The sequence below is a fragment of the Salvelinus alpinus genome, chromosome 23 (assembly GCF_045679555.1).
Source record: "Salvelinus alpinus chromosome 23, SLU_Salpinus.1, whole genome shotgun sequence".
NCBI lineage: Eukaryota > Metazoa > Chordata > Actinopteri > Salmoniformes > Salmonidae > Salvelinus > Salvelinus alpinus.
The window spans coordinates 21,106,199-21,178,287 of record NC_092108.1 but is presented as its reverse complement, the minus strand read 5'-3'; the positions used below and the strand labels follow the sequence as shown (position 1 = coordinate 21,178,287).

The following is a 72,089-nucleotide window of genomic DNA, read 5'->3' as shown; positions in this document are numbered from 1 at the left end:
CTTACCATAGGGATTCTTTATCATATAATTCTTTGAGCGTGATAGCTATACACTATTACAGAGTGTGAGTTGAGTGAAGCTTTTTACTTGACTATAACAGTTTGTTGAAAATGACAGGAGAAGCATGAATAACAGAGCGAGGAAAGACGCCAGCAACCCTAGCCCACCTTCCTCGCCAGCGACCCTAGCCCGCCTTCCTCGCCAGCGACCCTAGCCCGCCTGATAGTGTTTTCTCTTTTCTGTCTTTCTGTTTTTTGTTTGTTCATTCTTTTACTGTGAGGAATGCGAGGAAGTAGTAGGAACCAGTCTTTATGGGAGGAGATGTACTCGGAGGCTGAGAATGGAGGAAGGGCAAGAGAACAAGCCCTTTCTGCCAGGAGAGAGGAAGAGTGAGAATCAGTCATAACTGACAACCGGGACCCCCCTGACCCTGCATGGAAGGATAGGTGGAAGTGACTCTGAGACTTCCATGAGTCTAACAACGCTGTAGTTCTAAAACAGTTGCTTACATATAACATGCTAAAATGTATGCACTAATTACAAATACAGTGCATTCAGAAAGTATTCAGACCCATTGACATTTTGCACATTTTGTTACGTTACAGCCTTATTCTACAATGGATTAAATTGTTTTTTCCCGTCATGAATCATAATGACAAAGCAAAAACAGTTTTTTAAATTTTTTTTGCAAATGTAGAAAAAAAGAAAACGGAAATATCACATTGCATAAATATTCAGACCCTTTACTCAGTACTTTGTTGAAGCACCTTTGGCTGTGATTAAAGCCTTGAGCCTTCTTGGGTATGATAATACAAGCTTGGCACACCTGTATTTGGGGAGTTTCGCCCATTCTTCTCTGCAGATCCTCTTGAGCTCTGTCAGGTTGAATAGGGAACATCGCTGCAGAGCTATTTTCAGGTCTCTCCAGAGATGTTCGATTGGGTTCAAGTCCAGGCTCTGGCTGGGCCACTCAATGACATTCAGAGACTTGCCAAAAACACTCATGTTTTGTCTTGGCTGTGTGCTTAGGGTCATTGTCCTGTTGGAAGGTGAACTTTCGCCAAAGGTCCTGAGCGTTCTGGAGCAGGTTTTCATCAAGGATCTCTCTGTACTTTGCTACGTTCATCTTTCCCTTGATCCTGACAAGTCTCCCTGTCCCTGCCGCTGAAAACCATCCCCACAGCATGATGCTGACACCACCATGCTTCACTGTAGGGATGATGCCAGGGTTCCTCCAGACGTGACACTTGGCATTCAGGCCAAAGAGTTCAATCTTGATTTCATCAGACCAGAGAATCTTGTTTCTCATGTTCTGAGAGTCTTTTAGGTGCCTTTTGGCAAACTCCAAGCGGGCTGTCATGTGCAATCATCCCACCGGCCAATAGCCAGGGAAAATACAGCGCGCCATATTCAAATAAAATAATATAAAAATCAAACTTTCATTAAATCACACATGTAAGATACCAAATTAAAGCTACACTCGTTGTGAATCCAGCCAACATGTCCGATTTCAAAAAGGCTTTTCGGCGAAAGCATAAGATGCTATTATCTGATGATAGCACAACAGTAAACAAAGCGAGTACTATATTTCAACACTGCAAGCACGACACAAAACGCAGAAATAAAATATAAATCGTGCCTTACCTTTGACGAAATTCTTTTGTTGGCACTCCAATAAGTCCCATAAACATCACAAATGGTCCTTTTGTTCGATTAATTCCGACGATATATATCCAAAATGTCAATTTATTTGCACCGTTTCATCCAGAAAAACACAGCTTCCAACTTTCGCCACTTCACTACAAAATATATCAAAAGTTACATGTAAACTTTACCAAAATATTTCAAACTACTTTTGTAATACAACGTTAGGTATTTTTAAACGTTAATAATCGATCAATTTGAAGACGGGATGATCTGTGTTCAATACAAAAAGAAAACAAACTGATGCAACTTTTTTTGTAACGTACCTCTCTCAAAAAATTTACTTAATGTGACCCTCATTTACGATAGCCCTACTTCTTCATTACACAAAGGAATAACCTCAACCGATTTCCAAGGACTGGTGACATCCAGTGGAAGCGGTAGGAACTGCAAGAAAGTCCATTAGAAATCTGGTGTCTCTAAAAAAAATCATTGAAAAGACAGTGACATCAAAAAAATAACAATTCTGAATGGTTTGTCCTCAGGGTTCTGCCTGCTACATAAGTTCTGTTATTCTCACAGACATGATTCAAACAGTATTAGAAACTTCAGAGTGTTTTCTATCCAAATCTACTAATAATATGCATATCTTATATTCTGGGGATGAGTAGCAGGCAGTTGAATTTTGGCATGCTATTTATCCGAAAGTGAAAATGCTGCCTCCTGCCCTCAAGAAGTTAACAAAAATACTTTAATCATTTTTCATATTTCATATACAACGTTAAGGATGGAGACTTCGTACATGTAGTGTATATTTTTCAAGTTACAGTTTTTCCTTTATAACCTTTTTAATGACATCACAAAATAACGACCATATGACACGATTATTCTTTAGATCCCCTCTGACCATTCCCCACATTTTTAGGTTATAAATATTGTTCCAGTATTTACTTTTTGAACGTGTTTCGGCGTAAAAGTCTGTTAAGCTCTCTTGGGTACGTGAGACGTTAGCGTCCCACCTCTTCAACAGCCAGTGAAACTGCTGGGCGCCAAACTCAAATACAGAAATACTCATTATAAAAATTCTGAAAACAAAACATATTTTACATAGGTTTAAAGATTAACTTCTTGTGAATCCAAACCACGGTGTCAGATTTAAAAAATGCTTTACAGCGAAAGCATACCTTACAATTATTTGAGAACATAGCCCAGCAGACAAATCATTACAAACTGTAACCAGCCAAGTAGAAGAGTCAGAAATAGAGATAAAATTAATCCCTTACCTTTGATGATCTTCATATGGTTGCACTCAGCAGACATTCATTTACTCAATAAATGTTCCTTTTGTTCGAAAAAGTATCTTTATATCCAAAAACGTCTGTTTTGTTTGCGCGTTTTCTTCAGTAATCCACAAGCTCAAACACAGTCAAAACAGGCAGACAAAAAATCCTAATTGTATCCGTAAAGTTCGTAGAAACATGTCAAACGATGTTTATATTCAATCCTCAAGTTGTTTTTAGCCTAAATAATCGATAATATTTCAACCGGACAATAACGTCGTCAATATGAAAGGTAAACAAGAAAGGCACTCTCTCGGTCTCGCGCATGAAAAAGCTCTGTGACACTTTAGGGTCCACTCATTCAGACTGCTCTTACTTCCTAATTTTTCAGAATACAAGCCTGAAACAATTTCTAAAGACTGTTTACATCTAGTGGAAGGCATAGGAACTGCAACTTGAGTCCTAAGTCAATGGATACTGTAATGGCATTGAATAGAAAACTACAAAACCAAAAAACTTCCCGAATGGATTTTTCTCAGGTTTTCGCCTGCCAAATCAGTTCTGTTATACTCACAGACACTATTTTAACAGTTTTGGAAACTTTAGAGTGTTTTCTATCCAAATCTACCAGTTATATGCATATCATATCTTCTGGGCCCGAGAAGCAGGCATTTTAATTTGGGCATGCTTTTCATCCAAAATTCCGAATGCTGCCCCCTACCCTAGAGACGTTAACAAAGAACATTCCTTTGGTTAAACTGGAGAGGGAGAGAGAGTCTTCTCCTTTAATTTACAACAGGGCGTGAACTGTCAACCCGGCCTAGTTCCCTCCTCCCCCTCTCTGTGGGTGAAAGGGGATCTGGTTACTGAAATCCATTGCCAAGCTGATCTGACCCATTCGGATCCTCACAGGACATTCATGACGTAATGATGAGCTTGGAGGATACTATGGTGTTGAAGGCTAATCTATAGTCAATGAACAGCATTGTTGCATAGGTATTCCTCTTGTCCAGATGGGATAGGGCAGTGTGCAGTGCAATGGCGATTGCGTCATCTGTGGATCTATTGGGGCGGTATGCAAACTGAAGTGGGTCCAGGGTGTCAGGTAAGGTGGAGGTGATATGATCCTTAACTAGCCTCTCAAAGCACTTCATGATGACAGAAGTGAGTGCTATGGGGCGACAGTCATTTAGTTCAGTTACCTTTGCTTTCTTGGGTACAGGCAAAATGGTGGACATTTCGAAGCAAGTGGGACAGCAGACTGGGATAGGGAGAGATTGAATATGTCTGTAAACACTCCAGCCAGCTGGTCTGCGCATGCTCTGAGGACGTGGCTAGTGATATCGTTTGGACAGACAGCCCTATGAGGGTTAACACACTAAATGTCTTACTCACGTCGACCACAGAGAACGAGAGCCCACAGTCCTTGGGAGCGGACCGTGTCGGTGGCACTGTGTTGTCCTCAAAGCGGACGAAGAAGGTGCTTAGCATGTCCGGGAGCAAGATGTTTTTTTACCTGTGGTAAACCACAGGTGGACTCCAATCTAGTTGTAGAATCTCAAGGATGATCAATAGAAACAGGATGCACTTGAGCTCATTTTCGAGTCTCATAGCAAAGGGTCTGAATACCTATGTAAATAAGTTATTTCTGTTTTTATTTCTAATACATTTGATAAAATGTCTATAAACCTGTTTTCCCTTTGTCATTATGTGGTATTGTGTGTAGATTGATGAGGGAAAACATGATGAAATCTATTTTAGAGTAAGGCTGTAATGTAGCAAAATATGCAAAAAGGGAAGGGGTCTGAATACTTTACAAATGCACTGTATGAGCCAATATGACCACTATATACTGTATATGAGGGTTAGGCTTGGGGTTACGGTTGGCTCCACATACTGGCTCAACCCTAATCCTATTCTTAACCCTAACCCTTATGCTAGAATGGTATTCAAATATCCCTACAGCTGCAACGCTAACTGCAACCCTAACCCTTACCCTAGACTCATGTTACAGTGCTGGCTCAACCCTAACCCTAACCTCAACCCTAACCCTTACCCTAACCCTAGACTTCGTGCCGCAGTGCTGGCTCAAGCCTAACCTTAACCTGCTCCTGAGTGGCGCAGTGGTCTAAGACACTGCATCTCAGTGCAAGAGTCATCACTGCAGTACCTCGTTCGAATCCAGGCTGCATCACATCCGGCCATGATTGGGAGTCCCGTAGGGCAGTGCACAATTGGCCCAGCGTCTTCCGGGTTTGGCCGGGATAGGTCGTCATTGTAAATAAGAATTTGTTCTTAACTGACTTCCCAAGTTAAATAAAGGTTAAATAAAAAATAATAATAACCTCAACCCTAATCCTTACCCTAACCGTAGACTCATGTCGCAGTGCTAGCTCAACACTAACCCTAGACTCATGTCGCAGTGCTGGCTCAACACTAACCCTAGACTCGTGTCGCAGTGCTGGCTCAACACTAACCCTAGACTCGTGTCGCAGTGCTGGCTCAACACTAACCCTAGACTCGTGTCGCAGTGCTGGCTCAACACTAACCCTAGACTCGTGTCGCAGTGCTGGCTCAACACTAACCCTAGACTCGTGTCGCAGTGCTGGCTCAACACTAACCCTAGACTCGTGTCGCAGTGCTGGCTCAACACTAACCCTAGACTCGTGTCGCAGTGCTGGCTCAACACTAACCCTAGACTCATGTCGCAGTGCTAGCTCAACACTAACCCTAGACTCATGTCGCAGTGCTGGCTCAACACTAACCCTAGACTCATGTCGCAGTGCTGGCTCAACACTAACCCTAGACTCATGTCGCAGTGCTGGCTCAACACTAACCCTAGACTCATGTCGCAGTGCTGGCTCAACACTAACCCTAGACTCATGTCGAAGTGCTGGCTCAACACTAACCCTAGACTCATGTCGCAGTGCTGGCTCAACACTAACCCTAGACTCATGTCGCAGTGCTGGCTCAACACTAACCCTAGACTCATGTCGCAGTGCTGGTTCAACTCTAACCCCAATCCTTACCCTAACCGTAGACCCATGTTGCAGTCCTGGCTCAAAATGAACCCTAATCTCAACCCTAACCCTGAACTATTAGTCAATTAGTAATCTCCTCTTTCAGTTATTCCAACTGTACCTGATTATTTTATCATAAATAACAGCTTTTGTGCTGATATAACACTGAAGGTTATAGCACCTAAATATAACATGCTTTATTATTGTGTACTAGGTGCAGCACAGTAGATTAGAAGGTATTCATTTTGACTATCCCTTGCTGCATTAAAAAGGCCTGTTCTGTTTGAGAACTCTGATCACAACAATAGAACTAAAGATTAACTCCTACTTCTAGCAGAGAAGAGATTGGTCATGCTTACCAAGTGTTTGTCCAACTCCAACCCTTTTGTTCTCTCACCAGGTACCCAAAGAAACGTGTCAATACTGATCTGGCATTGCACAGTTAACCACATCAGGTCATTGTGAAGGGGACTTTACTTTCTGGACACAACACATGTTTTTAAATGTAATGAATATGTAATTCAGCTTTCCCAACTACTTCTAATAAACATTACGTTAAAAAAGAAATATTCAGCATGGGCAGAATAGGAACCTACCGTTATTTAATTTGCATGTAAAGGGTTGTCCTTCTATCCTGGCATTTGACCCAGAAGCACAGAGGAATACATATCTTTCTGTCCACTGATGCTGCTTCCAAACCAGATCAATTATTGAGCTTAACAGTAAATATTATGTGGTTTACAAAAGGAATGGGAGGGTTCTCTGGCCTCAAAATTGACAAAAGCCTGACAAAATGTGACTGTGAAATGATAATTTATTCCCCCACAACAAAGAAAGTTTAGTCTATCGTTCCTAATGGAAAACTCACTACTAATGGCTCAAGCGCTCTGACTGAGAGTGTTCTCTTCCCTGTCTCAATAAACAACCTAGCTAGTACTTTGAAACCTATCCCTTAAATCATGTAACTCATTTAAGTATTTTCTGTCCCGGGCTATCCAAGAGGAAGGCATAATGCAAGATTCTTCTGAGTTCAGAGTCGGGTCATAGCTATCTCTCCTCTCTCACTAGCTCAACAGTCAGCCTGGCGTCCAAAGGGGTTTAGAATTAAGTACAGCACTTGTGTGTATGGGAAACCCAGCTCGCAGCCAAATGCAATACTTCCCCAAGTATTTCTGTCAAAGCCCAGGCCTTTTAAAAACAATATGAAATCGTAGCGGAGACATTTTAATCAATTAGCTACGTGTCAACAACATGCCTGTCATTCTTTTAATGGGGGAGACTAATTCTAGTGTGGTGACGAGTGAGCAGGTGGCAATCATACTCTTGAGGTAATTTATGGTGAGCTCCAAAAGTATTGGGACAGTGACAAATTGTTTGCCTCAGTAACTTTCTCACTCATCATTATTCATGATTCATTCAGGATTATCCGTAATCATGGTAGCATCCACATAAATGTAAAAGTGTTAAGAAACATATTCTATTCTTATTTACAGTGAAAGTGACTCCAGAATGACACAATACATGACTTACCAGTCATTTCTATTGGGCACAAAATAATCTGAAACACAACCAAAACAAACAGCAAATGCATCCAACAAGTTTGTAGAGGCAGAAGCTTGATGTAATCATTGTGTGCTAGGAATATGGGTCCAAATACTAAACGTTGTACTACTTTAATACACATAAATGAATTTGTCCCAATACATTTGGTCCCCTAAAATGGGGGGACTATGTACAAAAAAGTGTTGTAATTTCTAAACGCTTCACCCGATATGGATGAAAATACCCTCAAATTAAAGATGACAGTCTGCAATTTAACCTCATAGTCACTGTATCATTTCAAATCCAAAGTGCTGGAGAACAGAGCCAAAACAACAACAAAATGGTTACTGTCCCAATATTTTGGAGCTCACCGTATATAGGCCTACAAGAATGTATAACTCTTTACATAAACAATATTATGTTGACATGTATTCTTAGACCGTTATAACCGTTAAGTTATCTAAGATATTACTATAAAATGTTCATCTCTTTCAACCTGCCCACTGTTCCACACTTATTTTCCTTTATTACATGCCAGCATCATGGCTTTCCCGTGCTTTCACTTCTGATATGTAAATATAGGCATCTTATCTGAACAAGGTCCTACCAGCAGCAGTGCAAACACACCATCCGGTGAGAGACAGATAGAGAACAATGTGAGGAGGATAAGTAAGGATGGTCAACCCATTCCCACGTCTTCACAGTGTGTGTACGTACGTGCGCATGCATGCCTGTATTCACGTGTGTATGTGTCCATAATGTGCATGTGTGTGTGTTTAACCTCATATGAAGTGGGTGGAAAACATGTCCCTCTTCCTGGCTGGTATCAGTCCTCTGGCTCCATGTCTCAGCCTGTAGATATTCTGTATGGAGTCACAGCCCTAGTCACTCAGGTCAAGTACAGGCTACGTAGTCTAGTGGGATACCAGACCCTCCTTCCTGCTATTAAGCCAATACAGGGCCAGGCTCTCTCTCTCGCTCTAAACATCATTTGGCTCACTGAAGGCTTGAAACGCTATAAATTTTCATTTGAAGTTCCAGATAGCTGTAGGATGTTGTTGGGGCTCTGAGAAGAGAGAGGAATCTCTGGGCTGCCCAGGGCCTGAGAGGTGAACCAGAGAAGAACCCTGCTGCCCAGGGCCTGAGAGGTGAACCAGAGAAGAACCCCTCTGCCCAGGGCCTGAGAGGTGAACTAGAGAAGAACCCAGCTGCCCAGGGCCTGAGAGGTGAACAAGAGAAATATAATGACTAAACTGACATTCAAATGAACTCTCTTTTAATTCTATTTCAATGATGTCAAAAACAGTGCCTACTCTGGCAGTAGAGAACACAACTCAATCCTTCCCTTGAACCCTGGAAAGACTGACCAGCGCAGACCCTTTGGCTGGGCCTGCCAATTAATTATATAGTGACTTTAAAGCTTCCTGTTTTTCTCTCTTCAATTAAGCCAATCTGCCACAATGCTGGAAACAGAGGAAATACCCTTAAAATAGTCTCTAATTTCAGCACGTTCAATTATTTTGTACCACCCGGTCCGAATCAGATAGCATCAGGTTGTGTTAATGTAAAGATCAACAATGTTTGATCACAGGGAAAATATTTCTGTCATTTCTTCCTGTTTCTAGCCTGCGTAGTGTGGGAATTTGTGAGAAGTCTGGTGCAGCTCGTCTGTGACGGCCACTGCCCACTGCCCTATGCCAGGGTTAGCTGGTACATGCCTTAGTCAGGCCCATCATCCACCATCAATCTCTGACTGTTTATTATTACATGTTTAGCAAAAAAAGCTCTTGATTTATTCCCTCCTCTGTTACGCTTTTCCTGTCTTCTTTTATGAAAACAAAATTCCAGTGAATTCTTCCATTATTACCATTAGGCACCCATGATGGCTGGCTCCCTCTCACTCACTGCAAACACAGTGCAGCACCACAACATGACTTCAGCTAATGCTCACGGATATGCTGTCTGGTATTCACAACACATTCTGCTATACTGTAGCTTTGTTGCCAACTGAGTTGCTGCACAAAGCATTGGCTCTCTCCCCCATGCAGCCAGCACCTGACAAATCGACCTTGACAGCAGACACACACTTTGTCTTCCTCTCCCCTTTCTGCTGCAACAGTTCTAATTACAGTAAATCTACAGCGTAGCGTTCAAGAGCAACAAGTCAACTCCAATGTTATTGTAAATGCTCTGTAGCCTACTTTTCTGCTGAATACCTGCCAGTGTTTTCCAACATGACCCTTTTCAACTCTGAACTGAAACTCACCTCCCGGCTGCCTCACCCTCTGTTTTTCACAGGGAAACCGGAAAGGAGGAGAAAGTGAAGACTTAAAGTGCGCCAACCAGGGCAGGGCCAGTTAAAATGGACTTTAATGGAGGATTTAAGCTGTATTTTGAAAGTCTGTATTTTGACCTAATTCACATGTTAGTTCTGCAGTAGGGGCTGACACAATCTTTCAGGCTCTGTATCAGATAAATTATGTCTATTGTTTTGCCCTAATGATATCTATGCTGCAGATCTGACAGATTGTGTGGTAAAAGTAAATGAAAGTGAGAAGTAAATAGTACGATGTGTCCAGCCACTTTACAAGTCATGGTAGAGATAGACAGATAAGACATGTACAGATTTAAAACAGCTTCCCTTGCTCACACTCATTGTGTAGCACATCAAATTAAATAATCATTGGAAAATAGACCTACTTGAATGGCAATTTCTTTCCGCATAACTTGACATTTTCAGTGGTTTTCATTTTCTCTTTGAAAGCCGAATGGGGATAAATAACAGGTCATAACAGATAGAAATGAGAGTGTCGACAAATGGTGAGATGAGGTCATATGACTAGATATGTCATAGAGACTGATGGTATTGGAGTGATTATGAGGAGAAAGGGGGTTTAGTGGGGGTGAAGAGGGAGGAAACCCCGGCAGCCCTCGTATCAGTGGCACGATGGCCGGGGGCCCCTCGATAAACTAGCCGGTTATCACATCACTAACATTTATTTAACCCTTCTCTCCAGCACAGAGAGAGAGAACACAGAGAAAGCGGGAGGTTGGTTCCTCAATCTCTCTGCCCCAACCATAACATTTTCTGAGGCTACTACAACTTAAAAACACACACATGCACACACATAAAGATGAGTACATTAACAAAGCTAACTTTCTCAAGGGACACTCCCTACACATATCTACACACCCACAAACAACCAATCAACTCCTGTAACAACATCACTGTCATCCACAGAACTCCCCCTGTCCATTTCTGTCTCCTCCTCTCGCTGTCCTCCTCTGTTTGGCTGTGTACTGAGGACATTACTTTACTACTGTAGGAGAGTGGGGGGATCCTTAGAGGCACTTGTCTATCCCTCCACCCTTCCCTTCCTTCCATCCTTTCTCCTCTCTTCTCTTCCTCCATCCATCCACGCCATCTGCGTTTTCCTTCTCCTCTCCTCCTCCATCCATTTACCCCTTCAGCTTTGGGACTGAACACACATCTCTCTCCCACACATCCCATGCCAGGCATTCAGGCGGCCAGGCCTCATGTTTTTCAAATTCATTATTCAGATGAAAGAAAGGCAGTGCAGCGCATTCCAAAATAAATACTTGAGGCTTGGTGGATGAAGCTGTGTTTTAGAGTTAATGCGATAGCTAGAATCGCTAGAATGCAATGTTGTTGTTTTAACCGGAAGAGGATGGAACTCTATCTGTCTCTGGAGTGTGTCTGTCACTTTGTCACTCAGCCCATCTGTGGATTTACCCTCCAATACACCACGTACAAATGGGACCTTACCCAAGCAGCAACTGTTGTTGACATTACAGTACATTACAGTATTTGGATGTCATAATGCTGAAAATGTTATATTGAAATTCAGAGGATGACACAAATGCGAGAATTGTGTCAGTAGCTTATCCTAGGGATTCCACTGAGAGAGAACAGTAGTGGCTGCAGCCAACATATGAAATCGCTGTTCTTTGGCCACAAAAGCTGTCAGAGAGATGTATAACACTGTCCCTAAAGAAGCAGTGGTTCATCTCCTCCTGGTAAAATAAGGTTAGGGACTTCTCCCTGAACTTACAATGGGAGGCCCAAAGGCCAGGGGTCGGCAACAAGGTTTTTAGTTTAAAAAAAAAGTTGTATTGGGTCAAAAAAGATTGTATTATCACCAGGAATTCAGCTAAAAATGAGTTTAATTTAGGAAATCTGTTCCCAAGTAATCCCACAAATTAAAAAATAGACATATACGTGATCGTGTCTCAATGTAATCAAGGTATGAAATTATTGTTATTTTCAAATACAATCTCTTTTTGGCCTTAGTTCTGGTCAATTTGTAGTGTATGTAACCCTCTCACCAGGCTCTAATTTGACTCTCACGATATTACCTTACTTAGAATATCTGAACAGCATGGGGTATTAGGTGAGAAGGACATCTCCAATTCTAAACTATCTAGGGTGATGACAACTAGGGTGTTAACTTCAGATAGAATGATTAGACATTTGTGTTATTATATAAGTACATGCTTTCCCATGTATTTAAATGAAACTGAAACAGTAAATGACTCCACCAATGCAACAGACATAAGCTTTAAGATGTATACTATCACATTTTCAATGTACCACATCAAAATAAATAAAAATAATGAACCCCAATGATTTTTTCACAACCCATGTCCAAATTACTGGCAAGCTGGCTTAAACCCGTTGGCACGCGTTGGAGCTAAAAAAGAATGACGTCGCACATAAACACCATGGGACCACGCAGCCATCATTCCGCTCAGGAAGGAGACGCGTTCTGTCTCCTAGAGAAGAACGTACTTTGGTGCAAAAATTGCAAATCAATCCCAGAACAACAGCAAAGAACCTTGTGAAGATGCTGGAGAAAACAGGTACAAACGTATCTATATCCACAGCAAAACAAGTCCTATATCGACATAACCTGAAAGGTCGCTCAGCAAGGAAGAAGCCACTGCTCCAAAACTGCCATAAAAAAACAGACTTCGGTTTGCAACTGCAGATGGGGACAAAGAACATACTTTTTTGGAGAAATTACCTCTGGTCTGATGAAACAAAAATAGAACTGTTTGGCCATAATGACCATTGTTATGTTTGGAGGGAAAAGGGAGACGCTTGCAAGCCGCAGAACACCATCCCAACCGTGAAGCACGGGGGTGACAGCATCATATTGTGGGGGTACTTTGCTGCAGGAGGGACTGGTGCACTTCACAAAATAGATGGCATCATGAGGCAGGAAAATTATGTGGATATATTGTAGCAACATCTCAAGACATCAGTCAGGAACTTAAAGCTTGGTTGCAAATGGATCTTCCAAATGGACAATGACCCCAAGCATACTTCCAAAGTTGTGGCAAAATGGCTTGAGGACAACAAAGTCAAGGTATTGGAGTGGCCATCACAAAGCCCTGACCTCAATCCCATAGAATATTTGTGGCCAGAACTGAAAAAGCGTGTGCGTGCAAGGAGGCCTACAAACCTGACTCAGTTACACCAGCTCTGTCAGGAGGAATGGGCCAAAATGCACCCAACTTATTGTGGGAAGCTTGTGGAAGGCTACCCGAAACATTTGACCCAAGTTAAACAATTTAAAGGCAATGCTACCAAATACTAATTGAGTGTATGTAAACTTCTGACCCACTGGGAATGTGATGAAAGAAATTAAAGCTGAAATAAATCATTATCTCTACTATTATTCTGACATTTCATATTCTTAAAATAAAGTGGTGATTCTAACTGACCTAAGACAGGGAATTTTTACTTTACTTAAATGTCAGGAATTGTGAAAAACGGAGTATAAATGTATTTGGCTAAGGTGTATGTAAACTTCCGACTTCAACTGTAGTCGCCTACCCCTGCTTTAGGTACTAATTACTTAGTCTGACGCTATCTTGATGCCGCTCCACTTCGGGTGAGGTCTTCTAAATGGCCAATTGAACTTTCTGTCAAGCAGAACCCTCCTGTGACCCTAACACACATACACACGCATGCACACACACACATACACACACACTCCTAAACATTTACTGGGCCTCTGGAACATCAATAGTTTGTTTATAATTAGCCGTGGCATCTCTTGACGACTTAGAGAGTGATTGTTTTTCAAAATGGCCCCAGGGGAACTGTTGACTAATTGGCCCTACGTGGCTGGCTGGCTGGGAGAACATCGTAGACACACATGCGCAGACACACATGCGCATACACACATAAACAGACACACACACACACTCGTATGCACGAACACACACGTGCACAAACACACAGCAGAGCATGGGGCCTGTTACTGGCCTATGGTGGCGGGCCGCATTCCATACAAGCTGCTCTTGGTATCTGACAGCCCAGTCAGATAATAGTCTAGCAGAGACTGACTCAGAGGGCAGTGTGCCTAAACCCTGTATGGAACCACTCAAATAGTGAACCAGGGGAGAAAGGGGAAAGAGGGAAGGAGAGGGGAGGAGAGGTGTGAAGGGATAAAGAGGGGAGGAGAGATGAGAAGGGGGAAAAGGGGGAGAGAAGCCTTACTCTTTAATCCCTTCTGTTCACTTAACTTAATGCCCTGATGCCAGAGGAGAGTTGGTAACCTGCCCAGGACCAATCAAAAAAAGTCACATGCTTACTCATAAGCCCTTAACCAACAATGCAGTTCAAGAAATAGAGTTAATAAAATATTTACTAAATAAACTAAAGTAAAATTAAAAAATGTAAAAAATGTAAAAAATCGAATTAATCAAAAAGGAACACAATAAATGTACATAACAATAGCGAGGCTATGTACAGGGTACTGTTACCGAGTCAATGTGCAGGGGTACAGGTTAGTCAAGATAAGTTGTATAGATAATAAACAGCAAGTGCAGCAGTGTAAAAACAAGGGGGGGGGGGGGGGGGTGTTGTCCTGGCCCCACCCTCCCAGGTCTCTGACCTCCTCCTATAGGCTGTCTCATCATTGTCGGTGATCAGGCCTACCACAGTTGTTTCGTCAGCAAACTTAATGATGATGTTGGAGTCGTGCTTGGCCATGCAGTCATGGGTGAACAGGGAGTACCGGAGGGGACTAAGCACGCACCCCTGAGGGGCCCCAGATGTGTTGTTGCCTACCCTTACCACCTGGGGGCGTCTGTCAGGAAGTCCAGTATCCAGTTGCAGAGGAAGGTGTCCTTAGCTTAGTCCCAGGGTCCTTAGCTTAGTGATGAGCTTTGGCACTATGGTGTTGAACGCTGAGCTGTAGTCAATGAACAACATTCTCACATAGGTGTTCCTTTTGCCCAGGTGGGAAAGGGCATTATGGAGTGCGATTGAGATTGTGTCATCTGTGGACCTGTTAGGGCGGTATGCAAACTGGAGTGGGTCTAGATTTTCTAGCATGATGGTGTTGATGTGAGCCATGACCAGCCTTTCAAAGCACTTCATGGCTACCGACGTGAGTGCTACGGGGCGGTAATCATTTAGGCAGGCTACCTTCATTAGTTTTTTCTTGTAAACTGGAACCAGGAGGATAGAATTATGGTCAGATTTGCCAAATGGAGGGCGAGGGAGAGCTTTGTATGCGTCTCTGTGTGTGGAGTAAAAAGTCCCCGGCCACTAGGAGCGCTTCTGGATGAGCATTTTCTTGTGCCTTATACAGCTCGTTGAGTGCGGTCTTAGTGCCAGCATCGGTTTGAGGTGGTAAATAGACGGCTATGAATTATATAGATGTGAACTCTCTTGGTAGATAGTGTGATCTACAGTTTACCATGAGGTATTCTACCTCAGGCGAGCAATACCTTGAGACTTCTTTAATATTAGACATTGCGCACCAGCAGTTATTGATAAATACACACATTCACCCCCGCCTCTCGTCTTACCAGAAGTAGCTGCTCTGTCCTGCTGAAACACGGAGAAGCAAGCCAGCTATATTATCCGTGTATTCGTTCAGCCAAGTCTCTGTGAAACATAAGATATTACAGTTTTTAATGTCTCGTTGGTAGGATAATCTTAATTGTAGATTGTCCAGTTTGTTTTCCAATGATTGCACGTTGGCCAATAATAGAGGGTAGTGGTGGTTTACTCACTCGCCGAATTCTCACAAGACACCCAGACCTCCGCCCACTGTATTTCCGTCTTTTCTTCACGCGTACGACAGGGATTTGGGCCTGGTCTCCGGGAAGCAGTATATCCTTCGCGTCGGACTCATTAAAGAAAAAATCTTCGTCCAGTTTGAGGTGAGTATAACTGTTCTGATGTCCAGAAGCTCTTTTCGGTCTTAAGAGAGGATAGCAGCAACATTATGTACAAAATGAGTTGCAAAAAATGAGAAAAAAACAAACAAAATAGCACAGTTGGTTAGGAGCTTGTAAAACGGCAGCCCTCCCCTCCGGCGCCATTTTCGGGATTCATAAACAGAGGTGTTTATGCAGAGAAGTGTTAGGTAAATACACACTGTGTGGTCCTCTAGTTGACTCTGTTGGTGGGACGACTCCTTTGGTGGGACAGGGTGTGTGTGCGTGAGTGTGTGTGTGTGTGGGTGCTTGTATTTTAGCGCACCCTGTTCTCATTACTGTTTATAAAGTGTGCCATCATCCATGGCAACACCTAGTGGTCTAAAGCCCAGTGGATTCCTCCATCCACAGCCATTTTAGGGAAATTATCCATGTGTTAAGTGGCCATAAACGCTTCTAAATACCATTTCTAAGCATCTGCCATGCTTCAGAAACAGTGCCTCCATGCAGTTTCATGACACCAGTTGAACCTATGTGGAGGTAGGGCACTAAAACCTGGACCAGTCTGAGGCCCTCCTCCCATCCACCCACACCATTCGCCTACCGCTCCCCGCTCCTTCTCTCTCCCTCCCTCCACCTTCATCCCCTGTTCTCTCCCTCCCTGCCTCCTTCCCTCCATCCCTCTCTACTTTCCCTCCTTTCTTTAGCCAGCCTGTATCTGACCTTTCACCTCCCTTTGACCTCTCACCTGCAGGCGTTTACATGTAGACTTACTCACTCACACACACACCTTTGCTGCAGGCCTCGCCATGTGACGTGGAGATCCATACAATGGGTCCGTTAGCCTTGTGTTGTCTGAAGCCTGAGCCTTGGATTAGAGATTAAAGAACAGCTAGTCTAGAACAGTCCAGAACACAGGTTGGTGGCTAGACAGAACAGTAAAGAACACAGGTTGGTGGACAGACAGAACAGTCCAGAACACAAGTTGGTGGCTAGACAGAAGAGTCCAGAACACAGGTTGGTGGCTAGACAGAAGAGTCCAGAACACAGGTTGGTGGCTAGACAGAAATGTCCAGAACACAGGTTAGTGGCTAGACAGAACAGTCCAGTACACAGGTTGGTGGCTAGACAGAACAGTACAGAACACAGGATGGTAGCTAGACAGAACAGACCAGAACACAGGTTGGTGGACAGACAGAACAGTACAGAACACAGGTTGGTGGACAGACAGAACAGTCCAGAACACAAGTTGGTGGCTAGACAGAACAGTCCAGAACACAGGTTGGTGGCTAGACAGAACAGACCAGAACACAGGTTGGTGGCTAGACAGAACAGTCCAGAACACAGGTTGGTGGCTAGACAGAACAGTCCAGAACACAGGTTGGTGGCTAGACAGAACAGTCCAGAACACAGGTTGGTGGCTAGACAGAACAGTCCAGAACACAGGTTGGTGGACAGACAGAACAGTCCAGAACACAAGTTGGTGGCTAGACAGAACAGTCCAGAACACAGGTTGGTGGCTAGACAGAACAGTCCAGAACACAGGTTGATGGCTAGACAGAACAGTCCAGAACACAGGTTGGTGGACAGACAGAACAGTACAGAACACAGGTTGGTGGCTAGACAGAACAGTCCAGAACACAGGTTGGTGGCTAGACAGAACAGTCCAGAACACAGGTTGGTGGCTAGACAGAACAGTACAGAACACAGGTTGGTGGACAGACAGAACAGTCCAGAACACAGGTTGGTGGCTAGACAGAACAGTAAAGAACACAGGTTGGTGGCTAGACAGAACAGTCCAGAACACAGGTTAGTGGCTAGACAGAACAGTCCAGAACACAGGTTGGTGGCTAGACAGAACAGTCCAGAACACAGGTTAGTGGCTAGACAGAACAGACCAGAACACAGGTTGGTGGCTAGACAGAACAGTACAGAACACAGGTTGGTGGACAGACAGAACAGACCAAAACACAGGTTGGTGGCTAGACAGAACAGTCCAGAACACAGGTTGGTGGCTAGACAGAGCAGTCCAGAACACAGGTTAGTGGCTAGACAGAACAGACCAGAACACAGGTTGGTGGCTAGACAGAACAGTACAGAACACAGGTTGGTGGACAGACAGAACAGTCCAGAACACAAGTTGGTGGCTAGACAGAACAGTCCAGAACACAGGTTGGTGGCTAGACAGAACAGTCCAGAACACAGGTTGGTGGCTAGACAGAACAGTCCAGAACACAGGTTGGTGGCTAGACAGAACAGTCCAGAACACAGGTTGGTGTCTGGCTGCTTTGAATCAGTCACAGAAATGTGTTGTGAATGAACTGCATTGGCTCTTTGATACCTCCCGGCTTGAGCGGGAACTTAATAAGACACAATATTGTATTTTAGAAGGACATTTGACTGAGACATTTAATATGAGTATTGTTCAATTTAAAGGCCTTTTCCCATCGACTGCTGGTTTTCCCACCAAAGGAATGTGAAAAGCCCAACAGCAAATTCTCCCTCCATGTCATAATGGAGCGCTCTCAGTCTCTGAGGACAAAGGGAAAAATGAACATTTTAATCATGTATCATTTCATCTGGGAAACATCCCAAGGGTTTGCCTTAATATTTATTCGAACGTGAATTTCTTTGTTACAAAACGGTACTCATATTGAAAGACATGTTCAAAAGTACAAGACAAATTGTGAGGTTTCAAGTTCAGGGCATGCTATTGTTTGAGTCTAAATTGAAACAAGACACTCCCTCAAGAAAAGAGTCATTCATATTTGCTTATTGAATCTGATCTATAATAGCTTTTTTAAAGAAATATACATATTTTCCTTAAAAAGCCCCCATTAATTATAATGACAGGGTATGCAAATCTGAAATAAAACATAGCAGTAGATATTTCCCTGCAGGAAAACATAAATAATGACAACAATGAACATCCCCAGAAGAGATGATTCCAGAGGCTTCACTTCATCTTTCATCCAGACCATTTAGGACTACTAGGAGTCTGACCTGTGAACTTTGAACTCTCTGTGTCTCCATATCACAGTCCAGTAAGGGGGCCTCCAGACTTCTGAACTAACTTTAAACGGAACACAACTTAAAACAAAATATAGCTTTAAAGCAGAGGTGTCAAACTCATTCCATGGAGGGCCTGGTGTCTGCGGCTTTTTGTTTTTTCCTTTCAATTAAAACATAGGCAACCAGATGAGGGGAGTTATTTACAAATTAGTGACCTTAATTCATCAATCAAGTACAAGGGAGGAGCAAAAACCTGCAGACACTCAGCCCCCCGTGGAATGAGTTTGACACATGTGCTTTAAAGGATTAAGCCTTGGGTTAATGAGGGTTTATGAAGGCATTATAAAGCCATCATAAACCCTTTATGATGCCTACATAGACCATTTATAAGCAAGGTGTAATGCTATAGCCTATAAAGTGTGTCAAAATCGTTATGATACATTTATAACAATAGTCATATTGAGTCCCAAGGGTTTTGCAAAGGGCAGCAGGAGAATGTGACGAAATAAAAATGATAGTGCCATACACTGTATCAAGTTATAATTCAAATAGTTTCTAGTCAAAGCAAAATGACACAGCTTTAACATCACATAAGGGAATATGCAACATGAGCTATTGGTGTATAACATAATTTGTAGGACAGAGTTGTGAAAGATCCTGAGAGGGCTGTTTTACTTTACATTACCGTCTCTACGAAGTCTCTTCACAGTCTACAAAATACAAGACCAATATATCACTGGCCTGAAATGGTGGCTACATTTACACCCTTTATTTTCATATGGTAACAAAGGATAAATGGATGTGTTTATTATGTTCAACAAGGGTAGTTTATGACTTGTTAAACACTTCTCCACTGTATCTCATTTATCAGAGGTTGGTGGAAAGTTGCCAAGGCATCTCTGGTTCACAGAGACATTAGGTGGGGATGTTTAGGATTACTCCCGTCCAGACACCCATGTTGGGTCATGTTAGGTCAGACATACTGGATGCAGCACTGTATAGTGGCTAGGGTTGTAAAGTTCCAGTAACTCACAAGAGGAAGGGAAGGACCATCCTCCTCAGTGAATGTCATTAAAAAAAATTGTGAAACATTAAAAAAGTTATCCTTTCTAGATAAAACTATATTAAATATATTCAAATGTCACCAAATAATTTTCTAAAACACACTGTTTTGTAATGAAGGTCTACAGTAGCCTCAGCAGTACTCTGTAGGGTAACACCATGGTGTAGCCGAAGGACAGCTAGCTTCTGTCCTCTTCTGGGTACACTTACTTCAATACAAAACCTTGGAGACTCATGGTTCTCACCCCCTTCCATAGACTTACACAGTAATTATGTCAACTTCCGGAGGACGTCTTCCAACCTATCAGACCTTTTGCAGCATGAACGGACATGTTGTCCACCCAATCAAAGGATCAGATAATTAATCTAGTACTGAAAGCATAAGCTACAGCTAGCTAGCGCTGATGTGCATAAAATGTAGTGAGTAGTTGACACAAAGAGAGAGAAAATAAATGAATTACTTTATTTCAAAATTACAGAAAAGCAAGAGAGAGAAAGAGCTAGCTATATTTTATAATATATATATTTTTTTTTCACTTTCACTTACTTAGCTAGAAAATGCAGCTAGTTAGTTTAGCTTACTCAAACAACCGGTTCAAACAGAGAGGGATGCTATGTTATCTAGCTGGCTTTGGCTATCCAACACTGGAACTCTTCCAAGTTAAGGTAAGCTTTTGGTTATATTAATTCATAGACACCGGTGCCCGCCAGTGTAACTGCTAAACTGCTTGCTAACTGTACACTGTACTGCATGATTGTAGCGGGTTAACTAATGAGTTAGTTCTAGTAGCTATGTTGACTAGGACTTAGTATTGTGACAACGATGTTGTATTGTGCACTGAAGTCCACAATCGATGGGGAAAGGTGAGAGGAGGAGAGAAAAGATGCGAGAAGGAATTATATATACAACGAGCAAAGTGATCTTGCGGTTTATATGCAGCTCAGTTGGCGTGTGATCAGGGGTGTATTAATTCTTAAACAGAAGCAAACATAACAAAAGGGGGATAAACATACCTGAATTTAGGGCCTCCCGAGTGGCCTAGTGTCTAAGGCACTGCATCACAGTGTTGGCTGTGCCACTAGAGATTCTGGGTTCGAGTCCAGGCTCTGTTGCAGCCGCCTGCGACCGGAAGACCCATGGGGCGGCGCACAATTGGCCCAGCGTCGTCCGGGTTAGGGAGGGTTTGGCCGGCAGGGATGTCCTCGTCCCATCGTGCGCTAGCGACTGTGGCTGGCCGGGCGCAGTGCACATTGACACGGTCGCCAGGTGCACAGTGTTTCCTCTGACATATTGGTGTGGTTGGCTTCCGGGTTAAGTGGGCATTGTGTCAAGAAGCAGTGCGGCTTGGTTGGGTTGTGTTTCGGAGGACGCACGGCTCTCGACCTTCACCTCTTCCGAATCCGTACGGGAGTTGCAGCGATGAGACAAGACTAACTACCAATCGGATACCACAAAATTGGGGAGAAAACGGGGAGAAAAAAAAATCTATACAAAAATAAAAAACATACCTAAATTTGTCCAATAGAAACTCTCATTTGCAACTGTTGGACTAATGATTACAACTTAGATCAGCTAGATGCAGGCAAGATTGTGTATTGAATGTGTCACTGTCAGTCACCTTGAATACTCTAATTTCTCTTGGCCTGTGCACCTATGTTGTGAACTTTCATTTATAGGCTAGGTTGTAGCAACCTCATGATGGGTATAGGGAAAATTCTAGTATCATATATTAGCCTAAACCTATCGATGTTACATTGACAGTCAACCAATATGCTGTAATAGAAATACGGCATTGCTCATGAAAAAATTTAAATCGCCCTCCCTCATCTTGAACGGCACTGACCTCGACTGATAAGTACTGTACCTTAACTGAAGACATAATACTACAAGGACACTGAGGAATTGGGCCAAATGAAAGGTGAAGAAATATGGTTTTGCATCGGTGGCTACAATAACAGAATCCCAACATCTCCAAAAACACTGAAAGACAAGATTCCAGTTTCAAAGAGAAACTGAGAAACTGTGGAAATAGTAGACGTGGAGGAGTGAGGAGTCATCCCCTGCTTATGATCAAGACTGGTTGCTCTTTGCACAACCTCCTCACTCCCACTGGAATATGATGACAAACTAGGTTTAACCTCACAACAGTTTGGAGGTGTGCTGCTCCACGACTTCATAACACTCCAGGGTGTGGGAGTTGTATTCTCCACTGAGAGAATGATTGGTACTGTACTGTTCTGTAGTAGACTCTAGGTTATGAAAGTCCAGGGGTGTGAGATGATGACTCATGTGAACACCTTACATCATGTGAGGAGAGGTGCAGTGTATAACGCCTCTCACTACTTACTTGGATGACAAAGGGTTCAGAAACAGTGAGGCGGGAATTCAATTATAATGCAAAAAACTTCTTAACAAAATATGCCTATTGTAAGGAAACCTGCTCACAAGATGAAATAGGTTTTATGGTCATGTACACCAGATAGGTGCAGTGAAATGTATTGTTTTACAGGGTCAGCCATAGTAGTACGGCGAAACACAGCCCTTATTTTAAATGTTTCTAAAATCCCCCACTGGAAAAATTAATGGTGGGAAAAAACGCTAAGTTTTATGGGTATTATGACTCATACGGTGGTACTCTATGGTGTCCCTCCAATAGAGTTCCAGACACTTGTAGAATCTATGCCAAACTGTTCTGGCTCACGGTGATCAAATGCCCTATTCAATGCCCTATTAAGACACTTTGGTGCTTCCCTTATTTTGGAAGTAACCTGTAGGTTTAACCTCCCAGCAGTGAGGAGCTGGATGTGCTGCTCCACCACATAGCAGGGCAAAGGGGGAAAAGGACGTATGAAAGTCCAGGAGTGTGAGATGATGACTCATGTGAACACCTTACATCATGTGAGGAGAGGTGCAGTGTATAACGCCTCTCACTACTTACTTGGATGACAAAGGGTTCAGAAACAGTGAGGCGGGAATTCAATTATGATGCAAAAGAAGTCTTAACAAAATATGCCTATTGTAAGGAACCCTGCTCACAAGATGACTAATCTTACTTGAAACCTGAAGACTTTCATCGGCTCCCCGAACTAATGCCTCTAGGCTTTAGCTCAGCAGGTCAACACAGTTTTGTGTTGTGAAGGAGACCCGAGTTCGAACCCAGTCAGTCACACCAGTTCAATATCTCTCCATAGCCATTCAGTCTTCTATAGATTATGCTCTAAATATACTCTCCTCTCTCTAGAAGAGATAAAACCAGTGAAAGCTGAAAGCTCATTTAGCTGGACTTCAAAGCTGCAGCAGCGTTTTCAATACTTCCCTGCTGGCATTTCAACTTGTTCATTTCAACTTGTTCATTTCACCTTGTTCATTCATCGCTGCCCTCCAGGGTTTGCCACATTGCCCACTGGGCAGAGACGTCATTTAAATGCCTTGTTTTGACTTACATTTGATTCAGTTGTCAACTAACGTGAATTCAACTTGAAAATCCCTCCAGAACTGACCATGACATTGGATTTAGGTTAAACGTTTTCCACATTGATTCAACATTATCACATTTAATTATTTGGTTGAAATGACAGGAAAACAACATTGATTCAACCACTTTTTGCCCAGTGGGTGGTATCGCTTGGCATGCTGGGATACTGGAGAACAAGGAGAGAGGCGGTCCTATTGGCTAGTCTAGAAGGTAATCACAACACCATATATTTTTTGGCTTGGAATAGTCTTCTACACATAGAAACGTTTTTCCAGTGCTTCGTCCTTTGAAAGAGAATGCTGAAGAGGTCATTAAACCTCTGTGAGCAAGGTTACCTCACAGGTTAAATGAGGCCTTGAGTTGATTCATAAAGGAGTGCATGAAGCCAGCTGTGTAGTATTCTCACCACGACACAAACTGAAACTGCTAGTGCCATCTGCCATCCTTTCACATGACAAACTCTGCATATTTCCACCCCATGCATTTCCTTCACTCCGCAACTAAAGACAAAAGAAAGGGAAAAAGTGCTGATTATGCTTGATGGAGGCTGTTTTCATAAGTGGTTCGGCGTCGCTTTTGTCACAAAGGCTGTCCTGTCACCCTGCCTTAGCTATACATTAGCTTCTGTTGGGGAGAGGAAGTGATCCAGGGGCCATATTTGTGTGTGTGTGTGTGTGTGTGTGTGTGTGTGTGTGTGTGTGTGTGTGTGTGTGTGTGTGTGTGTGTGTGTGTGTGTGTGTGTGTGTGTGTGTGTGTGTGTGTGTGTGTGTGTGTGTGTGTGTGTGTGTGTGTGTGTGTGTGTGTGTGTGTGTGTAGTGAGTGAGTGAGTGAGTGAGTGAGTGAGTGAGTGAGTGAGTGAGTGAGTGAGTGAGTGAGTGAGTGAGTGAGTGAGTGAGTGAGTGAGTGAGTGAGTGAGTGAGTGAGTGAGTGAGTGAGTGTGAGAGAGAGAGAGAGAGACACCAGAGGAAAGCCCTGGCTCCAGGGGACCTGTCCTGTCCAACCCCATGGCTCCCCTCTGGGCTGGTGGTGAGACAGGCAGGCAGGACGAGGATGAGGCTGGAGATAAATGGAGGGTGCGAGGGACAGAAAGAGAGAGAAGGAGGGAAAGAGAGGAGGGGCTGGGCCGACTCTTGCCCTCTCTCTGACAGGATCTGGTCAATGTCCTGCCGCCGAGGGTCGCGGGCCAAAGCCTACACACAGACACACACACACACAAACTTATCTGCAGTGCATCTGCCGGGCCGCCTGTGCAGTCAGCCTGTCTCCATAGCGGCCTGCGAGCCTTTTCCTGCTCTGGGGAGGGGAGAGGAGGGAGAGGGGAGGAAAGAGAGAGAGTGGGAAGGAGGGGAGGGGGCTCAATGGGAAACTGAGTTTGCAGGGCCCTGCCAAGTCACTGAGCTGAGCTTCATGGAAAACACTAGCCCCCTCCCGGTTAACAGGCGTATGCACTTCTGAATTTCAGACAAACAAAAATAGCTCTGATGACTGGCTGGCTACGGACCCTCTCTGCCCCCCTAGCCCCCCTCAGTCTTTCTGTCTCTCACTTGAAATTCCCACACGTGTAACAAGCTCATGTTCGGACCCGAGCCTACTGCGAGAACAGCTCATTTGCTCTAGTTAAGAAAAGGAGGGAGAGGAAAAAAAGAGGACCAAATGTAATAATTATAGCGGAGCCCCGTGTATTTATCATTCCTTCTCTCTGTGGATTGAGATGACCTTGCGGTGACCAATCTGTGGCGCTCGATTCAGGTCCCATTGGCCAGTCATTTCATCATTCAAACAGCATGCGCTCCAATTCTCATGACCTAATGCATTGCAGAATGCCTGAAAGCTGCTCCTTATGCTTTCTCTGTTCTCCCCTCCACTACATCGTCAACGGAACTAGAGAGCCATGACAGATTCTACTGCATGGGGAAAAAGGGCAGTTACATTTGAATCGTTCTTCTGACTGAAAAATGGCAGTTATACTTGAATGGTTCTGACAGAGTGATGAAATGGAGATAAATAAAGGGGAATATTATGATGGAGAGCAGTGTTTGTCTGTCTGCTGGTAAGAACTGCCAAGGTCAAGTACCTCAGATCATTGAGAAGTGATTAATTAGAAATAGGAGCATCATCATGAAAATGACTATTAGAGGCATGTTATACTGTATGTCCCAAGGACATCATATACTTACAGTACTAGTCAAAAGTTTGGACACACCTACTCACTCTAGGGTTTTTCTTTATTTTTACTATTTTCCACATTGAATAACAATAGTGAAGACATCAAAACTATGAAATAACACATATCGAATAATGTTTTAACCAAAAAAGTGTTAAACAAATATAAATATATTTTATATTTGAGATTCTTCAAAGTAGCCACCCTTTGCCTTGATGACAGCGTTGCACACTCTTGGCATTCTCTCAACCAGCTTCATGAGGTAGTCACCTGAAATGCATTTCAATTAACAGGTGTTCCTTGTTAAAAGTTAATTTGTGGAATTTCTTTCCTTCTTAATGTATTTGAGCCAATCATTTGTGTTGTGACAAGGTAGGAGTGGTATACAGAAGATAGCCCTATTTGGTTAGCCTATTTGGCTCAAATAAGCAAAGAGAAACGACAGCCCGTCATTACTTTAAGACATGAAGGTCAGTCAATCCGGAAAATTTCAAGAACTTTGAAGGTTTCTTCAAGTGCAGTCGCAAAAACCATCAAGCGTTATGAAGAAACTGGCTTTCATGAGGACCGCCACAGGAAAGGAAGACCCAGAGTACCTCTGCTGCAGAGGATAAGTTCATTAGAGTTAACTGCACCTCAGATTGCAGCCCAAATAAATGCTTTACAGAGTTTAAGTAACAGACACATCTCAATGTCAACTGTTCAGAGGAGACTGCATGAATCAGGCCTTCATGGTCGAATTGCTGCAGAGAAACCAATACTAAAGGACACCAATAAGACGAAGGGACTTGCTTGGGCCAAGAAACACAAGCAATGGAAATTAGACAGTTGGAAATCTGTCCTTTGGTCTGATGTGTCCAAATTTGAGATTTTTGGTTCCAACCGCCGTGTCTTTGTGAGACGCAACGTGGTTCCCAATGTGAAGCATGGAGGGGGATGTGTGATGGTGCTTTGCTGGTGACACTGTCAGTGATTTACTTAGAATTCAAGGCATACTTAACCAGCCTTTCTACAACAGCATTCTGCAGCGATACGTCATCCCATCTGGTTTGCACTTAGTGGGACTATCATTTGTTTTTCAATAGGACAATGACCCAACACACCTCCAGGCTGGGTAATGGTTATTTGACCAAGAAGGAGAGTAATGAAGTGCTGCATCAGATGACCTGCATCCACAATCACCTGACCTCAACCCAATTGAGATGGTTTGTGATGAGCTGGACTGCAGAGTGAAGGAAAAGCAGCCAACAAGTGCTCAGCATATGTGGGAACTCCTTCAAGACTGTTGGAAAAGCTGTCAAGAGTGTGCAAAGCTGTTATCAAGGCAAAGGGTGGCTACTTTGAAGAATCTCGAATATAAAATATATTTTGATTTGTTTAATTAACACTTTTTTGGTTACTACATGATTCCATATGTGTTATTTCATAGTGTTGATGTCTTCACTATTATTCTACAATATAGAAATAGTCAAAATAAAGAAAAACCCTTGAATGAGTAGGTGTGTCTAAACTTTTGACTGGTACTATACAACTGACTTGTTCAACAGTCCATTACCTCTGCAGTAAATATGATTCCTAAAATTATTTTATTTCTCCTTCAGTAGAGGTTCTTTAGACTGTATTTTAGTCTGTAAGGCAAAGGTATGTCTCAGTTTCACATTTTGGGGGCTGAAAAACAGTGGGTTGATGATACTGGTGTATCCTATAGTAATCCAGCAGTCTTTAGAACCTGCTGTAGATTCTCCTAAACCCTCTCTGACAGTCTAGCTGACACTGACACAGGCACAGCCATAAACCTCTAGAGCACAGATTTCCTCATCTGCTCCTTGTTGGGAGCCCTGTTCCAGTCAGACCGTCAGCAATGCAGCTACGGAGGTAAACCCTAGCTCTGAGTGTTTACATCTCATGACCTCTAACACTAAAATAAAATAATAAAAGAGAGAGAGAGCGAGAGCGTTAAAGCACTCTGTTGTGTGATATGGCTCTCCTGGAGAGAAAAGACAGCAATGTTATAGTTATGTCATGAAGTATGGTTTCATTTAAGCAAGACACTGAAAAAGATGGACATGCTCTCTCTACTCAGTAAGAAACATTAATGGGACTATAGCAGGTCCACTGGCAGGGCAAGAGTAGAGAGGTTTTGTCATGCTCTGAGCCGAGTGGTGTGCTACATTATCCCATTTCCAAGGGTCACATTATCCACTCTGCTCCCATTGTCACCACTGTAAACATAACAAGAGGAGAGAGGATTATGAGGGAGACCGTGATTTGTCTCCAACTCAGCACAAAGGCTATGGCGTTGTGTGTGTGGAGGAGGGGAGTGAGGGACTGAAGAACTCTACTTCACACTACGATTGCGATTAAACTGTGAGAAGAAAGAGAGGAGACGTAGAGAGAGAAAGTGAGAACGAGAGGGGAGGAGAGACAGAAGGGCCTCCCTCCTGTTTTATGTAATGTACATTCTGTCTTGGCTGCATTTCTCAAGGCTACTTGACTAGGGTGTGTGTGTGTGTGTGTGTGTGTGTGTGTGTGTGTGTGTGTGTGTGTGTGTGTGTGTGTGTGTGTGTGTGTGTGTGTGTGTGTGTGTGTGTGTGTGTGTGTGTGTGTGTGTGTGTGTGGTGTGTGGTGTGTGTGTGTGTGTGTGGTGCCTGCTGGTGCCAGGCACAGTGAGCGTCTCCTCCAGCCCAGTGTTGACCCTGTACAGTCTGAGTGCCTGGTGATGAATACTCCTCCTACTACTCTGGGCGAGGCTGCACGTACAGTAGACACACACACACACACACACACACACACACACACACACACACACACACACACACACACACACACACACACACACACACACACACACACACACACACACACACACACACACACACACACACACACACACACACACACACACAGGCGTGCACACACAGACATACAAAGGCAAGCACTCTAAAAAGCACACAAATGAATGCACAGTCACACTGATACTCACACACACCAAGGTTATGGAGAAGGTGGAGTAGAAGGAAGACAAACGTATTGCCTCGTAGTTCCTCATCACAGCAGAACTAGACTAGAGTTTCATGATCCACACGAGGTAAAGGAGGAGGTGGTCAAGGTCATCTCAGGTCAAACCTCTGACTTTGAGACAGTTGAAGATTGTCCATTCACTAACCATATTATTGTAATTCTGGGGGAAATGCGCTACTTCCCTCCCTCACTTCCTTCCTCTACATGTTCCAATGTTCTTTACTACGGAATTCACTGGTATGTTTCATCAATAAGGCCGGCTCTGAAAGATAACAATTCATTATGGAAAATGTATTCTGGTTAAACAGTCTCTGCTCCCTCTTAATGAGAAGTCCACTGGTGTTGCAGATGGTCTGAGTGAACCCATATTGTCCCAGTCAAAGTGGTGCCTGGTCCTATCTAGCCACCAGCCTCAACTCCCTCCCTGTCTTACTCACACCCAGTCGCCTGCAAATTAATACAAATGACTGTTTTCATTCTGAGCTAGACCGCAAAGTATGTTATCATAAGCCTGAGCTCCTACTCTTAAAATTAACCAATCTCATCCCCAAGGAAAATAAACATGATATGGTGGAACTCTTGAAGATGCAATCGTATTGTGATCAAATTGCTTCTAATGTCCCTTAATGACTGGAGCTGAGGACTGACAGGGAGAGCTTGATTGATTCAGTGAGCCAGTAGATTTGATAGATTTGTGAAGTGTTTCAGTCAGGAGTCATTGAGAGGGCATGGTCTACAACAAAACTGAAGAACAGAAAATGCATTGTATTTTGATAAACTAGTAGGTTATAGGGGAGTGCTACATATTTAAGATTGGATCAGGTGAACTACTCCGTCAGCCAAAAGGACTATAGATAGACAGCATAGCTATTAATATACTGTTTAAGGGGTGAATTTGTCCCCCCCCCAAACCAGTATTAATACTCCCAAAAAGCAATTTCCTCATGACTGTGGAATTCTGAGAGATGCCAGGAACATGTCAGAAATATAGAGGAGGTTGAATAACTTACACCATGCCTCCGAGTCTGACTCCAAGTATTTGCTAATGTGTTTATAGTCGATGTTGCTGAAAATGTGCTTTAACCTCACAACTTAGTATATGTATCTATGTACGCAAAGAACAATATACACTACCGTTCAAAAGTTTGGGGTCACTTGGAAATGTTCTTGTTTTTGAAGGCCAGCATCCTGTAATCGCCTCTTCACTGTTGACGTTGAGACTGGTGTTTTGCGGGTACTATTTAATGAAGCTGCCATTTGAGGACTTGAGGACTTTGAGGCATCTGTTTCTCAAACTAGACACTCTAATGTACTTGTTCTCTTGCTCAGTTGTGCACCGGGGCCTCTCACTCCTCTTTCTGTTCTGGTTAGAGCCAGTTGTTCTGTGAAGGGAGTAGTACACAGCGTTGTATGAGATCTTCAGTTTCTTGGAAATTTCTCGCATGGAATAGCCTTAATTTCTCAGAACAAGAATAGACTGATGAGTTTCAGAAGAAAGTTATTTGTTTCTGGACATTTTGAGCCTGTAATCAAACCCACAAATGCTGATGCTCCAGATACTCAACTATTCTAAAGAAGGACAGTTTTCAGCTGTGCTAACATAATTGCAAAAGGGTTTTCTAATGATCAATTAGCCTTTTAAAATGATCAACTTGGATTAGCTAACACAATGGGCCATTGGAACACAGGAGTGATGGTTGCTGCTAATGGGCCTCTGTACACCTATGTAGATATTCCATAAAAAAATTATCCGTGTCCAGCTACAATGGTCATTTACAACATTAACAATGTCTACACTGTATTTCTGATCAATTTGATGTTATTTTAATGGACAAAAAAAATATGCTTTTCTTTCAAAAACAAGGACATTTATAAGTGACCCCAAACTTTTTAACGGTAGTGTATACTACACCTACATTTTGCCAAATCCTCCTCAAGTCTCTCAATTAAACAAGTATAGCTGATCGGCTCCAACTTTATGTTTCCCCCATAATAAAACAAAAATTATTCAGACAATGATCCTATTTGGGTAACAATTTGCAGACATACCGATGTGAATTCTCAACATATTGGAGCCGGTCTGGTTAGTATACAGGTTTAGGTGAGGGGACGTCACAAGGAGATGAGTAGGCTCCAATGTCTACTATGTGAAAGCTGTCTTTGTATAAATCTCTCACTCAGAGGCCTGGGTTGACCCTCAGCCTTAGCCTTTGTTTGGCAGACGCCTTGGCCCCCTTTAATCTTGTGAGGAGATAAATCCATTGATGGACCTAGCCTGATTCAGTTGAAAGTGCTGTCTGACCATCTCCATAGATCTCCATAACACAGCATGTTTGAAGTTGGGCTGGTGGGTTGTGGTGCATGGCGCGTGTGAGCCTGGAGAGGGGAGACAGGAGGGGCTGGGGGGCTTCCTCACGACCCAGAACAGAGTAATCAATCCTGGGCCATGACCACAGACCCCACCTCCCCCTTAAACACACACACTCAAACACACACACACACACACACACACACACACACACACACACACACACACACACACACACACACACACACACACACACACACACACACACACACACACACACACGCACACACACACACAACAAAACCATTCCTGCTGTCTTCTTGACCACAGAGCACAAACACCATACAGGACCAGGATGGTAATCTCTCTCTACTTCTCTCTCTCTCTCTGTGTTTCTCTCTGTCTATTTTATCATCTTTACTAAAAGTGGGTAAGATTTCACAGAGCTTCTACAGGGGTAAAAGGCAACCTAGAAGTGCCATCCAATGCAGTTCAAATGGATTTTCCTGAGATTACCATGAGAGAGCTATCCATTCTAATGAGTACATCACGAGAGTCTATGTGTATATATGTGTCATCCAGAAGTGTATATGAACTGAGGTAAACCACTGGGAGCTCTTTAGATGTTAGCTGCTGATAAGAGACCTTCTTCACCCCATTGCATTACTGCAGGCGCTCACACAGTGGAAGTGCTGCTCTCCCTCCTCACACTCTTATCCTTCATCAACACAGACGCTAATCTGAACATAGAGGCTAATTTTGATAGATTGTTTTAGTCTCCTCAGGGCATAATAAGGAATAACACATCAAAGACAAAAATGACTTATCATATTTCTCATGTTACAAATGTGTTTAGTCCAGTCAAGTTTATTTGTCATATGCATAGTACAATGAAATGCTTACGTGCAGGTTCACTTTCGACAATGTGACATAATAAGAATAATAAAAGGAATAGTAAAATAAGCATAATGGAATAATTGCTATGGCTGTTAGGGGTTTACTCTGTTTTCTGAAGTCTCGATAGATTGTGTTTTCCAATGCTCATGGGGAAGACTTAAAGATGAAGGTCTTGTAGGGGCGTTTCCCTGTACCTGCTGACCTAGGAGCAGTGGTCTGGAGGTGTGTGTGTTCTAGGCATGCAAAGTGTGTCCCTCTCCCAGCAAGCCCAATAAGGCAAGCTAAAATACCCCCCCCTGAAAATAGCTTGACAGGCATGTTGATTGCCATTCCCTGCAGTAACTCAAAATGTAACTGGTTCATAAACAATAGATGCAAACTTCACCAGCACTAGTATTAACAGAAACTTCAACAGTCCTGACTCAGTACTGAGGAAAGTACGTGACATTTATTCATGCCAAGTTAAGGTAATGAATAAAAAAGATCACAAGTCACAACAAAGAATAAAAGATACTTGCCACTGAAGATAGCAAGACTATCTCACTCTTTTCGTCTCCTCTTTCCTTCTTCCCAGCCTCCTCTTTTTAATGACCCTTATTATTACCATCATACAACAATATACACTACCTCCACTACATCTTGTTGCTGGAAACCATTGTCTACACATCATTATCCTGCTGGTAATCCTTTATGGTGCTCTAACACTTGGCATGTATTTCCTTAATCAACTCTAAAGTAATAGCAGAGTGATGTGCATTGTGGCTCACAATGAGGTGCCAAATCCCTTTATGTCTGGGAAGCTTTACACAAACACAGGAAGTCCAGTGTTTCAAGGCAACGGCGAGGGGAGTAGGAGCCATGGCCTGCGTCTCTCTCTTTCTCCTCTGATGGGCAGCTCAGATTAACGGTGGGTGGTAAACCTGCAACTCATACACCTCATTGTTGCTGTCCAGAAACAACCTAACCTGAGCCCAAGGTCTGCAGTGCACACTGGTTTCATTTTACATCATTGTAATGTATGGCACTGCACAGTAGTGTTCTGCTACTGGGGTGAAATTAAGGTAAACTTTTTTTAATAGGAAGTAATAAAAACAAATGGGCATGGCGCTGGATCTGTGTCAAGAGTTACTCAACACCAACACAACTGAGAAGTTACTATAGCTAAGGCCAGAGTTATACATTAGCATATGACTTGACCAGGATTGGAAAAACTCCTGGCTCCAATTATAGGGATTAATCGAAAGCAGTGGTATTCAACTCTTACCCTACGAGGTCCGGAGCCTGCTGGTTTTCTGTTCTACCTGATAATACATTTCACCCACCTGATGTCCCAGGTCTAAATTAGTCCCTGAATAGAGGGGAACAATGAAAAAAAGAGGTGGAACTGGCTTCGAGGTCCAGAGTTGAGTTGGAGGGATCTAAAGCATACCATAATTTCCCTCTGATTCTGTTATTCAATAGTCTGTCTAAAACTCCATTGGAATATGTATTTGTAGGACAGTGTGGTTGACTCGCCAGAGATCTGAGTAGTCATTCACCCCAAGGCTTTTTGCAGCTTGTCTTCTCTAAAGAATATTCAACTTGACCTAAAGAACAACCCTCCTCACTTACTCCTAAACTGCAGGAGTTTTAGGATGCTTTCTGATAGAATCCACCAGGAAGCCTGGAAGGATTTTGAAGAAACACAAGGAGAGAACCACAGGGACATCCAGTGGTGAGCAGATGTTTTGTAGCCGTCCTAAACGGTCTGATTAACATAGCTTCCTAGATGTCCTCTTTTTTCTTATAAGCGGACTATATAAATGAAAGGGAAAACTAGTGAAAAAGTATTCACATAAACAGCTAATGCCACCCAGGTGGATTACTACACATTGGTGGTGAGCGTAGACTCACCACCAAATAGTACTATTTTGCATTGGTGTATATCTGCAGTGTTGTGATATTTATCTAACACCACTAGATGGCATATTTAGTCAAAACATGTCCAAACCTGACTACTAAACCAGACTAAACCATGTAAAACAGACAGATGGTGCAAATGTTGCAGAAATGCAGAATTGCATATTTTGGAAATACAGCATGTTCCATTCCTCAAAAGGTACACAGCCCACTTTTGGAAATACAGCATGTTCCATTCCTCAAAAGCTACACAGCCCACTTTTGTTTTCAATATCATGGGATGTTCTTCTAAAGATTCCCTAGTTACTTTAGAGACGTACAGTGAAGATTAAATAGTTTATGTTTTGAGCCCTTGGTAAATAGCCTAGGACTATTAGGGTTACCCATTACTTCCGTAATATGAACCCCAAAGCACAATTTCCAAAAATGCATATTTCCAATCAATTTAACTGCTTTGACATGCAAATATAACACGTGGTTATCCATTAGCTATTTCTGAATGTGGCCAAAATCTGCTATACCTGATGACATTTTTATGTCATTTTGGATAACCAGTCCAGAAGTCTGAAGAGGGAGGGCACGGGAGGAAAATGAAAAAAATAACCCTTTCGTGTGTCCCTGAAAGCCTATTGGTCCACTTTTTTTCCCTGCTGCCACAATACTGCAGACACGTAACCATCCTGTTTTTAGTCAGTTTAAGCTTGCACTTAAAATACAAGGCTTTTACATTTGCTATCTACATAAGCACACTTTAATGTCATCTTGACAAAACCTCTGCTCGCCGATTCGAATCGCTGGAAGTGGACCATGGCGGCTGCCACGAGCAGCAATTCATCCACAACCACGCTTCAGATAAAGCATTCCAGTATCGAGCATACGCGGAAACGCATAGACCCTCGGAGGAGACAAGCCGCACTCTCTTTTCTCAGTAACATTTCTTTGGATGGTCGACCGGTGCAAGATGATGCCGACAATCAGATCGAAGAGGATAATTCAATTGAGTCGAGGACTAGACAGAGCCTGGTTTCTGCAGCAGAGCGTCCTCTGTTCGCGGCTGGCAGTGGCACAGGGGTAGCGAACCCCACCGCTACCCAGGCGCTCGCTATTGCAAACCAGGCTCTGATTGCTAACGCACGAGATAGTTTTGGGATTGGTCCCGCCGCTGCAGCTCAAGCGTGTACAGATCCGGAAGGGGATGCTTTCGGCCCTTCGATTTTCAGTTCGCCTTTCTCTGCAGTACCAGCCGCGATTAGAGGCAGGCTTCAGACCTACACTCAGGGAGTTGTGCCTGCTGCCAGGCAGGCTTCCCAAGGCTTCTGTTTGGAGGGAGGACAGATAGCCAACTCTGTCCTGGAGCTGCAGAGATCAAGGTAGGGCAATTGTAGATATCTCCATCATGTAGTGTTTACATTCATGACATGTGTGAAGAAGATTACTGGTTGCCCATATTGGGAATGGGAATAGTGACACAGAAGCCCACAGTCAATGTTTACACTGCACTCTCACAAATTATGCATGTCATAGGCTACAGTATTGCAACCCAATAGTGTCAACAATACAGGCTGGCTACAGTATTGCAACACTCATATTGCAATAGTCACTGAAAGTAAGGTAAGAGTTATCTTCAGGAAGGTCTTTGTTGAGTGAAGCCACCAAACAGGATCCACACAGACCTGGGCTAGACTAATGTGTATCATCAGTTATCATCTCAACAATAGCACAGGTTTCTCCGGTCACATTTTGTACTAGTGCTGCTCAAAGGGCATCATCAGTCTTAGTCAGTCAGTGTACTGCTAAAGACAAGTTTATACAAAGAGACAGATTACAGCAAAGAGCAAGAGCCCTGGCTTTTTCTCAGATATGTGAAACTTAATATGCTGCTTACAACTGTGCACATGCAGTGGCCCATTGATTTAGGTGGAATCAACAGGATTAGATTGAAAAGGTCAACCATTGTGGAATCATTTTGATTAGCCTGCCTATTAACCAGTATGATGCATGTGCCCTCAAATAACAGAATGTGTAAAACATGTTATATTCATGGTAGCACTGAAAGGCATGTCCAGCAGGAAGGTGGACTTGTTTTCCCCCGTGCAGATACGGTCCCCTGTGCAGATTTTTTCCCATAACCTGTTGGGAGGACTTTACAAAGCTGCCCTGCACCTGCTGCCTTGACTCTCCTATGCAATATAAACAACCTGTAACCCAATACTCCTCAACATATCGGAACATGGACACCTTTTATACCTTGTTTACATGTTTACTCTGTAGAGTGGACCAGAGCACAGGGGAAATCTGAGGCTGCCTGACACTCTGTCCCTGCCTATACCCACAAACACACACAATTATCTGTAAGGTCCCTCAGTCGAGCAGTGAATTTCAAACACAGATTCAACCACAAAGACCAGGGAGGTTTTCCAATGCCTTGCAAAGAAGGGCATCTAAATCTATGGCAAGACCTAGCAATGATCAACAACCAATTTGACAGAGCTTGAAGCATTATTTAAATAATAATAGGCAAATGTTGCACAATCCAGGTGTGGAAAGCTCCTAGAGACTTAGTCAGAAAGCCTCACAGCTGTAATTGCTGTGAAACATGCATTGACTCAAGGGGTTGAATACTTATCTAATCAATATATATATATTTTTTAATATTCTTTTTTTTAATCCACTAACATTACAGTATTTTTAACATAGTATTTTGTGTAGATTGACAAAAAATTACAATTAAATCCATTTTAATCCCACATTGTAACAAAAGTGAAGGGGTGTGAACTATACATTAACTAAACATTCATGTACATACTACCTCAATTGGCCCGACCAACCAGTGCTCCCGCACATTGGCTAACCGAGCTATCTGTATTGTGTCCCGCCACCCACCACCCGCCAACCCCTCTTTACGCTACTGCTACTCTCTGTTCAACATATATGCATAGTCACTTTAACCACATCTACATGTACATACTACCTCGATCAGCCTGACTAACCAGTGTCTGTATGTAGCCTCGCTACTGTTTTCCACTGTCTTTTACTGTTGTTTTTATTTCTTTACTTACATATTGTTCACCTAATACCTTTTTTGCACTATTGGTTAGAGCCTGTAAGTAAGCATTTCACTGTATTCAGCACACGTGACAAATAAACTTTGATTTGAATACTGTCTGAAGGCACTGTACATTACAATGATTCAGTAGTTAAACCCCCCCAGGTTATGGAATGCGGTTGGTCAAAGGAGGCTGCCCATGTAAACTGAATTATAAGCTGTTGAGTAATAACTAAGGCGACCTGTTGAGGGACCCCGGCCATATTCCACAGACACATCATAGATGGGCATCTCTCACACAGTGCCTGGTCTGTTTTCCCAGGGCAGCAGCTTGGTGGAAAAGTGGCCAGATCCAGAGAGAGAACCTTGGCTGGGAAGGGAAAGGCAGGACGCCCAGGCTTTCAGAGACGCTGCCCGGCCAGACTCTCCTTTATCTGTTTATCTCCATCTTCTGTTCTTCACTCCACTTCCTCTCCCAAGGGCACCATACCAGATACTCTTTATTTCTCTCTCTCTCTCTTTCCTCGCTCTCCATCTTCCTCCCTTCCCTCTCTCATGGCCTCCAGTCCTGCTCCCAGCCAGGAATCCCCAACCCTCAGATCAGCTGCCAAAAGATACTCTGAGATCAGCGCTCAGAGCTGCTTAAAACCATCTTATTCGGTGTGCATTGATTCTAATGCATACAAATGATGGTTGGGTTTACATAGGCTGCAGTATTCTACTGCTCAAGCTAGACTGATAGACAACGGCCTTTTACATTCTAGCATAATTTACGGCGCCCACTCTGTCTTGCTGCTACTGTAAAGGTGTCAGCCCGAGGTGTGGATCTGTTTAAACCGCTTTAAAATGAAAAACCACATTTAGCTTAGTGAATGTTGTTGCCACAAAATCAAATTCCCATAAAATTGTATGGATTGACAGTTAATGCAGTAAATTATATTCTGCACTCCAACGTCTCCCCATGTTTTAAATCATTTTTCACAAGCTTACTACAGGGAGACTATGAAGCCAAGGGAAGCCATAGCAGAGAAACCACATGCAGTATAAACCATTACAATGGTCCTTTGCAGTTTTGTGCAATTGAGTCATATCCTTTTGGAGGTTGATTGTTGTTTGGTGAAGTAATGGTTGGCATAATTACATGATTATGTAAGCAGCAATCTTAGGCTAGTTTGCCTCTGAAACCCTTGTGGCTTGAACTGTAAGCGAAATCTCCAAAGCAGCTGCAGGATAGGCCTTTATGGTTAAAACGGCCACCATAATTAAACCATTACTGGTAATGAGTCTTGACATAAGAAAGATAGACATGATGGGTTACTCTAGTTCCAAAATGGAACTTGGAGTACAAGTTCACTAGTTCAAGTTCCACAATGCTAGTAGCACTGTTGTTCACCCTAAACAACATGCTATTTAAAGGGAAGGGGGAAGGATGGATTCAGAGTGGTTTTACTGTATGTCAAGCAACCAGAGCAACTAACCACAAGGTTCTGTGTCTTGGAACAATATAGGTATGTGTTCTTGTCCTTTATCCATGTCTGCAGCAGTGTTTCCCCTATATTCATATATAGTTTTTTTACAGCAGTGGCAAGAATTTAGCAGCGTTGGGACATATTTCTGCCGAGACGCGCTTTTAGAGCCCCCCCCCCCCCTTGCCAAACACTGCTACAGTAGCAGGAAGAAATTCACTGTTGTTGCAGCATTGTTGTAAATGTGTTGGAGAAGAAAGACCGAAGGGGCTGAGAATAGCCTTTGTTGATTGGGTTTTTCCCCAAATGATTCAATTTTCTTTGGCCTGTAATTGTAAGAAGGCTAGAACATTAGATTGACTTCCACTCTGTCACCCGACAGTGGAACGGGAATACAATGTCCATGGCAGGCTGCCACTGGGCGTGCGTGTGAAACAATTGAATCTTTCATGTTGAGCACTACAGCTCCTTATCCTAAAAAGCGAAAAGCATAGCTGTCAGGTTACATACCAATTGTTTTTGAATGTCCTCATAGGATGTGTATAGGAATGTTGTTAAGATTGATTTAAATAGACCATGCTTGAAATTCATTGAATGTGAACAGTGCTTGAAAATCAAATCAATTCAAGTGTTTGTCACATGTGCCGAATACAACAGCTGTAGACCTTAGTGACATGCTTACTTAAAGTTCTTAAACAACAATGTAGTTTTAAGAAGAAAAGAAATAACTCCATAAATTAAACAACCATTTGAGTAAACAAAAACACAGACAGATGGTGTCTTTCATGGGCAGCTCCACTTACAGATGCCCATTGTTGTTCTGTCAATATTGAAGGAGGCGATAATTGGAAGTAGCCTGGGCTCTGCCTTAAAGCTTCTGAGTTTCACCAGTCCTTGTTAACGTCAAAATGCTACTCTTGGATTGGAGTTGATTTATCAAGGACCTCAGCCACACGAGCCACGGACTGTTCACCCCGTTACCATCTAGAAGGAGGCGACAGTACAGGTGCATCAAAGCTGGGACCGAGAGACTGATGAACAGCTTCTATCTCCAGGCCATCAGACTGTTAAACAGTCACCATTAGCCGGCCTCCGCCCAGTACCCTGCCCTGAACCTTAGTCACTGTTAATAGCTACCACCCGGTACTCTACCCTGCAGCTTAGAGACTGCTTTGCCCTATGTACAGAGTCATTGAAAGCTGGTCATTGCTGTACACACCTTTTCTATTAATATACTGTCTATACACACACACATATATATACACTGCTCCAAAAAATAAAGGGAACACTAAGATAACACATCCTAGATCTGAATGAATGAAATATTCTTATTAAATACTTTTTCTTTACATAGTTGAATGTGCTGACAACAAAATGACACAAATTATCAATGGATATCAAATTTATCAACCCATGGAGGTCTGGATTTGGAGTCACACTCAAAATTAAAGTGGAAAACCACACTACAGGCTGATCCAACTTTGATGTAATGTCCTTAAAACAAGTCAAAATGAGGCTCAGTAGTGTGTGTGGCCTCCACGTGCCTGTATGACCTCCCTACAACGCCTGGGCATGCTCCTGATGAGGTGGCGGATGGTCTCCTGAGGGGTCTCCTCCCAGACCTGGACTAAAGCATCCGCCAACTCCTGGACAGTCTGTGGTGCAACGTGGCGTTGGTGGATGGAGCGAGACATGATGTCCCAGATGTGCTTAATTTGATTCAGGTCTAGGGAACAGGCGGGCCAGTCCATAGCATCAATGCCTTCCTCTTGCAGGAACTGCTGACACACTCCAGCCACATGAGGTCTAGCATTGTCTTGCATTAGGAGGAACCCAGGGCCAACCGCACCAGCATATGGTCTCACAAGGGGTCTGAGGATCTCATCTCGGTACCTAATGGCAGTCAGGCTACCTCTGGCGAGCACATGGAGGGCTGTGCGGCCCCCCAAAGAAATGCCACCCCACACCATGACTGACCCACCGCCAAACCGGTCATGCTGGAGGATGTTGCAGGCAGCAGAACGTTCTCCACGGCGTCTCCAGACTCTGTCACGTCTGTCACATGTGCTCAGTGTGAACCTGCTTTCATCTGTAAAGAGCACAGGGCGCCAGTGGCGAATTTGCCAATCTTGGTGTTCTCTGGCAAATGCCAAACGTCCTGCACGGTGTTGGGCTGTAAGCACAACTCCCACCTGTGGACGTCGGGCCCTCATACCACCCTCATGGAGTCTGTTTCTGACCGTTTGAGCAGACACATGCACATTTGTGGCCTGCTGGAGGTCATTTTGCAGGGCTCTGGCAGTGCTCCTCCTTGCACAAAGGCGGAGGTAGCGGTCCTGCTGCTGGGTTGTTGCCCTCCTACGGCCTCCTCCACGTCTCCTGATGTACTGGCCTGTCTCCTGGTAGCGCCTCCATGCTCTGGACACTACGCTGACAGACACAGCAAACCTTCTTAACACAGCTCGCATTGATGTGCCATCCTGGATGAGCTGCACTACCTGAGCCACTTGTGTGGGTTGTAGACTCCGTCTCATGCTACCACTAGAGTGAAAGCACCGCCAGCATTCAAAAGTGACCAAAACATCAGCCAGGAAGCATAGGAACTGAGAAGTGGTCTGTGGTCACCACCTGCAGAACCACTCCTTTATTGGGGGTGTCTTGCTAATTGCCTATAATTTCCACCTTTTGTCTATTCCATTTGCACAACAGCATGTGAAATTTATTGTCAATCAGTGTTGCTTCCTAAGTGGACAGTTTGATTTCACAGAAGTGTGATTGACTTGGAGTTACATTGTGTTGTTTAAGTGTTCCCTTTATTTTTTTGAGCAGTGTATATATACACACACACATACAGTGGGGCAAAAAAGTATTTAGTCAGCCACCAATTGTGCAAGTTCTCCCACTTAAAAAGATGAGAGAGGCCTGTAATTTTCATCGTAGGTACACTTCAACTATGACAGACAAAATGAGGGGAAAAAATCCAGAAAATCACATTGTAGGATTTTTTATGAATTTATTTGCAAATTATGGTGGAAAATAACACATGCCCGACCTCACTAATGCGCTTGTGGCTGAATGGAAGCAGGTTCCCGCAGAAATTTTCCAACTTCTAATGGAAAGCCTTCCCAGAAGAGTAGAGGCTGTTATAGCAGCAAAGGGGGGACCAACTCCATATTAAATGCCCATGATTTTGGAAGTAGATGTTTGTTGAGGAGCATACTCTTGGTCATGTATATTCCGCACTCTTACATTGCTCATTCTGATATTTTTAAAATGTCTTTCATTCTTGTTGGATTATGCGTTTATTTCTAGGTATTATTACTGCACTGTGGGAGCTAGAAACACAAGCATTTCGCTGCACCTACAATAACATTTGATTTGACCTGCAGTTAAACATCAATAGCTGGTTGTTTCAGTCTTGTTTGAAGTGAATGAGTAGTCTGGTCCGTGTGTTATTGTTTGCACGGGTGTGGAAAACATCCTTCGCACGTCCACCTCCTGGCTAGCCTGCTGTTGTTCATCTACAGTAGCTGGATCAGTCTGAGCGTCCACCTCCTGCTGTTGTTCATCTACAGTAGCTGGATCAGTCTGAGCGTCCCGCTGAACAGTGGAAACTACTTTTCATGGGTTCAGTTCATCAGATGTGTACTGTACAAACTGTGAAAGAAAAACCTAGTAGTCAAAATCAAAATAAAATATTCTGTCCAAAAATGACATTTGCAGCAGTGATAAGATTTTGACCCAATGACATCTGGCACAGTAAACCATCTGTAATCGAGTGAACCTAATAATTTGTCATGGCAATAGATAGATTAGAGTACCTGGGATGAGGTCATGGTCACTTATGTTTCTAACAGACAGTGAGGGTGTTATTTGCTCTGCTGACTGCTACAGCCTAGCTATTCTGGTTAACATGTTCTCCAGGGTGAAGGTGGAGAGACATACAGTGCATTTGGAAAGTATTCAGAGCCCTTTTTCCCCACATTTTGTTACGTTACAGCCTTATTCTAAAATTGATTAAATTGTTCCCCCCCCCCCCTCAATCTACACACAATACCCCATAATGACAAAGCAAAAACAGGGTTAGAATTTTTTGCTAATTTATATAAAAATGGTTTTAAAAAAAACGAACATTTACATAAGTATTCAGATCCTTCTCTCAGTAGTTTGTTAAAGCACCTTTGGCAGAGATTACAGCCTCATGTCTTCTTGGGTATGACACTACAAGCCTGGCACACCTGTGTTTGGGGAGTTTCTTCAATTCTTCTCTGCAGATCCTCTCAAACTCTGTCAAGTTGGATGGGGAGCATCGCTGCACAGATATTTTCAGGTCTCTCCTGAGGTTAGATCAGGTTCAAGTCCGGGGTCTGGTTGAGCCACTCAAAGACATTCAGAGACTTGTCACGAAAACACTCCTGTGTTGTATTGGCTGTGTGCTTAGGGTTGTTGTCCTGTTGGAAGGTGAACCATCCTAGTTGGAGGTCCTGAGCGCTCTGGAGCAGGTTTTCATCAATGATCTCTGTACTTTGAGAATGAGAATCTTGTTTCTCATGGTCTGAGAGTCTTTAGGGGCCTTTTGGCAAACTCCAAGCCAGCTGTCATGTGCCTTTTACTCAGGAGTGGCTTCCGTCTGGCCACTCTACCATAAAGGCCTGATTGGTGGAGTGCTGCAGAGATGGTTGTCCTTCTGGAAGGTTCTCTCACCTCCACAGAGGAACTCTGGAGCTCTGTTAGAGTGACCATCGGGTTCTTGGTCACCTCCCTCACTTACAATATAGCTGGGTATTTTAATTATCTTTATTAAGGGTGTCAATCATTTTTAGACCGCCCCGATTGCTCAGTTTGTCTGGGCGGCCAGCTCTGGGAAGAGTCTTGGTGGTTCCAAACTTCTTCCATTTAAGAATGATGGAAGCCACTGTGTTCTTGGGGACATTTAATGGTGCAGAAGTTTTTTGGTACCCTTCCCCAGATCTGTGCCTCAACTCAATCCTGTCTTTGAGCTCTACGGACAATTACTTCGACCTCATGGCTTGGTTTTTGCTCTGACATGCACTGTCAACTGTGGGACCTTATATAGACTGGTGTGTGCCTTTCCAAATCATGTCCAATTGAATTTAACACAGGTCGACTCCAATCAAATTGTAGAAACATCTCAAGGATGGTCAATAGAAACAGGATGAACCTGAGCTCAATTTCTCAAAACCTGTTTTTGCTTTGTCATTATGGGGTATTGTGTGTAGATTGAGGGGGGGAAATGATTTAATCAATTTTAGAATAAGGCTGTAACGTAGAAAAATGTGGGGAAAAAGGAAGGGGTCTGAATACTTTCCGAATGCACTGTAGCTAAGACATGCTCTGTTCTGTGCAACCGATGAATGTGTCACCTCATCAGGAATGTTAACCTTAGCATGTTAGGGCAGCTAGCAGGCTAGGAATGTAATCCTTTAGGCTAGCATGATGGTAGGCATCCTATCCATCACTCAGCATTCTCACTGGAGGATGTCGCCGGGCCTGATGGCAATAGACAGCAGTTGTCTATTGTGCTATACAGATACTCTTCTTGCTGTGCCGGGTGGAGATAAGAGTACATGGCCGTTTTAGCTTTAGCCAGCACCATCTTCAGATTAGCCTTAACGTCGGTAGCCCTGCCACCTGGTAAACAGTGTATGATCGCTGGGTGATTCGATTTAAGTCTAATACTGCGGGTAATGGAGTCGCCAATGACTAGGGTTTTCAATTTGTCAGAGCTAATGGTGGGAAGCTTCGGCGTCTCTGACCCGGTAACGGGAGGAGTAGAGACAAGAGAAGACTCGGCCTCAGACTCCGACTCGCTACTCAATGGGGAAAACCGGTTGAAAGTTTCTGGTGGCTGAACAAGCGACACCGGTTGAGCATTCCTACAGCATTTCCATCCAGAAGCCATGAGAAAGTTGTCCGGCTGCGGGGACCGTGCGGGGGGATTTATACTACTATCTGTACTTACTGGTGGCACAGACGCTGTTTCATCCTTTCCTACACTGAAATTACCCTTGCCTAACGATTGCGTCTGAAGCTGGGCTTGCAGCACAGCTATCCTCGCCATAAGGCGATCGTTCTCCTGTATATTATGAGTACAGAAGGTGCTGACGAACCATGTCCAGATAAAGCGTCCGGAGTGAAAAAGTTGAATGAGGGAAAAAGGTTGAGGGAAAAACTAAAAATATAAACAGTAATTAAAAAGTAAAAAGTAAAAACCGTAAAGTTGTCAGCTAGCAAAATAAGGTTGGCAACAAAACGCACAGCACAGCAACATGTGATGAGAATTCATAACATGTAGGCTACATGCTTTCCTTCATTACTTTCTTGCCAGGTTTCTCTCAAAAGAGAGGTTCTCAACTTCAAGAGATTATCTTTGTTAAATATGAAGATGTAAATAAATAAATTCCTCCATCTCAGTGCAGAGTGGATGTATGCCATGTAGTTGACCATGTTTACAATTTCTGGCACATCTCAGTGCTAGACATTTTAGAACTGGTTTCCTTTCCAATTGCTGTTTCTAACCACATTCTCCTGTAAACATTATATAGTCTCACCTATGTGGTATAAAGACTGTTTAATCATCCTCTGTTGGTTTAGGCTTGCTTACTGCTGGGAGTTTGTCAAGGACAGTCATTTTTTGTTAATTTGTTCTGCTGTTCTGTAGTTGATTAACCAGCCGGAGGGTATACTCTTATCATCAGCTCATTCTTTCTCTCCCGCTGAATTGGTCATTGAAGAGGTGACAAGTCAAGTTGGGTGTCATTGAGTATATTTAAATAAGTACCACACGTTTAGTGGAGCCTGAAAGCTTGGTGACAACTGACAAGCAGGCTGGCAGGAGTTGTGCAATATGTTTTTTTATTTTTATAGTAATGGGCTAATAGATTTTGCACTGGCTAAGTCATGCAACCCAAGTGTGAAAGAAAGGCCTGTCTTTGAGGAAACAGTGTTACAACAAAATGAACCAGCCAATGTCTTTATCCTCTTATGGCATATTTCCATACAGGATTTACCTCAGTCTTTTACCCAAAAGGCTCAGACTTTTCTGTTTCCATCTACGCGGGCCGGCACCCGTGTCTCAATGGGCCACTGGTACTTTTCAGCCAGCATTTACATAACAATGGCTAAATGTGAACTTTAACACCTCTCAAAGCAACTGTTTTGATTATGCAGAGGTTGTTGATTCTGCTAGCTATGGAAACAATTTCCTTAGTATAACATGTATGTATACACTGATGTTAGTAGAAAAGCAGCATTAATTACAAACTAAACCAGTTCCTTACTCTAGATTAGAATGTTCTAACCATTCTACATGATCTCACAGAGGCTACTGGTCAGAATGTAGAACACAACAGTGATCATTGACCACAGCAGCCAGCCAGTCACACAGTGCTGGTGTCAATGATTACAGCTTTGCTTTGTAAATAAGCCACTGTGCCTGACAAGACGGCACAGTACAAAGCCATAGAAACTTTAGCTATGCTTCACATCAAACGTGAAGGTAATGTACATGGGCCAGACTAAGAGGTCCAGTTAGTTTAGGCTACTCATTCATTCTCCAGACCGTTAAAGGAAAATGATTGTTATGGATGATCATTGTTGATTTTAGATTGTCAATGATTTAAGATTTGGGTTCAAAACAGTACAATGTTGAAGATTTTTCTAAGGTTTCCCAATATTGATAAAATGAAGGTTAACCAGTGGGTTTGGGTAGAACTACCTTGCTTGCTGTTAGATAAGGAATGATGTGGTTAATACCATTAATTATGAAGAAATGTGGTCAGGGTTTATCATGAACAAGGAGCCTCACTCTATTGACATTTAGGCCTCTTTGCGAAAGCCCATGATTAAGAGTGCTTTGACCATTTTATTACATCAACACATTTCTTTCTCTGTTATGGTAAGCCAAGGGTTTTAACCTGCATAATCATTACCAAATAAATGACCATCATTTAGCAAATATCTTGCAATGCAGAATGAATGATTCTAAATGGGCCTAATACATAGTGTCCAGTCTTTCCTCTTCCAGGGCCAGGTAGAGCTGTTTAGCAGCAACACAAGTTGCTTGTAAACTCAATACCAGCTCCTTATTTCCCTTTTCTCCACAGACGGCGGCTCATCTCTCAGCGATCCTCCTTGGAGACACTGGAAGACATTGAGGAGAACGCTCCTCTACGCAGGTACTGTATAGCAACAACTCTCACAGATCGCACAACTCGGCACACCACCCAGAAACATACATTTGGTTTGCTCACATTTTCCTCTCGTTTTAGAGCGGTACTCGAGAAGTCAATAACAGCTTTGGCCTGGGAAGTATTTTGATAGATGATGACATTTGGGGAGCTGTAGTTTTACTTCAGTTTGCTATATGGAGCCATTTTATGTCCTTTGGGGTGGTGGGAACATCAGGCAACACTTTAATGTCTTTCGTCTGGCTCAGTCTCTCTGTTGATGGTTGTTAAAGATATGTTGTGGTCTTTTACTGCTCCAAATGGATCTCAATGAATCACGTTTGTTTTGATCTGTCTTGAATAAATTGTGTGTTTTTAGATGCAGAACCCTCTCAGGTTCACCCCGACCAAAGAGCTTCAAAAAGGTCCACTTCATCAAGAACATGAGGCAACATGATATGCGCAATGGAAGGTATGAATGAAAACAACCCCATCCCTAATTCAATACAAACCTTCAATAGAAAATGGCAGGATGCCCCCCAATGAACACACAGCAGTTTGAATACCCCTCAGGTTAATGAAATCTACTAGAGATGTCACTTATTCTAAGCTATTCCTTATTGCTTAGTAGTATCAATCAATTTACTATTGATTGATAAATTATCCTATTGAATTATAAATGTATCAGACTGATCAGCAGTTCATTGAAAGGTTAATTTTCACAGAAATTCTCTCAAATTGAGTTCATATTTCATATTGTATACATTGTCAAAGCTATACATTGAGGACCACACCCTTGAATCATGAAACGCATCACACTATCTCACTTTTATAAACAATGATACATGCACTTTCACATTCCAGAGCACTGAAGAAATTTGGTCACACAGATGTTACAATGACTTATTTGATATATATATATAGTGATACTGTATGTAGCTAGTGTACAGCAGCTTCTCTCAGTAATAAATACTATAGCCTTTTATGGATATTTCCTGGAATCTAAAAGAAATTGGACAGTTAAACTATTTCCACAGCACTTCATTTTGTATTACACAGATTATTCAACTATCTTTTTTTAAATTCTGGGTGTTTTGAACTACAAGCCTCAAGCTTCTTTTACACTTGGGTGTGTACCGGACCTATTTATTTTGATGAATGGTTATATATCTGTCTTCTTTTGGCCCAGGAAGAACAAGGAGTGTGCTGATACATTCTGTCTTCATAGTAGCTTTTAATAAAGCTTATTTCTGGATTTTAGGTGGTTGAATTGGGACAGCAACTGTTGTGCTTTACATTCCATCTCTATGCAGTTGCTGTTGTTTTTATTTACTCTAATTTAGCTAATCAGTGTGCCATATACAGCAGTAATGAATTGCCATACGTCCCATTCTGCCTGTGACGTTGATATTGATCAATGAGTAGGCCTGTTATTGTATGTCATAACTCAAAAAGTATAAATCAGTGACAAAGTTTTATGAAGCAATTTCTCAATGAATTGCAGCAGCAGTTATGCAAACCACTTTCAGGAGTGGTTCAATTTTACTGTACTATAGGGTTTTTTACCTCGCGTGCAGCTGCTATTCTGATATTTACGATAAACAAGTTTGGTCTTGTTTAGTCTCCAAAGCAAGACATGGCTAGTAGCATCATTTGAAAAGATCTGCATAATTTTGTTCCCAAATCTCTGACTATATATGACATACTCCACAATACACTCAAAGAACACATTAAAAAAACAGTATTTCATTTAGTTTTTTTAAATCTTGATTGTTTTACTACTCACTTTTTCCTCCATCTTAACCTGTAAATCTGAGTGTCTTTTTCACATAGTTCATTCATTTTGTTTTTTATAGGATAGTCCTAATCAGTGGCAGAAGATCCTTGTATAGTGTATTTTCTGTCCTGCCCTATCGAGATTGTAGCCAACCAGGGTATGTATCCTACAGCATGCCAACCTCCATTTTTCCATCCTTCGTTAACCGCTTTCCCCCGTTCTCACATCCCTTTTGTTTCTGCCGATATATAACTGGTACTTTATTACATTGGGACAGGGATAACATTATTACAATGAACAGTGTTCTAGACGGGTTGGTTTTGGTGGATGCATTTTTACTACAAAATAAATGTTTGTAAGAGAGATGAACAAGTAATCTACTGAATTAATTAACTTAAAGTAATGAATCACACCCATTTAAGGATTGTATCCATGTCACTATGTTTCCATGTAGGCCTGTAGTTTGCTGTATCAAGACTATTTGTCTTTGGAAGACATCATGAAGTTGTTTAGGTTCATTCTAATACGACTTCGTTTTGCCCATTGCAACCGTCTCTGGCTTTGCTGTTATCATTTAGGCTGCACTTTTCCTCAATTCGTTGCTGCCCTCAAAGATTCCGTAGCATGTTTTTATCTCAGCACTTTAACTCTTAACTTTGCATGCGCTTTGCTGATCCATCCATAACCATAACAGAGCATTATGTAGTTTCTGTTTGGAGTTTACACATGACATCTCAGTTTGTTGTTGATCATATTGTTCTCCCTGTGCAGTTAGAGATTATATTTCTTGGCCCTTGGAAGAGAAAGCCTGGCTTACCAGTAGTCAGACTTGTTTTTTCTTATTGCAACACGAGGTTCAGACTCCTTTGTGTTATGGGGACCCATGGTAGTCTTGAACTCTCTCCGGCCTGGTATATAGCTTCCCACCTGGCCTGCCTGGGGAAAGAGGCAGTGTTGGTTTGACCTGGGTCCTGGTGCCCCCCAATGAAATAGCTTGTTTTGGAGGAAGTGAAATTTAGATTAACACAGAGAATACAATGGACAGAGAGGAAGAAAGCACCATTTAGGGGGCTTAGTGAGGAGCATAACAGGGTAATTTATGCAGCCTAATCTTCCCAAGCCTAGCCATACAATGAAGGGTTAAAGAGCTAATGAAGCCCCTAATGAATTCAATAGCCTCATTCCTGACTGCCCAATGCTGCTAATTGGCAGTTGAGATTGCGTGGCTGAGTGTCATTGCAGCAAAATGCACTTTTGACTATGTAGAGAATTGACCAAGCTAAAATCCCATGCCCTGTCTTATACTCAGTACCATATAGGCCTAAAATAATAATTATCTAAATTATGTCCACAAGCCCAATCTTCTGTCTTTTAGGACCTTTTCCTGCATTGTTTTCCTTTCTTGCCTCAATTAGTGTTTTTGTTGATTTACCCCAGTGTTTATAGTAACTGGGTGATTCAATTGCCTTGTTAATTAGCTCAGTCCTCTCTGGGGCATTATGGCACTGTGGAATTCTGGGAACATGGAATGATAGCTTCTCTTAGGTTTTCTACCTGGTCTAATTCCACATTCCTTTTTTAGAGCTCCCATTTATTTTCTGTGTGATAGATGGTGAGAGAGATGCCGAGGTGGAGTCTAGACCCTAGACAGAAGACTGTTTGGCAGGGGGTGTGGGTTTTAGGGGTGTCTAAAGGTTTTGTGCCCCGGCAGGGATGTGAAACTGGAAAGCGGGCGGCAGCGTCACCCCTCGGGCGGGGTCAGTGCCAAGGAGATGGTGATCGGGCTGGAGGGAGTGGAGCTGGGGGCCTATGGAAAGGTGAGAGAGGATGGGAGACATATCCTTTCCTCCCTACTTTGTTACAGATCAGTTATCAACTCGAGGAAGAGAATAGGGAAGGATTTTTGGAGTATGTAACAGACAGTGGTCCAATAACATGCTGTTAAAATGTGAGTATCTCTCGCCACAGACTGTATCATACACCCAGTTCCTGTACCCCACCAACGCCCTGGGCAGCGGACGCAGGAACACCATCGACTCCACTTCATCCATCTCTCAGTCTCGTAACGCCAGCCACCGCAGCCTCAGCTTGGGCCGGGCCAACAGCAATCAGAGCAGCATCGACACAGGTCAGTCATATGAGTATGTGGATTCTCCGGAGTAGTTGTGGCATTCATACAGGCCCGTGTGTGGATCCTCCGTCCTGGAGAGAGCCCTGAATAGGTGTATGTCAGAGTGAGGATGATACATATCACCCTCTCCCATCCACAGTGTGAAGTTTTAGTTGATCAATTACTTGTTCAACATTGAGGGCTTGACTTTGTATTAGAAGAAATGGAAAAACAATTTGTATTTCTCAGCCCCAGTGTTTGTTTATCCCTGGGTCATTGTGTGACTAATATATAGTAATATGCCATTTAGCAGACGCTTTTAGTAATTTGTGTATAGATTTTATGTACAGGTGGTCCCGGGACTGTCCTTTTGTCCCCTGCAGGGAATGATCTGGGGGACTTGATCCGGGAGTATGACCCCAATCTGTTGGACGATCCCCAGTGGCCGTGTGGGAAGCACAAGAGAGTCCTCATCTTCCCCTCCTACATGGTAAGAGACTACTCTGCTTACCAGAAATGGTTTCAAACAGTATTTGTTTCCTTTCAAGTACTTCGTTCTTTATTGAGCCTGCCTTTATGCCACAGGGTTTGTTCTTGAGACAATTACATTGGTTCCATTGTACCAGACAACTCAATCTAGCACAGCTAAAGTATTTGAATGATTTCAAATACTTTTTGAACACAGGTCTGCTGTTTACTATGGCCCTGCATGTTGCTCTCTTCACAACCCAGGGATGTTTTTATTTATTCCGGCCTGTCAAGAGTCCACCTTATGTAAGTAAGAGCAATGGGAATTAGGCTATTTGTGGTCAAGGACATTGTATTGCTGAATGGATCCACTATCAGTGGTATTTCTCCTGTTCATTTGTATCAAGTCACGAGATATCTTCCTTGTTTTTCCTGAAGAAAAGAGTATTCCCCCCAAAATATTTTGTCAGAAAAATAACTATGAAACACAACCAACTCCTATATATAATCATATACTGTATCAACTCAACTCACTGTAAGCCACAAGAGTCTGTTTGACTGACTATTCTAATCAGCAAGGCCAATTCCTGGCTCAGCTCCCACTCCTACTAGAGTCTGTGGTGTGTGAATACACTCCCGTCTCTCTACCCTGTAGCTCTTTGAACAGCCACCATCATAACAGCTAGGTTGCTTCCAAAATGGCACCCTATTCCCTGTATAGTGCAAAACTTTTGACCAGGGACCACAGGGCCCAAATATTTAAATGAGTTAATCACAATTTCTTTATTTGATCAAATTGAGCCTTAAAGCTTTTTCCATTTTAAAAAGCAGTGTATTGAGTTGCACTGCTTTGAAACTATAATTATCTACATCAGAATGTTTTAATTAAGCAGTAAGGCACGAGGGGGTGTGGTATATAACCAATATACCACGGCTAAGGGCTGTTCTTAGCACGAAACAACGCGGAGTGCCTGGATACAGCCCTTAGCTGTGGTATAGTGGCCATATACCACAAACCACCGATGTGTCTTATTGCTATTATAAACTGGTTACCAATTATAGCAGTAAAAATACATGTTTTGTCATATCCTTGATATACCACGGCTGTCAGCCAATCAGCATTCAGGGCTCAAACCACCCAGTTTATAATATAATTTTCACCATAAACACCAAATTCACTACAGCTATTAATGCTCCCAATGTTTAGGTAGGCCTACTCCCTCTTATCAATGTTCTTGAAATGTAACACTTAAGCACAACACACACACACACAGCTTTAAGTTATGTTAAAGCTTCAGGCATTCTAAATGAGTGTGACAAAAGAAAAATAGAACTGGCTCTGGATACAAAGAACTTGTCCAACAATGTTATGAAAACACTGTAACCATCTGTACTGTTCAGATAACATTACACACATAGGCCTTCCCACTTTCCCACCCTCCCACATCCTCTCGCTCTCACAGGGAGTTTCTTATGCACTTACTCCCGCTCTCACACATCCGCTTCACACCCTAATCTTGCATATGCAGCCTACCTTTTGAAAAATGTATTTGAGTAGCCTATTCCTTTTCAGTTCTAACCTGTGCCATCCATATTTGTGCATAGTCTAGTCAGTGGTCAAGTAATCTGCTAGCTAGCCACACGGTCTTCAGCGCTGTAAAAGCGCAAGCATTGATTATAGCTGTGTTCCGTGTTGTGTTCTGCTCATAAAAAAGTCCGTGCGGAAACATGTGCGCTTAAAGAGTTCCGTGCGGTGAAGAAATAGAGACTCGATTAACGTTATAATTTTTTGTTTGCCGAGAAACATGTTAACTTTGACAGCCCTACTTTTTTCTTTAACTGATTTTTCAGGTTCTACTACTAACTGTGTCATGATATACAAATAATTTTAGTATGTTTAGTTTCCTTTGTGATCAGGTAAATATCTATAAATGACATTCCTTTTAGTTAGAAATGCGAGGTTTCCCATATAATTTTAGTATGTTTAGTTTCCTTTGTGATCAGGTAAATATCTATAAATGACATTCCTTTTAGTTAGAAATGCGAGGTTTCCCATAGTAGCCACACGTTTGCTGCAGTAGTCTAAGTATAGTTACAAATAGCTGATGGTATATTTTGAACTCTGATGGGGAGCTGCATGGAGGAATACTATCCATGACCAAAAATATCAAGTTAAAAATACTAGTTTGATAAGTTGTATTACTGCAAGCTTGAGCAAAGCAAATTACTTGGCATGAGCTAACTTGGGCAATATGCTGTAATTTCATAATTGTTATCTCTCTTATCACATACCCAGATTGAGTGTGGGTCAACTGCAGTGCTCCTTCTATCTTCCTAGATAACAGTTGAGCCTCTGACCTGAAATAAAGTTCAATGGCTAAATTACAGTAGGGGAGAGTCGGGTAAGTTGAGCTATTTTGTTTTTCATTCCGTCAAGGGAAATGGTATTCTTTCTAACAAAGATATCTACATATATTTCAGGATGTTGTGTATCCCTGGAAATAACTAGTATTCATGTAAACAGTACAGCTTGTCACTTGTCCCTTAATTATTTTAAGCATATTTTAACAAGTTTAACACCTAATAAGCACTTTGTACTTTTTTTTTTTAACATAGGCCAGGTCCTGTTGTTACCTCATGTCCCAGAGCTAATGCCTTGCAAAACACCTGGGAAGAAAACACTTAAACTTTCCATTGGCTCAACTTACCCCAAGGCAAAGATTTTGACTATTAGCCCACATAGCTTCAAGGATGCACTTTAATACTAGGTTTAGGATCTCATATTGAAGCTTATAGAGAGCCCAACTGATGTATAGAACACATTTTAAAATATACATTGGTTTAGATACAAGCATCATGAAACCTTTTACACAATAAATTAATTTGACTGGTAAATATCTGTTTTTTGGACTTAACTTGCTTACCACTTTTTCCATGTGGTTTCTTCCATTAGTCTCCATGAAATTACCTCTTCCTAAATGTTTGGTGAAATTATTAATTTTGTGTAGTTTCCTAGAAACAAGGGCAGTTCAATTTACCCCACTCTCCCCTATATCAACAGAATATACTGAGCTTGAAAATGGTAAAGCATCAAACATTCTATAATATATTATTCTGTCTTTCCGTGGCCCGTGTATGGTGTGCCACCCAACTCCAATGCCTCGTGCCCCGACACTCAACCACCCAATGGAACTTGCGCTGAGCGATATGGCGCTATTATTATTTTTGGAATAATAAAAGTTCCACATTTTCTTTGAGTAGGGTGGCAACACATACATTATATGCGACTTCAATGGGTCTTTCTCCATTCTGATTTGTTTTATACTGTTCAATTCAACTTCAACCAGAAATAATTTTCTGCATTTTCATCGCTAACTTGAGATCATTTCCACACTGCCACTTAGGGCAGCACAATATGGGGAAATAATCTAGGTCTTTTTTGTAAACGTTGTGATTTTTTAGCAAAACACTTTGGTGAATTATTGGAATCATGGAAATATAGTGAGTATTCTAATTATATAGTTAGAATATAATAGCGTTCACTTTAAATACAGTCTTGTTTGACATGACAACAAATTAAAATGCCAGGGGGGAGTTATTGTGACAGGGTAGGAACAAGTGTTGTGTTTCCTAGGGGACCCTACAATCTTTAGATACATGTTTTTTCTTCTTAGCTACTTCATGTAGCTAACATATTCATGCTTTGCGTATTCCTCTTTGTTTGAGAAGATACTGTTGCACAAACAACATGCTGATGTTAGGTCTACACCATCACTGGTATTATCAGGCTGTATAGCTAATTACGTTTGCTCTGACTCAGTACATGTATTAGCTAGCTAGCTAATAATCAGCTAACTAGTAATTAGCATTAGCGGCTAACACGATTTAGTCCTAACTTGCTAAGAAAAGACAAACTAGCTGTTTGCAGATGTAAGAAACAAACGAATCATGTAATTATAGAACGCTAGTGGATTTCTATTAAGAAGCTAAGTGAAAACAGCATCGTTGTCATCAACATGGTTGCATTCAGACCGCATTGTCAAGGCAGCACATACAAGTGTATCGTGGTCGAGGATAATTACTTGACACATTGGAAAGAATTGACAAAATAAACAGAGCAAACTAGAATGCTATTTGGCCCTAAACAGAGAGTACACAGTGGCAGAATACCTGACCACTGTGACTGACCAAAAATTAAGGAAATCTTTAACTATGTACAGACTCTGTGAGCATAGCCTTGGTATTGAGAAAGGAAACCGTAGGCAGACCTGGCTCTCAAGAGAAGACAGGCTATGTGCACACTGCCCACAAAATGAGGTGGAAACTGAGCTGCACTTCCCAACCTCCTGCCATGACCCTATTAGAGACACATATTTCCCTCAGATTACACAAACCCACAAAGAATTAAAAAACAAATCTAATTTTGATAAACTTCCATATCTATTGGGTGAAATACCACTGTGCAATCACAGCAGCAAGATTTGTGACCTGTTGCCACAAGAAAAGGGCAACCTTTGAAGAACCCCCATTTGTAAATACAACCCGTATGTTTATTTATTTTCCCTTTTGTACTTTAACTATTTGCATCCCATTTCAACACTGTATATAGACATATGACATTTGAAGTGTCTTTATTCTTTTGGAACATTTGTAAGTGTAATGTTTACTGTTAATTGTTTTTGTTATTGCACTTTGGCAATGTCGACATGTTTCCCATGCCAATAAAGCCCCTTAAATAGAAATTGAGAGCGGAGAGAAATGACTCAAGTTCGAAGTAAACTATAAAAATGGACGTTACACACGGCGTATCACATTTAACAAACCAAAATACTGTTAAAGGTCAAGTAAAAATCCAAACCGATCTGTGCATCAATACCAATATCATAAAAACTGTATACTGCCCAGCTCTAAATGGAACCCAACACTGAATATAAAGATCCCGTCACCTTCCATAGTGAGACTGATGCCGCTGTTTCCTCTTCCACATATGGATACAATAACCTATAACACTTGAACAAATTCAATAACAGAGCCTAACACCAGTGCTGTCTGTCTGACAACAATTCTTTCATCTTCCTTTCAGACTACAGTCATAGAGTACGTCAAGCCTTCTGACCTCAAGAAGGACATGAATGAGACGTTCAAGGAGAAGTTCCCCCACATACGGCTGACCCTCAGCAAAATCAGGAGGTGGGGATGTCTAGTCCAAACATATATTGGAGTATGATGTTGAAATGATCAGTTTGGTGCAGCAGTATTTAATCCCTTGTGGTTAATCGTATCAAAATTGGTTTACTGACATTGGCCACACTATGATACCTACTGGGTTCTTCTTTTTAGCTTTGACCTTTTAGCGTTTGTCTTATCTCCCTGCCTTCACCACCTTCAACCCCCCCTCCAACCCCAGTCTGAAGAGAGAGATCCGTAAATTGGCCCAGGAAGAGTGTGGCTATGAGGAACCCACCGTAGCCATGGCCTTCGTCTACTTCGAGAAGCTGGTCCTCCAGGGGAAACTCAACAAGCAGAACCGCAAACTCTGCGCCGGCGCCTGCGTCCTGCTCGCTGCCAAGATTGGCGGAGACCTCAAGAAGCACGAGGTCAAGCAGCTCATAGACGTAAGTGTCGTACTTTTCTCATCGTGCACTGGGCTTCGGCTCTGAGCACGCTGGTGGAAACCATGAGTGCTTTCCTGTCACGCAGACAAACAGCGATCCTGCACGGATTATAGGATTGTTATAGAAGTGTTAGAAGTGTTTCCTGTAAAGCTGGGATCCTTAGTGGTGAAACTGCCATGTCCGTTTGGGATATTACAACAACAAAGATGTTACTTCAAACAACCAACACTTTTTTTCCCCCCATCCACAAAAACAATGACATGCGTCTGGGGCAATCAGTGGCGGCTGTTTCACCTTTTGCGGATCCCAGCTTTAATGTTAAACTTTTATAAACATGTAATAAAAATAGGATGGTTATATAATATTGATGTGGTTATTTTTGAAACATTATAAATATCTGCGTGACAGGAAAGCACCACATGACAGATAGCAAAGTGGCTAGCAGACAAAAGTATTTTCAGTCACTACATATTAAGTAGTACAGTGGTTTAGTTACTACATCACCTCTCCTCTCCCTTTTTTCCTAATTTGTAGAAACTGGAGGAGAGGTTTCGTGTGAACAGGAGAGAGCTGATAGCCTTTGAGTTCCCTGTGCTTGTAGCCCTGGAGTTCAACCTGTACCTGCCTGAGCACGAGGTCATGCCCCACTACAGACGCCTCGTCCAGACTTCCTAGCATTAGTGACCCGTCAGGAGGAGCACGTAGACCATGCCCTTCTGATCCAGGACCAGAATCTACACCACACCCTCCTCCCCACCCCACCACTGGGTGCCACGACCATGTCTCCTCTCTGCAGCCTGGGGATCCATTATGGACCATGATGTTGGAGCTCCACTACACTCTACTGCAGGCCACATTCATATGTTCATTTTCAGATCGAGACTGGAAAGCAGCCAAAGTGACACGTATTTCCATACACGTATTCTTCAACATTTTTCTCAGACTTTTACTCCTACATTCGACACTAGCTACATCTTCAAAAGACTTACACTATGATTCAAAGTTTGGGGTCACTTAGAAATGTCCTTGTTTTTGAAAGAAAAGCACATTTTTTGGTCCATTAAAATAACATCAAATTGATCAGAAATACAGTGTAGACATTGTTAATGTTGTAAATTACTATTGTAGCTGGAATTTTTTTTAATTTAATTTTTAAATTGAATATCTACATAGGCGTACAGAGGCCCATTATCAGCAACCATCACTCCTGTGTTCCAATGGCACATTGTGTTAAAAGGCTAATTGATCATTAGAAAACCCTTTTGAAATTATGTTAGCACAGCTGAAAACTGTTGTGCTGATTAAAGAAGCAATAACACTGGCCTTCTTTAGACTAGTTGAGTATCTGGAGCATCAGCATTTGTGGGTTTGATTACAGGCTCAAAATGGCCACAAACAAATAACTTTCTTCTGAAACTCGTCAGTCTATTCTTGTTCTGAGAAATGAAGGCTATTCCATGCGAGAAATTGCCAAGAAACTGAAGATCTCGTACAACGCTGTGTACTAGTCCCTTCACAGAACAGCGTAAACTGTCTAACCAGAATAGAAAGAGGAATGGAAGGCCCCGGTGCACAACTGAGCAAGAGAACAAGTACATTAGAGTGTCTAGTTTGATAAATAGACGCCTCACAAGTCCTCAACTGGCAGCTTCATTAAATAGTACCCGCAAAACACCAGTCTCAACGTCTACAGTGAAGAGGCGACTCTGGGATACTGGCCTTCTAGGCAGAGTTGCAAAGAAAAAGCGTTCTCAGACTGGCCAATAAAAATAAAAGATTAAGATAGGCAAAAGAACACAGATACTGGACAGAGGAAGATTGGAAAAAAAAAGTGTTATGGACAGACAAATCTAAGTTTGAGGTGTTCGGATCACAAAGAAGAACATTCGTGAGACGCAGAAAAAATGAAAAGATACTGGAGGAGTGCGTGACGCCATCTGTCAAGCATGGGGTAGGCAATGTGATGGTCTGGGGGTGCTTTGGTGGTGGTAAAATGTGAGATTTGTACAGGGTAAAAGGGATCTTGAAGAAGGAAGGCTATCACTCCATTTTGATACGCCATGCCATACCCTGTGGACGGTGCTTAATTGGAGCCAATTTCCTCCTACAACAGGACAATGACCCAAAGCACAGCTCCAAACTATGCAAGAACTATTTAGGGAAGAAGCAGTCAGCTGGTATTCTGTCTATAATGGAGTGGCCAGCACAGTCACCGGATCTCAACCCTATTGAGCAGTTGTGGGAGCAGCTTGACCGTATGGTACGTAAGAAGTGCCCATCAAGCCAATCCAACTTGTGGGAGGTGCTTCAGGAAGCATGGGGTGAAATCTCTTCAGATTACCTCAACAAATTGACAACTAGAATGCCAAAGGTTTGCAAGGCTGTAATTGCTGCAAATGGAGGATTCTTTGACAAAAGCAAAGTTTGAAGGACACAATTATTATTTCTAACCTTTTCAACATTTTCTATTCATTTTGCAACTCATTTCATGTATGTTTTCATGGAAAACAAGGACATTTAAGCGACCCCAAACTTTAACGGTAGCGTATGAAAGGGAGAATCCGATCTTCCTCCACTTTGAAAAACAAACTAAAAAATATCAACACTTTTTACATCCTCTGCTTTTTTCTGAGGTTTCATGTCATCTTTCTAGTTAAAGAGCATTGCAAGATTATTATTTTTTTCAAAGCAAATTATTGCTTTGTGATTGTTACATTTTCACTAATCACATTTTTATCTTTAGATCCCATCTTTATTTTTTTGAGAGAGAGATGATTGATTTCCTTGGTCCCTCGTTCCTATGTTGAACTTGGTAGCCCAAAGTTAGCTAAAGTTGTTCAGAACTATTTCCTAATCCTTCCTTGGCTTGTTCTGGTTGCCTTATGATCATCATACGAATGAATTGCGCTGCAGAATTTGACAGGACTGTTATCAACGTGAATGTGCTTTTTGAAAGACATTTTCCAGTCTCTCCTCATTATAAGTATACTTTTGAATAATGCAGATATGGATGGATGTGATTTGAGAATTACTTGTGATGAAACAAACTGATTCTGATCAAGTTCAGTTGACTCAAACCACAAAAGGGCAAGTTGATGTAAATGGTTCTCCATTTATTTTCTCATCCATTTTCCCTTTTCTAGCCACCAATCCCACTATCAGCATGACAATTTATAAAAAAAATTGTAAAATACAGATTTAATGGGATTTTATACTGTATAGTATTCAGTACATTTAAGTACTCTTGTTTTCTACCTGTGGAGTGCTTGCTTTGGACATTCGGTGACTGGGCCTACTCTTATCAGTGTGTAGTCTCCTGTGCTCTATGTTAGAGTGTGTTATCAGTGCGTTTCTCGTGCTATACTGGAGTGGGTGGAAAGCAAGTCATGATGATACCAATGATACAGGTCTGGTATTGAAGCTGAACCTCTTAATCACAATATCTGTCATGACCACAGCAAGTGTTTAAATGGCATGGTATCTGTCATGACCACAGCAAGTGTTTAAATGGCATGGTATCTGTCATGACCACAGCAAGTGTTTAAATGGCATGGTATCTGTCATGATCACAATATTGTTGTGCCACCAATCTTTTATGACGAGTAGTTCAAGCTCGAAAGTCACCTTTGGAATGGTATGCTAATGGGATTGTTGTGACATCATAGCAGTGTTACCAAGAGTTTCTCTTATTTTATTAGATCCAACTTTAGTCTTTTGAACACTTATCTTTTTCTTTGGTTTGAATGGACAAATCAAACAGGCCTTACAGAAACGAGCTTTATGCTACATGCACATATCCATGTCTGATCAGAAAGTTTAGGATGGTGAAAATCCTTTTGTCATGCACCTCAGCCACACCCTAAGTGCAATGCTTATTAAATTACCCTTTTCAATTGTGTGTCGCTGTAATATTGACCTGTAATGTTGGGTATATATTCTCTCAATCTGAAATTGACTATAGAAACTTTGATACAACAACGTAGGTTGATACTGAACTATGTCACTGAGAAAAATGGATACATTGTTCAAGTAAAAATAGACAATGTGTGAATTGCCATGCGCTTGAATCAGGCCTTTTGTATACAACACAGAAGGGTTGGATAAAACAAGTTTTATTTGACTTTAATCTGATTGCTGTGATTGAGTAATCAGAAAAGATGGATAGTGCTGAAATACTTTTGGGAGAAGTTCTGATTCTATTTGTAAGCCCAAAAGGTTTTGTCATAGGATACCCACTTTTAGGCTTTGCCAGAAAGCTGATGGTCAACAACATCCAAATACACATGCGTATGTTTGTAAATATACTGCTTTGCTTATTCAATAAAAACAAGATTCCTGAAATGTGAGTGGCTTCGCTTAATTTTGTGTTACTAGGGATGTCTCCTGATGTTTCTGAATTGATTTACTGCCATAACATGAGATCTGGTTTCACTCTTAAAATTAGTTGCAGAAAACCAATAGCATTTATTACAATTCAACCATGCATGAAGCAGTGCATGTTTCTCATTATACAAATCATAAACCCTTGAACGTGAGGTTTAGCCCAAATGTTAAAAAGCCTGTGACACATCAGCACTGATGTTGAGTCTGTCACCCAACCGGGTGTAATTTAGCCTGAATATTAAAGTATGTCTCACATATCCCTATGCATAAGAGCATCAGAAACAACTCCAAGTCAGTGTGAGTTGAGAAGGCCAGCCAGTGCTAGTGAGTTGTGGCTCTCCCATATGGAGCTCAGGGAACATGTTGTGCCCGGCTATGGCTCTGCTGCAATCTGAGAGGACAGTTTCTCAGGGAGAGAGAGGAAGGAAAATATAGCGAATGTAAGGGAAAGATAGAGAAAAGGAGGGAACAAATGGGCTCTCCCAGTACCGTCTGACACACATCCAAGGTAAACAAGGCGGGCGGGCAGTCACGCCAGTCCCAGTCTTGTGCTACCATCAAAACAAACAGTTCCAGGCCTGGCCACGGCCACATGGCCTATATGGCTTAGCCCTCTTCATTGATACCCCTAATACCCCTCTCAGAGCCTCATAAAAGGACAATTGACTGCTCTTCCTGGGGTTGGCTCACACATCAGCCACCGCCATTGTACCAAATATGTGTTCCATCGTTTTGGGGGCAAGCCCCCTGGCCTAGTCTATTGCCCTTCCCGCTGTTAAAATAACACTTGGCTGAAACGGCAGTTTGCCCCCTAGGCCTTTCCTCCCCCTCCTGATGCTGTGAGTGATGCAGTGACTCAGGGCTTTTCACCCCAGGTCAGACCCCGGCCGCTGCTGGGCCCACCACCACCATTATGGCCTGGACGTTTGTAAACAAGGAAGTGAATGTTGGGAACTGAATGGTGAGTGTTGTGGCCGTCAGTGGGAGAGGGACTCCCTAGTTGGCTGTTTGTCTGGTCAGCAAGGGGGGGGGGGGGTGTATTCAGCGATGTGAAATGTTGCAGATAGAAATAGATATAGGGAATCATATCAATGTGAACGTTACAGACCCCAGACAGCACTGCAGGTGGACCTGTGTGTGAATCTGATCCTCTCCACAGGCATTTCACTATACCCGCAATAACATCTGCTAAACACGTATGTGACCAATAACATTTGATTTGAGATGACTCTCTAGTCCCACTGTTCCACTCAGTCTAGTTTGGCGTCAACTGAGCCCGGCTGTAACAGAAAACCAGTGACGCAAAACAACAGGGTATTAAATGTCTCTCTCACCTTACTTATTAATGTACCCTTTAAAGTGATTCAGCCCAAGTGATTCAGTCAAGTGGAAAACATGGCCGGAAATTGAACCCCAAGGAAAGTGTTGGCAGCAATTAAGGGCACTCAATGACTTATTAGGGGTACTTTGGAGAAAGCCAAGGTGTTGACAAGAAGTATGTGTATTTTCATGAACCAGCTTTGAGAGGTGTTGCAGAATTTGCTTTGGATTCCTGGTAGGCGACTAGCAAGAGAGCAGGACATCGTCCTCTGTATGCCCTTATAATCATGTGGTGCTTGACTAAGTATTTTAGAAAGCATATGTCGTTGTGACAGTAAGGCGTCATGGCAACGCATGTAAAGCAAAGGGACCTCACATGGCGGCAGGAGCTGATACAGTAAATGTGTCAATTTACTGTATGCCTTCTCTTAAAGTCGCCACTTCAATCTCTACATTATTTCACATTAAATATTTCCGCTGCGGCAAGAAACGCAAAATGACTTGTTTAAAAAAAAGAAAAACCCATTCAACTTGAGGAATGTAATAATGTACCATGCCAGTATGGTAACTGGTACTGCACAGTTAGCCTTCTTACTCTTTGTGCCAGTAGAACATTTACATCACATGCTTTAGTTTAGTGGGCTGCTGCTGCCATTTTAGCCCACATTTCTACTTTTATTAACCATTTTCTGCTGTTATAAACAAAGTAGTGTAATATGGGTTGACTCTCTTTCCTTAGAATAATGACTCTCAAAGTACATAATGTACATTGAGGTCAGCAAATCATATTTTATCATCTATCTAGCGCTGGTGACCAATTAATGAGCTCATTCACTCATAAAACCATATTGATTATTTTATGTTTCATTCAATGACGATATGAGGCCTCACGGGGAATGGACAGTTTTTCCAGGGATTGATAATCCAAGGACACAGTCATCCAGACCAGACAGACAGACAGAGGCCACAGCCAGAACTCAGCCTGCCTGGCTCCCCAGTGCAAACTGAATGGATGAAAAATGCTGTACTTGAATATCTGCAAGATACAGCAACCTTGCACCTGATAGATAGTAAACTACAGTATAGTATGGTTGCCGTTCATAAACATTACCTTGATGTTTCACGGCTATATTCATATTCTCATTTATTAAGCTGATTGAGGGACAGATGCTAAAAATAAGCAAAAGCATGATGGTGTAATGTACAGTATCTGACATTCAATAATTCAGTGTAGCTGTCTCTATTCAAATAAACAGTTGACATAAAATAATGCAAAACCTAATCTCTGGCATGTGATTTGCAACCTGGAGAAAACCAGCAATGGCAAATCATCTGTACATGACAGCCATATTCTTATTCATAGAACAGCAGTGTCTGGGTCAGGTGAGGGGTCCAGGGAGAGGTGAGCCACACAGGGCTTACATAAACCTCCCCAATTCTCCCCTCCCTCTGTTCCACTCTCCTACATAGACTAATATATACATGTTCTCCTCCGACCCTCTCCTGCCCCAGCCAGGGGGAAATTTATATTTTAATCTCCGCCAGATTCAATGAACAGCCCAAACGATGAGAGAGAAAATGGATGAATAAATGATGAAGTGGCAGTTTGTATGACAAGGCTGTTAAAGCACTTGCCAAGTCAGGACAGAAAGGGAGTTGACACTGTTGCAAACCATCAGTCCTCGGTTTGGCAGCCGATTCCAGTTAGGATATTATGTTCAATGTGGGACATGGAAGTAGACACACTGTGGGTGAAGTTCGAAGTTCATATTGTTAGAACTGGTTGTTGGGTTTTAAAATACAGGAAAAATAGGAATAAAATCTTTAAAATACTCATGTCTCACAACCACAAGACAGAAAAAATAAACGCGAGCCCTCAAATTGGCAGTAAATGTAAAGCATTGAAACTACCATGTTAGACCACATCCACCTGAAGTGAGGAAATATTGCATAACAACCACTGTAGCCTTACAGACTGATGAAAAATAGGTCAACACCATTAGTCGGGAGAGGTAGTTCCAGACACAGCAGACAGCTACTATGATATCTGGCTCCACAATGTGGTCACTTTGTACATAACAACCATCAACCATAATAGAACATCTATTCTATTGTGTGAGGTTACTCAAATAAGACACACATAAGATATTAGTAAGTGATTTATTTCCCCCCCAAAATCAGAGAAATCTATAGTGGTGCATCTTTTCTGCAACACCACTAGGAGGTTCTACTGCACATTACATTTCATCTGTCAAGACCGAGTTGCAATGCAGCCCACACATTAAAATAGTTAAAAATTAAGATTTTCATTCAAGACTGGTTACAATATTACAACATTGTGCATCTCCTTTCCAGCACCAATGCGCAGCATTGTCAAAAAGCATGTCTGTCTGTCACAAACATTTAGAGCCACTAGTTGCCCCATAATAACCATTACGTTAATATCTAGGCTCAACCTTACATTCTGAATTACTACAGACAACTGGACACTACCCTTAACTGTAAGCAAAAACATCACTTCAAAACAGGGAGTCAGCCCAAGCTCACTACAATGTCAACAAACAAAAAAAAGAATAACTACTGTACTCCTTGGCCTAGAAAACCTCCGTACTTAGACTGAGCTCTAGGCCCGTATTCGCTGATCTAGGAACAGTTCTGCTTTTTGGATCATAATTAAATAGACAAGGGGACCCTGATCCGAGATCAGCACTCTTACTCTGAGTTGCTTTGTGAATACGGACCCTGTCACACAATATTGTTATTATAAAATTACCTCAATCCAACTGGTAAAGTGTTCAGTAACTGTACAACCATAGAAATATAAATTACAGAATTATAGTTATTGTGTTTGTGTGGATTACCAACACATCCAAGGTACATTTTTTCTTTAAATATTTTTTCATTATTAGTTACATTACAGTGTAAATCGGTACAGTATACATCAATGATTCGTCATATCAAATAGCTATTCTCAGAGAAGTCAACCTTTGCATATATTATCACTCTTTACACATAGTATTTAGCTAATCCCAATTTTTAAAAACACTGTCTGGTTTCACAACTATTGATCCCCAAAATAAACTAAAGGGTAGCATCGGTTTTATTATCTAAACTAGAAGGTTGTGGGAGTTGAAGTTTCTCCTAATGTCACACTGCTGACTTCCTGTGTTGAGAGAGAAAACAGTATACATCATCGTATTGCTGTTTATGTTGATTTAGGGGGATATTCTAGGTTACTGAAATGAGTTGTGTTCATTTGGCACCAAACGGGAAAAAAAGGGACAAAAACAGGGAGGGACTACCTGGGCCCATATTGACAAAGCGTCTTCAGAGTAGGAATAGTGATTATTTTGTTTTGACACAGCTGCTACTCGCTATTTATTATCTATGCATAGTCACTTTACCCCTACCTACATGTACAAATTACCTCGACTAACCTGTACATTGACTCGGTAGCGGTACCCCCTCAGTATTGTTATTTTAGTAAATATTTTCTTAACACTGCATTGTTGGTGAAGGGCTTGTAAGTAATCATTTCACGGTAAGGTTGTATTCGGAGCATGTGACTAATAACATTTGATGATTTTGATCTAGGACCAGCTCCCACCTGTCAACGTAATCCTATTCATTGTGATCTAAAAGGCAAAACTGATCCTAAATCAGTACTGCTACTCTGAGATGCTTTGTGAATACAGGCCCTGGACTTCAGTTGCAAAACATTTGCCACTGTGTGCACTATTGCATACCACCCAGAATTGTCCTTGAGAATTAAATTGGCGAAAAGAAGCACTTGAGAAGGCCTCTGACAGACACCCCACACTGTTATTCCTGAGTTGCATCCCTGCAATACGCTGCGTAGTGAATGGTTGATGAGTGTGTCAATAATCATAGAAACAGCTACTCCTGTCGCACTGAGTCACCCCACAGTCTCTCCCAGACCAGACAGACTGGTTAGTTGGTTCATACCATTGTCCTGTCTCTAGAAGTTGAGGAGGCGTTCCCTTTCTGTGCCGGCATAGCGTTTGTTGGCTGCAAACACCTTGGCCTTGTTCACCGAAGGACCTGAGGCGAGAGACAGATGGTGTCATTTTTTCAAAGGCATAATCGTTAAGGACTCTTGGGAGGCAACCTCCTTCCTATTCCATGCAGTGTAAACATAGACATACAGACAAACTGGTACTTACGGTGTTGAGGCACAACATACTCCGGTGTTAAGCAAATATGAATTTCAGGGCACACTTCCTTTTGTTGATAGAGGGTGCTAGTGAGCTTACAGAGAAGTGCTATAGTGTGCTGTTCGGAAGGGGAATTATATGTGAGGTGAAAGGCCACACATTTACACACAAACCACACCCTACACACACCATGCGTACCTGCGTAGCTGAGCAGCACAGGGAGGAAGATGAGTCCGTGCGTGGCCCCCAGCAGCACCATAGCCAGGTACATGCGGAAGTAGAAGATCTGGAAGATCTGGGACTTGGATAGAGCCAGGATCAGGATGCCTCCAAACTTAGTCAGAGTGATGCCACTGAACACCTGGGAGAAGAGGAGCCATGGTTTAGTTATATTCTGCTGGTCAGCATTCCCTCCAGTCAATAATGAGTAAAATAACCAGTTTCTAAAAACCTGAGTAAAACAAGGAAGTAATTTCTACTTTTCTTTGCTATTTCAGAATTATTGGACAAAGGATGAACTAAATGCTTTTTCTTAAAAAGAATATTCAGACATTGAGCCATTTCTATGGACAGAATACAGCGTGCCAGTCTGTGGTGAACTACAAGAGTAGAGCTGAGGTGTATTCATTAGTCATATTCCGTCGCAAAACATTTTGTCTGGTGCAAATTGTTTCGCAACCTGAACAGTTTACCGTTTACTCCAGATACTACAAGGAAGCAAACAGAACACAACATGGAGGGACCTACCGGAATTTGTCCTATCGAAACAATCGTTTTAGTTGCAAACCGTTTTACAGACTAAACATTTTGCAATGGAATCGAACTAATGAATACACCCCTGTACTTACTGAGCTGCCCATGTGGGCCAGAGCCTCCTCAGCCCTCTCCACCCTGGTACTCTTCACACTGATGGAGAAGGCCCTCACTATGTGACTGCAGAACTCCACAGAGATACCACAGCTCTGCAACACACACAAACAATTAATAAACTGGGAATACTGGGCTGTGTCCACAACAAAGAGTTTTCTGCATCCTTTCTGCATCCTTGGTGGCAAAATGTGGCAATAAAAAATGACTACCAAAACAACCCAGATATGCCAAGTTATAGGATGACATGATTTTAAAATCAGCTGCTATCAGCCCGTTTCTTCACTCACCATGACAAGGTTGACGAGGGACACAGCGTTGAGGCTGATGTCCCAGAGCCACATGACCCCGAACATGTTGACCAGGATCATGGCGATGGTGATGCTGACCAGCACTCCTGACCACAGCTCAAAGCCCAGCAGCACCGTGGTAACCACAAAGATGGCCGCCAGCGACACGCCCAGCTGGAAGACCGTGTCGTAGGCTATGGTCAGGTACTGCTCATAGAACACGTAGAACACACTGGAGGGAAAACAACGGGTACAATTGAAGACTAATCTAATTCAACATGACTGTATTACAGGATGTAGAAAGCTACATGTTGTGAAGTGTGTATTTAAAAAGGAACAACATTCATTGCCCTAGTTGTGGCCACTCAAGACACAACATTGTTTTTGGACCAAGAAGCAAATCAAAAAACAAAACAGGGCAACTCTTTGACTGGCCAGAATACATACAGATTTCATCTTTCAGACTGGCCTTTCAAATCAAATTGTATTAGTCACATGCGCCGAATACAACAGGTGTAGACTTTACAATGAAATGCTTACTTACGAACCCCTAACCAACAATGCAGTAAAAAAAATTTATTGGGATAAGAATAACAAATAAAAGTAACAAGTAATTAAAGAGCAGCAGTAAAATAACAATAGCGAGACTATATACAGGGGGGTACCGGTACAGAGTCAATATGCAGGGGCACCGGTTAGTTGAGGTAATATGTACATGTAGGTAGAGTAAGTCGCTCTGGATAAGAGCGTCTGCTAAATGACTTAAATGTAAATGTAGAGTTAAAGTGACTATGCATAGATGATAACAACAGAGAGTAGCAGCGGTGTAAGAAGGGGAGGGGGCAATGCAAATAGTCTGGGTAGCCACTTCATTAGCTGTTCTGGAGTCTTATGGCTTGGGGGTAGAAGCTGTTTAGAAGCCTCTTGGCCCTTCGGTACCACTTGCCATGCGATAGCAGAGAGAACAATCTATGACCTAGAGTGGATGGAGTCTGACAATTTTTAGGGCCTTCCTCTGACACCACCTGGTATAGAGGTCCTGGATGGCAGGAAGCTTGGCCCCAGTGATGTACTGGGCCGTTCGCACTACACTCTGTAGTGCCTTGCGGTCGGAGGCCAAACAGTTGCCATACCAGGCGGTGATGCAACCAGTCAGGATGCTCTCGATGTTGAAGCTGTAGAACCTTTTGCGAATCTGAGGACCCATGCCAAATCTTTTCAGTCTCCTGAGGGGAAATAGGTTTTGTTGTGCCCTCATCACGACTGTCTTAGTGTGCTTGAACCATGTTAGTTTGTTGGTGATGTGGACACCAAGGAACTTGAAGCTCTCAACCTGCTCCACTGCAGCCCCGTCGATGAGAATGGGGGCGTGCTCGGTCCTCCTTTTCCTGTAGTCCCCAATCACCTCCTTTGTCTTGATCACGTTGAGGGAGAGGTTGTTGTCCTGGCACCGCACGGCCAGGTCTCTGACCTCCTCCCTATAGGCTGTCTCATCTTTGTCTGTGATCAGGCCTACCACTATTGTGTCATCGGCAAACTTAATGATGGTGTTAGAGTCATGCCTGGCCGTGCAGTCATGAGTGAACAGGGAGTAAGGGAGGGGACTGAGCACGCACCCCTGAGGGGCCCTGTGTTGAGGATCAGCGTGGCAGATGTGCCACAAAACCAGTTCTGCCTCCAGGACAAGACTCATGACAATAAACGACAATTATTGTCAACCTGCAAGATTTTACCAGTGACTTTTATAGCAGCAGGTAAGCCAGTGACACTGACCCTTTGCAGGAAAAGCCTCACCCTTTTAAGTGAGGGTGATATGGAAACAACACTGGAGCAGATAACTCCTATTTGAGTGAGATAACAGGAATCCTTAACTAACATAGGAGTTAGCCTAGTTTACCTGTAGGGGAAGACTTTGTGTCCCATGGCGGTTGTGATGTTGTCAGCCAGCACGCGGGCCATCTTCATGGCATCTATAAAGTCAGGTGAGTCCTTGAGGATGGTGTGGTAGGTCATGAAGTAGGTGGCCCCCACAGACGTGTCGTTCCCCTTTAGAACCACCGCTGAACTGTAGGCCGCGTGACCACTACAGGACCACAAAGACCAAGTTAGAGACTTTAGGAATTTCAATTCCCTTAAACTGAATGATTCATTTGCAAATGTAAGCGTTCATAGACAATTCTATCAGAGCTGTGGTGAAAAGCAAAAGTGAAAAGTAAAGATTCAGACGAGTGGTTTACCGTCAACTCAAACCCCACATCCAATATTTCTCAATACACAATCCATTATGAGCTATACCTGGATTGCCAGACACAACAATTACCCTTTCCCACACTTGACATTGGGGTTGTCTGACAGGAACATGGGTAGGAACTTCATGAAGTCCTGTTCCGTAGGCCTCAGCTTCCCACTGGGGGTCATGGGGCGGCAATGCACACACAACGTGTCCACCACTGATGAGAGTAGACAAATAGGTACTTCAATACAATATTTTTATAACATCAAATTACAAAGAAAATTGCAGAATGCCCCAGAAGAGTTGTAATATCTTCAGTGTGTGTGTGTGTGTGTGTGTGTTACCTGAGGCATTGCAGAAGGCCCCAGAAGAGTTGTAATATCTTCAGTGTGTGTGTGTGTGTGTTACCTGAGGCATTGCAGAAGGCCCCAGAAGAGTTGTAATATCTACAACAGGTGGACTGAGGCTTGACCCAGTCAAAGTAATCATCCAGCCACGACGACGGGTTGAATCCTATAGTGGTGCTGGGGGACAATAACATGGGACAGTATTTGATCCTTTTCTATTGGAAGATATTCAAGAAAGTCTCATAATTCCTTCAAACAAGAAGGTATTTGTCAATGAGTTCACTGCTATAACAACAGCAGCTAAACCCAGAGTTCTAGTCACCCTGTTTGAGCTAGACTGACTCCACAGCATAATACTGATGTCAACATGCAGTCCAAAGGTAAAAAGAGTGGAGGGGGGGGGGGGGGGGGGTTGCTGTTGCTTCACTCACTAGCTGCTGTAAGGGAGGCGGTGTGTGAGTGTGTGTGTCACTCACTAGTTGCTAATGAGAGATGCTGTGTAGACCTGTTGGATCAGAGAGTTATTGTTGCAGCCCACCCCTCCACACACAGAGTTCTGTCCCTCCAGACTCAGGTAGTCATGGCCGTCCTCCACCACGAAGTAGACCGGAGGACCCGTGTGGAGGTACGTACTCAGGTTCTTAAAGTAGTCCAGCACGTACGAGTCCTATAGGATGGGAGATTCAATAGAGAGATGTCCAGCATGAGCCAATGTATCAAAAGTCATTAGCCCACTGAGTGGGGCTGGTGGGGTTAGCCGTACTAGACATACTTACATCAGGCATGGAGAGCTTCTGGTCCAGTCCAATCTCTACCTTATTGGTGACAGCAATACTGAAGGACAGCAGCCCCACAAACACAGCCACCTGTCCAAGAAGAGGAGACATTAAAGACACACTATGGACATTTAGTAGCTAAATGTTTACATCAATTGTTGGCTTAAATGCTGGCTCTATTGTACATTTACATTCAAATCTGAGTACCAGCACTCCTTGAGGATGAAGAGGGCGTAGATGTACTCACCACTATGGGTCTGACCCACTCCTTGAGGATAAAGGGGGCGTACATATTCTTGAAGAAGCGGAAGAGGAAGCCATCAGTCTTCTCGTCCTTGCCCTCTGGCAGCTTCACACAGCACATAATGTCCAGACGATTCTCCTGGCAACACAACACGTTCATTCTTGAAGCACAAGAGAATGATACAAGTTATTGCGCTAACGCTAGTCAACAATGGCTCCAAAAATTACCTTCAACTTCCTTCAAACTGCACACAGAGACATACAAATTGTATCCATGAGTTTCTCAACCAGTTGAAAGCATGTGAATGCATCCAACTGGTATTTATAACTTCACAACAGGTAAATTCCAACCTCCCACGTGGTTACGAATGCAGGAGAAGGCCCCAAGGACCCAATTAGTAAAACAGGTATTGAGAATTTACTTCCATATTAGACAACTCCAGTGTCTTTATCTGAAAGAGCTGAAAAATCTGGATCCCTACAAATCAGCTGGGCTAGAGAATCTCGACCCTCTCTTCCTAAAATGATCCGCCGCCATTGTCGCAACCACTATTACTAGTCTGTTCAACCTCTTTCGTATCGTCTCAGATTCCTAAAGATTGGAAAGCGGCTGCAGTCATCCCCCTCTTCAAAGGGGGAGACACTCTAGACCCAAACTGTTACAGACCTATATCCATCCTGCCTTTCTAAACCCAAGTGAACAAAAAGATCACCGACCATTTCAAATCCCACCGTACCTTCTCCACTATGCAATCTGGTTTCCGAACTGGTCATGGGTGCACCTCAGCCCCGCTCAAAGTCCTAAACGATATCATAACCGCCATCAATAAAAGACAGTACTGTGCAGCTGTCTTCATCAACCTGGCCAAGGCTTTCAACTCTGTCAAATCACCGTATTCTTATCGGCAGACTCAACAGCCTTGGTTTCTCAAATGACTACCTCACCTGGTTCACTAACTACTTCTCAGATAGAGTTCAGTGTGTCAAATTGGAGGGCCTGTTGTCCGGACCTCTGGCAGTCTATGGGGGTGCCACAGGGTTCAATTCTCGGGCCGACTCTTTTCTCTGTATATATCAACGATGCCGCTCTTGCTGCGGGTGACTTTGATCCACCTCTACACAGACGACACCATTCTGTATACATCTGGCCCTTCTTTGGACACTGTTAACAAACCTCCCAACGAGCTTCAATGCCATACAACACTCCTTCCGTGGCCTCCAACTGCTCTTAAATGCTAGTAAAACTAAAATGCATGC

General features: G+C 42.6%; 2 protein-coding genes and 1 long non-coding RNA gene across 5 annotated transcripts in view; 1 reads left to right on the top strand and 2 right to left on the bottom strand.

The window, feature by feature from the left end:
- The first annotated feature begins 34,146 nt into the window (after positions 1-34,146).
- Positions 34,147-60,544, top strand: LOC139550547 (CDK5 and ABL1 enzyme substrate 1-like). 3 transcript variants are annotated; one of them, XM_071361499.1, is made up of 10 exons: positions 34,147-34,897; positions 46,166-46,237; positions 46,608-46,700; positions 48,085-48,162; positions 49,717-49,822; positions 49,974-50,133; positions 50,466-50,605; positions 55,667-55,773; positions 55,991-56,198; positions 56,733-60,544. In XM_071361499.1, exons 1-10 carry the CDS (start codon positions 34,335-34,337, stop codon positions 56,871-56,873), a joined length of 1,668 nt encoding a protein of 555 aa, XP_071217600.1. In that variant the 5' UTR covers positions 34,147-34,334; the 3' UTR covers positions 56,874-60,544. The 3 variants fall into 3 exon arrangements, with proteins under 3 accessions (XP_071217600.1, XP_071217602.1, XP_071217601.1); XM_071361500.1 differs by having other exon boundaries at positions 34,149-34,897; positions 50,499-50,605; XM_071361501.1 differs by lacking the exon at positions 48,085-48,162.
- On the bottom strand, positions 41,052-52,545 carry LOC139550549 (uncharacterized). Its single transcript, XR_011670069.1, has 3 exons — positions 52,118-52,545; positions 48,823-48,941; positions 41,052-41,696 (listed from the first exon to the last, which is right to left on the bottom strand). It is a non-coding gene; the product is annotated as an uncharacterized lncRNA (long non-coding RNA).
- Positions 60,545-64,047: 3,503 nt separating the features above from the next.
- npc1 (Niemann-Pick disease, type C1) overlaps positions 64,048-72,089 on the bottom strand; it is a 30,133-nt gene continuing 22,091 nt past the window's right edge. The window contains exons 16-25 of the mRNA XM_071361497.1: positions 70,837-70,971; positions 70,590-70,679; positions 70,290-70,480; positions 69,875-69,990; positions 69,554-69,683; positions 69,131-69,316; positions 67,234-67,465; positions 66,925-67,038; positions 66,275-66,437; positions 64,048-65,963 (exon numbers count right to left, since the gene is read on the bottom strand). Of these exons, the coding sequence (XP_071217598.1) occupies positions 65,881-65,963; positions 66,275-66,437; positions 66,925-67,038; positions 67,234-67,465; positions 69,131-69,316; positions 69,554-69,683; positions 69,875-69,990; positions 70,290-70,480; positions 70,590-70,679; positions 70,837-70,971 (1,440 nt within the window). The 3' untranslated portion in view covers positions 64,048-65,880. The remainder of the gene's footprint in view (positions 65,964-66,274; positions 66,438-66,924; positions 67,039-67,233; positions 67,466-69,130; positions 69,317-69,553; positions 69,684-69,874; positions 69,991-70,289; positions 70,481-70,589; positions 70,680-70,836; positions 70,972-72,089) is intronic.

Excerpts from the sequence above, each read along its gene's own strand:
- LOC139550547 (XM_071361499.1), top strand. The coding sequence starts at position 34,335 with ATGGCGGCTGCCACGAGCAGCAATTCATCCACAACCACGCTTCAGATA. Across the intron at positions 46,701-48,084 it reads CATGATATGCGCAATGGAAG|GATAGTCCTAATCAGTGGCA; the intron begins GTATGAATGAAA and ends TGTTTTTTATAG. Across the intron at positions 48,163-49,716 it reads CGAGATTGTAGCCAACCAGG|GGATGTGAAACTGGAAAGCG; the intron begins GTATGTATCCTA and ends GTGCCCCGGCAG.